The sequence below is a fragment of the Dendropsophus ebraccatus genome, chromosome 3 (genome assembly GCF_027789765.1).
Source record: "Dendropsophus ebraccatus isolate aDenEbr1 chromosome 3, aDenEbr1.pat, whole genome shotgun sequence".
Taxonomy (NCBI): Eukaryota; Metazoa; Chordata; class Amphibia; order Anura; family Hylidae; genus Dendropsophus; species Dendropsophus ebraccatus.
The window spans coordinates 48,664,550-48,725,612 of record NC_091456.1 but is presented as its reverse complement, the minus strand read 5'-3'; the positions used below and the strand labels follow the sequence as shown (position 1 = coordinate 48,725,612).

At 43.5% G+C, this 61,063-nt stretch overlaps 1 protein-coding gene across 1 annotated transcript; it reads left to right on the top strand.

Moving 5' to 3' along the window:
* The first annotated feature begins 14,979 nt into the window (after positions 1 to 14,979).
* Positions 14,980 to 28,212, top strand: NXNL2 (nucleoredoxin like 2). Its single transcript, XM_069964223.1, has 3 exons — positions 14,980 to 15,017; positions 15,236 to 15,716; positions 27,963 to 28,212. Exons 2-3 carry the CDS (start codon positions 15,418 to 15,420, stop codon positions 28,132 to 28,134), a joined length of 471 nt encoding a protein of 156 aa, XP_069820324.1. The 5' UTR covers positions 14,980 to 15,017; positions 15,236 to 15,417; the 3' UTR covers positions 28,135 to 28,212.
* Positions 28,213 to 61,063: the final 32,851 nt, after the last annotated feature.

Here is a 61,063-nt window from a genome sequence, read left to right as displayed (position 1 = left end):
CGTTCTTCTTTGTGATCCAAACACCTCAAACTTGGATTCATCTGCCCACAACACTTTTTTCCAGTCTTCCTCTGTCCAATGTCTGTGTTCTTTTGCCCATCTTAATCTTTTTCTTTTATTGGCCAGTCTCAGATATGGCTTTTTCTTTGCCACTCTGCCCTGAAGCCCAAAATCCCGCAGCCGCCTCTTCACTGTAGATGTTGACACTGGTGTTTTGCGGGTACTATTTAATGAAGATGCCAGTTGGGGACCTGTGAGGCGTCTGTTTCTCAAATTAGAGACTCTAATGTGCTTATCTTCTTGCTTAGTTGTGCAACGCGGCCTCCCACTTCTTTTTCTACTCTGTTTAGAGCCTGTTTGTGCTGTCCTCTGAAGGGAGTAGTACACACCGTTGTAGGAAATCTTCAATTTCTTAGCAATTTCTCGCATGGAATAGCCTTCATTTCTAAGAACAAGAATAGACTGTCGAGTTTCAGATGGAAGTTCCCTTTTTCTGGCCATTTTGAGCGTTTAATTGACCCCACAAATGTGATGCTCCAGAAACACAATCTGCTCAAAGGAAGGTCAGTTTTGTAGCTTCTGTAAAGAGCTAGACTGTTTTCAGATGTGTTATTGCACAAGGGTTTTCTAATCATCAATTAGCCTTCTGAGCCAATGAGCAAACACATTGTACCATTAGAACACTGGAGTGATAGTTGCTGGAAATGGGCCTCTATACACCTATGTAGATATTGCACCAAATACCACCAGACATTTGCAGCTAGAATAGTCATTAGCACATTAGCAATGTATAGAGTGAATTTGTTTAAAGTTAGGACTAGTTTAAAGTTATCTTCATTGAAAAGTACAGTGCTTTTCCTTAAAAAATAAGGACATTTCAATGTGACCCCAAACTTTTGAACGGTAGTGTATGTATATATATATATATATATATATATATATATATATATATATATATACACATACATACATTTATTTATATATATATTTTTTTATTAACAGTATATTTAACCCCTTAACGACAAAGGGCGTATAGGTACGCCCTATTGCCGGTAAGGGCGTTCAGAGCGGGGCCGCACGGCGACCCTGCTCTGAACTGCGGTGGTCCCGGGTGCCGCTTGTAGCCCGGGACCGTAGGTATTAGCGGGCACGGTCCGATCGCCGTGCCCGCTAATACAGTAATCAGATGCAGCTGTCAAACATGACAGCTGCATCCGATTACAGGATCCAGCGTCTCCCTGGTGTCTAGTGGCGGAGATCGCTCCTCCGGGATGTTATCCCGGAGGAGCGATCTCCGTTTCTGAAGCCGGCTGGGGACGGCTCCAAGATGGCGCCGTCCCCGGCTCGCCACTCGTTTGCTTCCGGCTGCAGCAGCCGAAAGCAAACGAGTGCCGATCTCATGGATCTCTGCAGCATATCTATGCTGCAGAGATCTCAATGAGAGATCAAAGTGTATATACTAGAAGTCCCCAGGGGGGCTTCTAGTATATGTGTAAAAAAAAAAAATATAGTGTTGTTGTCAATAAAAAGCCCCCTCCCCTAATAAAAGTCTGAATCACCCCCCTTTTCCCAGGTTATAAATAAAAGTAAACAAATAAACAAACAAACATGTTTGCTATCGCCGCGTGCGAAATCGCCCGAACTATTAATTAATCACATTCCTGATCTCGTACGGTAAACGGCGTAAGCGCAAAAAAATCCCAAAGTGCAAAATTGCTCATTTTTGGTCGCATCAAATCCAGAAAAATTGTAATAAAAAGCGATCGAAAAGTCGTATATGCGCAATCAAGGTACCGATAGAAAGAACACATCATGGCGCAAAGAATGACACCTAACACAGCCCCATAGACCAAAGGATAAAAGCACTATAAGCCTGGGAATGGAGCGGTTTTAAGTGACGTATATTTGTTGACAATGGTTTGAATTTTTTACAGGCCATCCAGTTATACATGTTATATATCGTTTTAATCGTAACGACTTGAGGAACGTGCATAGCAAGTCAATTTTACCCCAGGGCGAATGGCGTAAAAACACATTTCCCCCAAATAAACAAAATGCGTTTTTTTTTTTCAATTTCACCACACTTTGAATTTTTTTCTGGTTTCGCAGTGTACTTTATGCAAAAATTCAGCCTGTCATTGCAAAGTACAATTAGTGATGCAAAAAATAAGGGCTCATGTGGGTTTCTAGGTGGAAAAATGCAAGTGCTATGGCCTTTGATGCACAAGGAGGAAAAAACGAAAACGCAAAAATCGAAATTGGCTCTGTCCTTAAGGGGTTAATTGCAAAAGCATTGATTCGTTTTAATTAAGCTATTGAAAAACAAAAATAACTTTTTTAGAACAAAACTTTGTTTTATTAATTAGATATTAACCATTACAGGAATCGGCATTATTGCCAGGGATCGCTAACCCCGGCAATACCGATCCCTGTAATATTGCTTCCCTGCTTTCCCAGGGAGCAGTAAACTTTATTAAAACAGCTAAATAATTGTTTAGCTGTTTTAGTAAAGTGAATTTAGATTTGAATACTCGATCGATCTCGAATCTTTCGAATACTGCAGTATTCGAATAGCTGTTCAATCAAATACTATTCACTCATCTCTACTGACTACAGATCGCCGATCTGACAGGACGGAGGTAAGTGGCTTGCCCCTGCCTGCACAAGTGATGGCTGTGGGGATCCCGATCAGTCAGTGACAGGTCCCTGTCCTTTCACTGACTACATTAAAGGGAGTTAATGACAGGCAGCTGCGGGACCGTGGCTGCCTGTCATTCTCGGGTGTGTGGACTATAATGTGTGCAGGGCCCATCGCATTAAAACGGCCCTGAACACATTGAAACTCCTTCATAGCCAGGAACGTTTATATACGTTCCTGCTGCACGGGGCATGTGCAGCAGGAACGTTTAAAGCCGTATGGCTGACGTGAAGGGGTTAATTACAGCCATTATTCTATACAGTGTGTACATTGCAGACGAATATCCAATTGACTTCAATAGAGCGCATTATTATATTGAAAATATGGCTGTATTTTGGTATTATTTTGGAGGGTTTAATCACACCCTTGTGGTTATGATCAACTTAGTTTATTTTATAGTGTATAGATATGCATTCTGTATATTTCTTCAGTGAACTACAGTACATTATTATGTTAAACTCTTTTGTGACCCCTTTCAAGATGCTTTTTCAAGTTAAAAACCCTCCAAGAACAAAGCTGATTAAACTGACTATTTTACAATGTAGATTTTGCTTAGTTAATTATTAGCGTAGAGCACCCAGCATACCAAGGAGCAGATGTTGCAAACCGCATGTAAAAGAGATTTAGTTTAACTTAATGCAAATTACATAGTGAAGGCCGCTATCATGTGCTTTACATGAATGAAAATTATACTCTTTTGACATTTTCTAGAGGAGTGACTTATAGTGGAATATACAATGCTGTGTATTATTTTTAAGGAGAACAATATGATAATAAATCCTGCTCACTTTTATGTATTAGATATAGTTCTAAATTATATTTTGTAGAAAGTTATCATTATATAGTGCCATAAAACCCCAAAACATTGAAGATGTTTTACATTTGTAGAATAAGGTTCTTTAACCCTTTGAGGACCAGGCCCAAAATGACCCAGTGGACCGCGCAAATTTTGATCTTAGTGTTTCCGTTTTTCCCTCCCCCCTTCTAAGAGCTCTAGCACTTTCAGTTTTTTATCTACAGGGCCATGTAAGGGCTTATTTGTTACAGGAATAGTTGTACTTTGTAATGGCGTCATTCATTTTACCATAACATGTATGATGGAATTCCAAATATATTATTTATGAAGATATAAATTGGTGAAATCGCAAAAAAGAATGCAATATGGTAACGTTTGGGGGGTTCCTGTGTCTACGTAATGCACTCTATGGTAAAAGCGACATGATACAATTATTCTATAGGTCAGCCCGAACACAACCATATGCAGGTTACACAGATTCTCTAATGTTATATATATTTTTTTTAAATGAAATGCTTTTTTTTGGCAATTAAATATTAATAAAATGGGCCTATTGTGACGCTTATAACGGTTTTATTTTTTCACCTACGGGGCTGTATGGGGTGTCATTTTTTCTGCCATGATCTCTAGTTTTTATTAATACCATATTTGTGAAGATCGGACGTTTTGATCACTTTTTATAAAAATTTTTTTATATATAATGTAACATAAAATCAGTAATCCGCGCACTTTTTTCCCTCTTTTCGTGTACGCCGTTTACCGTTCGCAATGACGCTTGTTATATTTTAATAGATCGGACAATTACGCACGCTACGGTATATTATATGTTTATCTATTTATTTATTTTTATATGTTTTATTTATATAATAGGAAAGGGGGGTGATTTCAACTTTTATTGGGGGAGGGGTTTTGGGGTAGTGTGTTAGTGTTTTTAACTTTTTTTTTTTTTACACATTTGAAGTCCCTTTGGGGGACTTTTACATCCAGTACTTTGATTTGTACACTGATCATTGCTATGCCATAGGCATAGCATTGATCAGTGTTATCGGCAATCTGCTCATTGAGCCTGCCTGTGCAGGCTTAGTGCAGCAGATCGCCGATCGGACCGCACGGAGGCAGGTGAGAGACCTCCGGCAGTCTGTTTTACCGATCAGGTCCCGATCAGTAAGTGACAGGGGACTCCCCCGTCACTTACACTTAAACGCCACGGTCGCGCCGCTGTCGCGCACTGCAGCCAGCCCCCACCTGCTATGAAGCGCGCTCCGCTCCGGAGCACGCTTCATAGCGGGAGAAACACCCAGGGCGTACAGTTACGCCCTAGGTCGTCTGGGGACAGACTTCCATGGCGTAACTATACGCCCTGGGTTGTCTAAGGGTTAAACAAAGGCAGATTTATAACTGGAAATGTGTCAAAATGTTGGTGCAGTTTGGGCCAAAAACTTATGTACATGACTTGTACCACTTTTATTGTGGGTTTTAGACACTTTTGTGCCTTGCTTGCACAGGGGCTTCATGTGTGGCCCATGTTTGACAAAATTGCACCAAAATCGCATAAAATAAGCCAACTAATAGGTGGTTTAAAGTAATACTGTCACCGCCGTACTCTATTTGCAGATCTTTGCACCATCCACAAGCTTAAATGCTGCATATGTGATATATACCTGTATAAAACTTGTCTGTGTCTTCTTTCGGCTCTAGAATCACTTCATTTAATCAGTGGACAGTGTCATCTAGGCGGGGATTCATGACAGTTGCTCCCTCTACCCAGCCAGGAGATGTGACCCAACTGCTGTGAAGCCCCGCCCAGTCGAAACTGTTAACCAATAAAATTAAGTGAGAGTAAGGGGTGGGGGGGTGATAGTATCACTTAAAAAATCTCAATGTACACCAAATTAAAGGGGTTCTCTGGGTTGGATGGCTTTTTTGACTATGGTGGGGGAGGGGTTGGATGAAAGCAACAATGCCCACTTACCTTCATGCAAATTTTAAATATTTTCTAAAAAGAAAAATAAAATAAAGCAAATACATTTTTTACTCTAGCTAAATATATTTATCTCTAGTAATATGTATGGAAAAGTACATTTCTATTTTCCTAGAGAAATGAATGTGAACTTTAATACTGTGAGGCTGTTAGGTATTTCAGAACTGTAAACATATTGTTAGGATTGGGACAGGGAGACACAAGGACAGGTGAGCCCTGAAGCTGGCACCCGCCCCACTGTCCCTACCTGCTTGCCTCAGATGCTCTAGCAGCAAACAGCCGAGCAATGAAGTACCAAGTCGTGTCCAAGGGGATAGTCAAATAGTCAAAACCAGAGGTCAGGTAACCAGAACATGAAATGCAGGGAATGCTAGCTCAAGTATCACCAGACAAGCCAGGAACTTTCACAGGCAAGGCATAGTAGACTGGGGAGGATACTTATAGGCCCCAGACTCAAATTACTGACAGCTGATTGGCAGTGTCAGCTGTCAATCTACAATTAGCTAAACACACACAACACCTATGCTGCTCCGCCAGGGGAGTGGAACCCTGGCCTCTGCTACTACACAGAATAGCAGAGCCGAGTTGGGAAAAAACACAAGAAGCAGTCCAGCTGCTATTGGCGCCGTCGTCGTACCCGTAGCAACCAGCCTGAGCGGTTATGTATCCTTTGACCGCATGCATTGGCGGTGTCAGGAGTCACGAACGCACATCCCGAGTCCTAACAGAACACCCCCCCCCCCATCCCCGAGAAGGGCCCCCCGGACCCTCACTAAGACCTCCAGGCTTAGCTGGATGTTCTAAATAAATTTTTTAATTACATCAGGGGCATGGAGATCCCCGAGCAGTTACCCATGTGCGCTCCTCTGGGCCATACCCCTTCCAGTGTACCAGATACTGAATGGTCCTGCAGATCTTTCTTGAGTCTAAAATTCTTTCTATCTCATACTCTAATTCACCTTGGACCACAACTGGAAGGGGAGGAGGACAAGTGACTGTAGAAGGAGTGTATTTCTTGAGGAGGTTTTTATGGAATACCGGATGGACTTTTAGTGCTCGGGGTAACTGTAACCTATAGGAGACTGGATTGATTATTTCAATAATGGGAAACGGACCGATATATATCGTGGAGCAAATTTAGCTGAAGGAACCCTTAGATGTAAGTTTTTGGTGGACAACCACACTTTTTCCCCTACTAGATACTGGGGACCGGGACGACGTTTATGATTGGCATACTGAACTTGTTTTTGTTGGGAAACGGTTAGAGTCTCAAGACTCTCCGCCCAAACTGTGCACAGTTTTTTGGTGAACTCAGCAGTAGAAGTGAAGTATGACTCTTGATTGGGGACTGAAGTAAAGCGAGGATGATAACCATAGTTACAATAGAAGGGGGTTTGCTGTGTGGATGTGTTGACATGGTTGTTTAGAGCAAACTCAGCCATGGGTAGATATTTAGACCAGGTACCCCTATTATCTGAAACATAACATCTTAAATATTGCTCAAGGGACTGATTGGTACGCTCAGTTTGACCATTAGTTTCTGGGTGGAACGCAGAGAATGACAAGGAAATTTTTAATAACTCACAAAAAGCCCTCCAGAACCTGGAGACGAACTGAACTCCTCGGTCCGAGACGATGTTAGAAGTTACTCCATGTAGACGGAGGACATGATGAGCGAACAGTATAGCAAGGGTTTTAGCAGTAGGTAGTTTCTTTAAAGCAACAAGATGACACATTTTGCTAAAACGATCAACAATAACCCAGATAACAGTTTTACCCTGTGAAGGGGAAGATCAGTTATGAAGTCCATTGACAGATGGGACCATGGGCGACCCGGTAGCGGCAGAGGTTGGAGCAGACCTTCCGGCAGAGACCTCTGGGTTTTAGCTCGGGCACATGTCTCGCAGGATCTGACATACTCCCGTACATCCTTCTGCCACGAAGGCCACCAACAAGAACGAGACAATAAATAGCCAGTCCCGGCTATGCCAGGATGACCAGCCAATACTGATGAATAAAATTCCTTAAGCACTGCCAATCTGAGGTGTACAGGGACAAACAGTTTATCATCGGGTAACTCAGCAGGTGCGTGATCTTGGGATTTCAAGATTTCCTCTTTTAAATCAACTGACATACTAGCAAGTACAATGCCTGGAGGTAAGATATTTTCTGGTTCCATCTCAGGCACGTTACAAACACCAAAGCTTCGGGACAAGGCATCTGCCTTAGTATTTTTGGACCCTGATCGGTATGTTACAACGTAATTAAAACCGGTAAAGAACAGTGTCCAACGAGCCTGATGCTGATTTAGCCTTTTAGCATTGTCCAAGTACAACAAGTTCTTATGGTCAGTTAATACAGTTATTTGATGTCTTGTGCCTTCCAGGAAATGTCTCCACTCCTCAAAGGCCCATTTGATGGCCAACAATTCCCAGTTTTCAATGTCGTAGTTGGCCTCGGAAGTGGAGAATTTCCTGGAAAAGTATGCCACAGGTCTTAAATTGGTATATGGCTCTCTTCCCTGAGAAAACACCGCCCCAACACCAGATTCTGAAGCATCCACCTCTACAACAAACGCACTGTCCAAGTTAGGATGCACCAAGACAGGGGCTAAAGCAAATCTCTCTTTTAACTGAGAAAAAGCTTGTTCTGCCTCAGGAGACCAAGACGCCGGATTCGCTCCCTTCTTAGTTAACTCAGTCAATGGCTTAACTATCAATGAGAAATTACGAATAAATTTTCTATAGAAGTTGGCAAAGCCTAAAAACCTTTGGACCTCCTTCAGTGTAGTAGGTTGTGCCCACTCTAGCACGGCTTTTACCTTACTGGGGTCCATTAGTATTGCATTTGGGGTGAGGATATACCCCAAGAAGCCTATTTCCTTAACCCCAAAAAGACATTTTGAATATTTGGCACACAGAGTTTTTTCTGAGCCTGAATAATACCTCACGAACGTGCTTCTGGTGGGACGGCCAGTCTGGTGAGTAAATGAGGATATCATCCAGGTATACTACTACAAATTGACCAAACAAATCACAAAAAATGTCATTTACAAATCTTTGAAAAACCGCTGGAGCATTACTTAGGCCGAAAGGCATCACAAAATATTCAAAATGTCCTTCGGAAGTGTTAAAAGCGGTTTTCCACTCGTCACTTTCCCTGATCCTGATTAAATTATATGCCCCCCGAAGGTCTATCTTCGAAAACCAACGGGCACCTACTACCTGGTTAAGGAGATCAGGAATCAAGGGAAGGGGATGCTCGTCTTTAATGGTTATTTTATTTAGTTCCCTGTAATCAATGCAGGGACGTAATCCGCCATCCTTCTTTTCCACAAATCACAACCAAAAAAGAAAACAAATGCTGATTTTCCGTAGCAAACAACTTATGTATCTTTATTAAATATACATTAAAACAATCTCCATAAAAAAGAGAGACAGACCAAACATTAAAAAGAACAGTGACTATCCTGGAGGTGTTTCTACAGTAACCAAATCACATGTACTGGAATCCCTGACCAACAACAAATGTCACAGAGCAGGAGGATATATTCTAAAGAATCATACAGTAGGGCACTATAATAAATATAATAAATAATAAAGTGCTAGTGCACTCAATTTATAGAGTAAACCTACAGCCAATTGATAAATCTCTTGTCCACCCTTCAGGCAACGAAACGCGCATCGGGGTGGTGGCGTCCTGGAGGATACACACTGTATATTACCGCAAAAGGTATCTTAACTGGCTGGATCTCTAGATTTGGTGGGGAAATAATAATAGATGAAGGGTGGACAAGAGATTTATCAATTGGCTGTAGGTTTACTCTATGAATTGAATGCACTAGCACTTTATTATTTATTATATTTATTATAGTGCCCTACTGTATGATTCTTTAGAATATATCCCCCTGCTCTGTGACATTTGTTGTTGGTCAGGGATTCCAGTACATGTGATTTGGTTACTGTAGAAACACCTCCAGGATAGTCACTGTTCTTTTTAATGTTTGGTCTGTCTCTCTTTTTTATGGAGATTGTTTTAATATATATTTAATAAAGATACATAAGTTGTTTGCTACGGAAAATCAGCATTTGTTTTCTTTTTTGGTTGTGATCTGTGGTAGCTGTAGTGGCAGTGTAACGACCATTTGCAATGGACCTAGATTGACTAGTATGTATACTTTATAGGAACACAGGCATTGCGTATAGACAAAACCCTGTTCTGTTCCACAAAGAAGAACCCAGCTTCCATGGGCGATACAGATGTCCGAATGTGACCCTTCCTCAAACTGTCCTGTATGTATTGGCGCATCGACTCTCGCTCCGGGGGAGACAGGTTAAAGATCCGTCCTTTAGGAAACCTGGCCCCGGACACAAGATCGATGGCGCAATCATACGGACGGTGCGGAGGCAACGCATCAGCAACAGTCTCATCAAACACATCCTTAAAATCATCGATAAATTCAGGTAGAACCAACAAATCAGAAACTGAACATAGGGACGGACAGACTCGAGTTATGTGGGACTCACAAGAACTACCCCATTTGACTAATTCAGACGACCTCCAGCTAAAAACTGGATTGTGGAGCCGTAACCATGGTAACCCCAGAATTACGTCTGCAGCAAGTTTGTCCATCACAAAAAAACTTATCTGTTCATGATGGAGACATCCAACCCCCATGGACACCTCAGGGGTACGAAATTTAATATTACCTCCACTTAAAGGGGCAGAATTTGCTCCTGACACAGCAAGCGGGTAACATAATGGAATCAGCTTCAACCCCAAAGACTCAGCAACAGAAGCACGAATAAAACTCAAAGCTGCGCCTGAGTCCACCATGCAGGGCCTCTTTAACCAAAGGGCACATGGTGCACGTGCACCGGGCCCACTGGTTAAAGCCCCCCCCCCCCCCATTGCTATGTGTGACCACACAGGGATACGGCCACCAACCTGTCAGGGGGGAGCGCCATGGATGGGTAATCTACTTACCCCTCCATGTTGCCCCCTGCAGGGCCCCCCGTCCGCCGCTGCTGTCCCCGGCCGCCCGCTGCTGCTGCGGCACTTCAGCGCTTCAGCAGCAGCGATACTGACAGAGAGAGAGCCATTGGCTCCCTCCCTGTCAGTCACTCTTGTGGCCGCCCTTCCTGCGGTCACAAGAGGCCGCACTCTCCCTCTAGCGCCCGACGTCACTGGAGCGTCGGCGCGAGGGTAAGGGGAGTGCAGCCTCTTGTGACCGCAGGAAGTGCAGCCACAAGAGGCAAGAGAAGAGGAACGCGTGGACCTAGGTGAGTAAAAGTGTTTTTTTCAATGTTATATGGGAGGGGGAGCTCAAATACTATTGGGGAGCACAGGGGGCTATATACTATGGAGGAGCACAGGGGGCTATATACTATGGGGGAGCACAGGGGAGCTATATACTATGGGAGAGCACATGGGGGCTATATACTATGGGGGAGCACAGGGGAGCTATATACTATGGGGGAGCACAGGGGAGCTATATACTATGGGGGAGCACAGGGGAGCTATATACTATGGGGGAGCACAGGGGAGCTATATACTATTGGGGAGCACAGAGGAGCTATATACTATTGGGGAGCACAGGGGAGCTATATACTATTGGGGAGCACAGGGGAGCTATATTCTATTGGGGAGCACAGGGGGCTATATACTATTGGGGAGCACAGGGGGCTATATACTATGGGGGAGAGCACAGGGGGGCTATATACTATTGGGGGGAGAGCACAGGGGGCTATATACTATTGGGGGGAGAGCACAGGGGGCTATATACTATTGGGGGGAGAGCACAGGGGGCTATATACTATTGTGGGAGAGCACAGGGGGGCTATATACTATTGGCGGAGAGCATAGGGGGCTATATACTATTGGAGAGCACAGGAGGGCTATATACTATTGGGGAGAGCACAGGAGGGCTATATACTATTGGGGGAGAGCACAGGGGGGCTATATACTATTGTGGGAGAGCACAGGGGGGCTATATACTACTGGGGTGAGTGCACAGGGGGGCTATATACTAATTGGGGAGCGCACAGGAGGGCTGTATATAACTAGAGGAGCACATGAGGGTCTATATACTACAGGCACACCTTAAAACTATGGAGGCACAGAGGGGTGTAACTATGTAGGGGTACAGAGGGGTGTAACTACTGTATAGGGGTACAAGGGACCTAACTACTGTATGTGTTGGAGCCTAAAATATTTGTCTGGCAGATTCTGGAGAGAAGATTCACAGCCAGGAGAAGACTTCAAGGTGGCCCAGGCTGGATGGAGAGAAAAAGAAAAGGTGACAGACTCTGATCGGAGAAGATGCCCCCGGTGAGTCACTGGATGTAACTGCACTCTGTTATAGGGTTGTAGTGTTAGGGGTCATGATGTGGCGGTATTATGTAATGGTATCATTGGTGATATCTTTCTGTTTTGTTTAGTGCAGTTTTTATGTAATATGTAATCACTGTATGGTGGAAATAGTGTTATAAGGTAACTACTGTATGTATTGGGGCTCTTGATACAGTGTGGGGGCAAATTCAGTACATTGTACAATGTGCCAAAAGGGAAGGGGGGGGGGGGCACTCTTGAGGGCTGTGCACTGGCCCCTCCAATGTATTAAAACGGCCCTGCCACCATGGCCTGACAAGAAAAAAATAGCTTCACCAGAAGACAGCGTAACAGGTAACAAAAATTTATCAAACACTTTAGGAGGTACCTGTGTGCCTGAGTGACCCTCCAGATCATCACTCAGGCACTGGCGTTTCCCAGAAGCGCCCCCAGAAGTGCCCCGGTTTCCCACAATAAAGACACAAGGCGTTGTTCAGACGGTGTCTCCTACGAGGAGCGGCCGCTGAAGTGGAGCCCAAAATCATCGGTTCATCTTCTTGCAGAGTAGGAGATGAAACCACTGCATTCTTTGAGGCCCTGACGTGGGACAAAGGCTGTTACCCCCTACTTCTCCCGTTTTCTCTCCCTGAGCCGTCTGTCGATAGAAATAGCTAAAGTCAATAAATCACTCAGAGAGTCAGGAGGAGGATGACTTACCATGGCGTCCTTTATTTTGTCTGACAGTCCTTGTCTGTATAAGGTCTTAAGGGGTGCGTCTGTCCACCCTGTTACCGCACTCCACTGCTATATTCAGTCGAATAATCCTCAGCGGTACAACGACCCTGCTGAATTGATAATAGATGGGATTCGGCCATGGCAGCGCGGTTAGGGTCGTCATAAATTTGACCTAGGGACCCAAAAAATGTTGGTAATGAATTCCAATCAGGGGCTTCAGGAGGTAAAGCCAGAGCCCAGTCCTAAGGGCGCCCCCTGAAGGACAGACACCACCATAGCTACTTTCTCAGCGTCTCCTGTGAAAGTATTGAATTTGAAATACAAATTACAGGATTCCCTAAACACGCTGAATTTGTCTGGATTTCTCTCAAACTGGTCAGGCATGAGCATCTTAGGTCAAGGAGTCTGGTGTGCCACGGGAGCTGGAGACATAGCCACATGGGAAGACGACGGGGTCAAGGCATCAACACGCTGTGTGAGCAGTGCCATATAACCTGCCATTCCTTCCATCTGTGTAGCCAGGTCTTGCAAATGGTCAGCTATGGACGGTTCAACAGACATGTTGAACCGCCAGGATTGCTGACGTGGATATGGGCCTGTGAAAATGTTAGGATTGGGACAGGGAGACACAAGGACAGGTGAGCCCTGAAGCTGGCACCCGCCCCACTGTCCCTACCTGCTTGCCTCAGATGCTCTAGCAGCAAACGGACAACTTGAAGGCAGTCCCTGATTTTACTAAAGTGGATACACAGAACAATACAAGACAATACACACACAATAAGGAAAAGTCAGAGAACCAAGTCAAAACCAGCCGAGCAATGAAGTACCAAGTTGTGTCCAAGGGGATAGTCAAATAGTCAAAACCAGAGGTCAAGTAACCAGAATATGAAATGCAGGTAACGCTAGCTCAAATATCACCAGACAAAGCCAGGAACTTTCACAGGCAAGGCATAGTAGACTGGGGAGGATACTTATAGGCCCCAGAATCAAAATTACTGACAGCTGATTGGCAGTATCAGCTGTCAATCTGCAATCAGCTAAACACACACAATACCTATGCTGCTCCGCCAGGGGAGTGGAACTCTGGCCTCTGCTACAACACAGAATAGCAGAGCCGATTTGGTAAAAAACACAAGAAGCAGTCCAGCTGCTATGGGCGCCGTCGTCGCGCCCATAGCAACCGGCCTGAGCGGTTATGTATGCTTTGACCGCATGCATTGGCGGTGTCAGGAGTCGAACGCATGGCCCGAGTCCTAACACATATGCCAAAGAGTGGCACTGGCAAAAATAGTTTAATAAGTTTTGACATCTTTTCATCCGAAGCCCAGGCTGCCCCAAGAAATGGTTACAGAGTAGCTCTAAAAGTAAATGAAACTCTTATCAGCACCATAAAACAACATGGTAAATTGAAAAAATTCAGATACTGGAAGAAGAATCAGATTAAGAAATGTTTCAGTAAAGATATACTGAAAACCAACTCTTTTGTTTTGCATTTGGAGGAAGTAAATGTATTGACGTGAAATAAATTTGAATGGGCTTCACATATCTCAGCCTCCTTTAGTAGGTCCAAGTTATGACTCACAGTGCTCAGACACCCCCAGGACTTAGAGGTGAATAGAACGGTACATAAAAATCATACAAGCATATATTAATACTGGAAGGTAACATGAAATGACCGATTGGCTGATGATGATGATGCGAATAAATTATAAGGTCAGGAATGAAACAGAAAAAGACAAAACAGAGACAAGTAGAGTAACTCGCCATGACCCTGCAATAGCCCCAGAATTTGCACTAGGACTTAGAGAAACACACCTGAGAAAGCCCTAAAACACAGAAACCTGAAATGAATTTTAAAAAACTGTGTAAAGGCTCTATTGCACGAAACAAATTATCGGCCTTATGTTAAAGAGAACGATCAGCTGACATGCAGGATGTCGGCTACAGGATGTCAGATCCTGTATGTGTGAATGCACCCTTAAAGAAAATGTGTCAAACAGATATTCTTTTTGACTGTTCTGTTTCTGTTCCTTTTTTTTTTTATGCCAATGGCATCATAAGTAGATTCCTATGGACTTTTGGGAGACTTTGCCCAATCGGAGACTTTATTTGTGAAATAAAAAACAATTGCTCAATAGAAAATTACTGTCAGAGGTGTATCCTCCAAACTTCTGTGGCATAGCATTATTTGTGACACGTCAGCAATACAACTAATAGAAAACAAAATTCTACTTACATCCTCTAAATGTTTTAATACCCCATAGATAACTCACCAGAATACCTGTAAAGCCTAGAAGTTGCATACAGCAACATCATTTTCTTTAGTTTCCGATAGGTGGCAGCATTAAGCAAGACTGTAGCAGTCTGTGATTCACAAATCCTATCTAGGCATGGGTAAGGAGGTGCCTAGCATTATGTAACCTACCAACATTATATCAAACAAACGAAAAGACAAGCAAGGTGATCTATAACTAACTGTAAGTATGAATGTAAAGGAGATGACTATGTTATAATCTGAATTAACTTCTCTGTAGGAGCTCTTTAGAATAATTAATAATGTTATGTATAAAGTTTTCTGAACCAGAAGACAAAGGCATTTGAGTTTTTTTTATGTTGGTGACAATGCAAAGCAATAACAGTATAACTACAAAACTAATATTCACTGTCTGACACTTTCTTTTTATACACTGGGCAGCTCTATAGCAGCTGAAGAACAGATGGCAGCAGGCTATGTGCAGCATAGGGCTATAACAGAATGGGATTAAAAGGAATTAGAAGAAATGAGTATTTATACATCACTGTCAGCGCTTGCTGGGAGTGATAGGAATCACTGCTCGCAATAACAAACACCACTGTTATTCTATACATCTAAAGAGAATGGATATATTCACTGGCCATATCCTGGTTAACAAGGATGGGGAGAAGGTGGACCCAGAGGAGGCTTTGCAAAATAAAATAGTTGGATTATATTTCTCAGCCCGTTGGTGTTCTCCCTGCAGGGACTTTACCCCTGTATTGTGTGACTTTTACACTGAGTTGGTGGAAGAAGCAGACCAGCCTGCACAGTTTGAAATTGTGTTTATCTCTTCGGATAAAAATGCAGAAGATATGGTGGATTACATGCATGAAATGCATGGGGATTGGCTAGCTTTACCTTGGCACGATCCATATAAACAGTAAGTAAATCTGTTGTTCTCTGTGTAGATGACCCGAAGCTTTCCAGCTTATGTCTTGTGACTGTATTTCACACTTACATAATTATCGGTTATGCATCCAGTGTCTAATATTTGCATGAAATAAATTAAGTGTGTGTATGTGATCGATAAAAATTGTGAACATAAGGAAAATACGTTTTAGTGACACAGGCCAAATAAAATATCTGGATTAAAACTGTATTTATTCATCTTTTAGTGGACAAATTGTAATTCAGTGCTTTACCATTTCTTCTGGTCATGTGTTACTCTTCAAGGGGTCTTTTCAAGTCCAGGTCAACTCTAAAAAGCATGCCCACCATTAGAGACTATGAATCTTTAAAAAACACTCATTATTTTGTACTGTAATGGTCAATCACATCATAGCACCATGGATGCAGTGTGCAGTAAAAGCCTCCTATCGTCACTAGAGAAACAGATCGCTGATCTCAGGAAGACCAGCCAAACGATAACACTGCCGGCTGCTGGTAAAAGCGCTCAATGCAGTGAAATCCTAGGTGCATTGTTCCCCGGGAAATATGAATATGCAAAAGAAGAGCCCATGGAGCCTCATTCCCATCGTCACTAACCTTCATTGAAAACTGGAGCAGCAGTCAGCAATACAGTAGATATTCATGGTAAAGGGTAGATCCTGTCTTGAAAAAGTTTTTAGGGTTTCCATGTACCGTGTTTCCCCGAAAATAAGACAGTGCCATAAATTATTTTTTGCTCCCAAAGAGGCACTATGGGGAAGATTTATCAAACTAGTAGAATTGTCTTAGTTGCCCCTAGCAACCAATCAGATTCCACCTTTCATTTTCCAAAGAAAGGGTGAGGAATAAAAGGGATCTGATTGGTTGCTAGGGGCAACTAAGACAATTCTACTTTACACCAGTTTGATAAATCTTCCCTTATGTCTTATTTTTGGGGGATGTGTTACTTCTGTCCCCTCGTCCAGAGGACCAGAAAAGTGCGGCGGAGCATGTGGTGGAGCGCTGGTGTTGATCGTCCATGAGGGGATTAGGTAAGTAGTGGAGGGGGCGGGGGGTCGTGGCCTTACTTTTGGGGGTGCCTTAGTTTAGGGGGGATGCCTCATTTTCAGGGGCATGTCTTACTTTAGCCTAGTTAGTAGGATAGTGGGGGTGTCTTATTTTAGGAGGATGTCCTATTTTCAGGGAAACAGGATAGCTTTGTTATTATTATCCCTATAATTATAAGCTGTCCTTTGCAGACCATGTCAGTTGGTCATTCACTTTAGATATTAGCCATAACAGCTCCTGACTGCTAAATATGCACACTTGGATTGAGACCAAAGGTTAAAATCCAACAAGTTTTACCTTCTCAATACTTCGGGGCACATTTATCATTCTTTTTGCGCCATTCCTCTAGCTAATTTGGCATTTTTGCAAACGGCGTAAACTTTAGGCAACATTTATCAAGGCATTTGTGCTATTTTTGAGCAGTTTGCACTGGCTACACCTCTTTAATTTTTTTTTTTTTTTTGCTCGGAGGGGGCGTGGTCGGCATGTGTTTTCATGTCAGCTACTTTATTACCCAAATTTATCACAAAAGCTAAAAAATTGCACAGCAGTACTCCACTCCTACCCTGGCTTAGCTTTTTTTAGCCAAGCTTTGTTAGCCAATGCTTAAGATTCATCAAAGCCTGTGCGCATATTGATACATTTTGAGCAAGGTCTGTGAGTTTTTGAGCAGAAAAATATGTGCAAGGGCAAAAAAAATTGCACAGGTAATAAATGTGCCCCTTACTCTATGCCTAACAATGCCACTCATAATTAATAGCTTGTTTATCAACTCGATTCCCTAGAGCAGGGATGGGGAACCTTCGGCCCTCCAGCTGTTGCAAAACTACAATTCCCATCATGCCTGGACAGCCAAAGCGAAGATTTTGCGACAGCTGGAAGGCCGAAGGTTCCCCATCCCTGCCCTAGAGCTGGACACTGACCACTGCATCCAATTGATGGCCAAAGCAGTAACCTGTTATAGCTAGTAAATGGCTGCAGGATATCTGTGTCCAGAGGCATCAGGAAGTGCAGGAATTGGTGGGACCCAGAGGGCAATGGTATGGGAGACTTATCATAAGTTAGGTGAGTGTGAGTTCTTTTATTATTTTATACCATTCTAAGTTTTTCTTAAAACATTTTAAGTGGCCATATGATCCATTACAGTGTCCCAAGATTGTCGCTGAACGCAACCTCTTTAAGAAAACAATTTTAATGTACATATTAGTTTTCTGAAATTATTCCTTTTAAAATAGACACCTTTTCAGAAGTTAAATCTTTAAGTGCAGTTGTTTAATTCATGGAAACTGAAAATCTGTTTTTATTACAGAAAAAATGTGTGGCCTAACATTGTTCCAAAATGTAATAATGTATCTTCTGCACATTTATGTAGATAAGAGGAGCAAACTGCAACATAGTCTGTAGTTAGATGCCCTAAACAAGTAGAGAGGTTATTGTGGCACTTTTAGTACTCACAGATTAAAGTGACTCTGTACCCCCAGTCGGAACCCCCCCCCCCCCCCCCCCAAAACCACTTGTACCTTCGGATAGCTGCTTTTAATCCAAGATCTGGCCTGCGGTCTGTTCGGCAGGTGATGCAGTTATTGTCCTAAAAAATACTTTTAAACTTGAAGCCCGTGCCAAACGGGAGTATCTGTGCCCTAACTTTGCATAACCTCTCTGTCCCTCCTCCCCGCCCTCCTCATCATTAGGAATGCTCCAGGCAGATTGCCTCCTATTCCCCACCTGTTTAGCCCGACACATCGGCTCCATCGTTAAGGACCTGTGCAATGTTCAGCATGGAGAAAATGTTTCAGTGGCATTCCTAATGATGAAGAGGGTGGGGAGGAGGGACGGAGGGGTGGGGCAAAGTTAGGGCACAGATACTCCCGTTTGGCACGGGTTATAAATTTAAAAGTATTTTTTAGGACAATAACTGCATCACCTGCCGAACGGACCGCAGGACAAATCTTGGATTAAAAGCAGTTAACTGAAGGTACAAGTGGTTTGGGGGGGGGACAGATTGTGGGTACAGAGTCGCTTTAAAAAAAAAAAAAAAAAAAAGATTCCTACAATTTCAGTGTTTGCATCCCACTGGATCTTTATCACGGTATCTGTAGAACTGTGTGCCAAGAAGGTTCATAAATGAGTCAGCGTGTAGCCCGTGTATCTGAGGAGCTAAGTTGCATGGTAAATTTTCCATGCTGATGGGATTTGTACACTTATAACTAAGAGGATCACATTAAAAACAATTAAAGGGATTTCCAATAAACGGATACAGGTGCAGGCTGAGGCTTCTTTTGGGCATCTTGGCTGATGTAATGAAGCAGTGTTTCTCAACCCATGGTACCTTAGGGGGTATGCGGTGCAGATTGAGGGGGTATGTGGGAGATATATATATTAACAAAAACTTTTGCTTTTGGCGCCTGGAACTTTGCTATCATTCTGTAATGTCCTGATACCAATCACTACGGCTCCTGACTTCACCCACCTTCCTTTCCCCAGCGTTCTGTACAGGGGGTAGGGCTTGGTGATGCTGCTGAGGAATGGAAGGAGAGTGGACGCATGGCCATCACTGATTGGTCATCAGTGACCGCTCTGAGCCCGCCCACCCCTAGCCCCTCCCACCAGTTTCATCCTTTCTGCCTTAGCACCTGCTGCACAACCCTGACTGCAAGGGGAAATGTATCTACCTAAAAGGGGCCATTGGACATGCACCACCAGTTCAGTCAGGGCCAGCCCTTCCCCACTGTAAGTGTTCCCAAAAGTTTTGTACAAGGTATATATTTGTCACCCTCTCTACCCCTTGTGTGTGTCCCCAGCAGGGGCAGATTAACTTTACCATAGGCCCTGGGCTGTTCACCAAGCCTGGGGCCCCCATCCCACTGTAACTATGGCAGCACTATCGTAGTGTCCATAGTACAGAAAAGATAATGTCATGATGCCCTCATGTGTGCAAAAGTGAAGTAAAAAAGCAGCTATTTTTTAGCAAATCCTGGCAGAACTGTAGTCAGGAGACAAGACACCACTAAAGTATATGTCTCTTTGGGTGGCCATGACCTATTGTAATCCGCTACTGGTCCCCAGTGTACTACCACAAGACTGGCGTAAAGCAGCAGAAAGTAGCAAATTTATGCGCAAACCAGTCAGTTTGTACAAATATCTGAGACTTTTTTGCTTAAGCGAGAGGCAGCGATCGCTCTGATCATGGTCAGTATAGGGAATAGAAATGTAGACAAAAAGGAAGCAACACCAACATCAATTCAAATTCTTTATTCTTTTAAAAAATAGCAATATGCAACATTGTAATGAAATATTACCAGCCCTTTAATAACCAGTGGATCTGGTGACTCTCAGGTCAGGCCTGGTGGAGACCACAGAATGTGCCGCAGTCATTCCCACCCGTCCACTATTATCACCGGAGTCACCGGACCTATGGATCCAGAGGAAGGCGAAGAAACCCCCTGGAGATTCTATATCGGGGGGGGGGGGGGAATTCCTTCCAGACCCTACAAGTGGCGATCAGATCTGATCTCCCTGGATCACAACTAGCCTGCTGCATACAGCTGTATATATATTATATAGGTTTAGGAGACTTCATTCTGTAACAGAAGAGAGAGAGACAGTAATGCTGCACAATATGTTGTATCTATAGAAATAACTATTATTATTGTTACATATACATCCATCTTATATACAGTACATGTCCTGCTCCTAAGAGCTTACACTCTATCTGGTTCGGGAGACCTGCCCTTAAGAGTTTACAAGCTAATATTCACCATACATGTCCTGCTCACAGAGCTTACACTCTAATATACCATATATATCATACAATCTACTAATACAGGCCCTCCTCTTAGGAGCTTACAGGCTGATATATAATACATGACTACATGTCTGCCCTGAAGAGCTTACAATCTAATGTACACTACAATACCCCACTCCTAAGAGCTTGCACTGCAATGTACACGACAAAGCATTTCATGGTAACACAAGCTACATGTGTAGAGGCCCTGCTACCCGCAGGAGCTTACAATCTAATACACAACCTACATTTTGCCACACAGCAGACAGACAACAGAGAGGCGGCTGTCTACAGAAGAACAGACATTTTAAAAAGGTTTTCTAGTGAATGATGGCCAATCCTGTGCATAGACCATAACTCAACTTTCCCTGGAAAACCCCTTTAAGGCCAGGTTCACACATGTGCCCAGATGTGTTTACTAAACTCCATTTTAGCTCCATGTGTGAACGAGGCCTCAGCGAAGAGCTCCCTACCTGGACGCGTCTTCTCCAAGCTGCCAACCTGTAACTAACAGCAGAAGCCTCAGCTACACCTGTATACTCCGCACCATGTGTGACATCATGAGCCGTGTGCTTGTGATGTCATCATAACTGCCGCTGCTGTTTATGTATCAAGCTTACAGTCAGTGATAAGTGCTCAGCTGGGATTGGTTGCTATGGGCAACAAAGGACGTTCCTACTGTAAGACTGGACCATAAATCTCCTCCAAGTGATTTATTCCACCCAAAGAAAACAGTGTTTCAGCCATTTTCAATGCATCATGGTCAATGGTCCATATTAATAGGGTGCAAACTGACTAACATGCATCCATATTCATGAATGTATTAAGTGCAAACAGTGCAGAGAAGCTACATACACACACACAAATATATATATATATATATGTCTCTGAATGTAAGTCAATATAGAAGACTATGTTAATTTTATATCATCACTGAATATTCCAATAGTCACTTAAAAATTACCTTTTATTTTATCATTTAAAACACCAAACACTTTATTGCACAGCCATCACCTTTGCACTTTGTGCCACCAATTTTTTACACAGAAGAGTCTATTTGGGCACTCTTCAGACCTTGTAGCATGTTTCTGGTACCCAAATTGTCCTCTTCTTATATGTTACACTGTATCTGTTATGTCAACACAAAAAAAAAAAAAAAAAGTCTGTTTGGGTACTGTTCAGACCTGGTTGCGTTTTTGATGCGTTTTTTGTCTGTCCATGCGTTTTTTGCACCCAGCTCTTCCTCCTATTGCATACTATACAGTGCATATAGCCATTAGTAGTGGTTATTATCCGTGTGTATTTTCCAGCCGTGTTCCCATATTGCACATATCATTTCATATTGCACTAGTATAATGGTCACAGTCTTTTATATTGTGCTTAAGTATCACGGTTATAGTCACTACTAAATGTCCCAATTTTCCATTTATAAATTTTCAAACAAGAAAATATTTATTTGCTGAAGATATGTTACTTCCCTTGTTCATGGGGTTCACTTCAGTATTCTCATGGTCTGGCCCAATGCGTTTATGCAGCCTCTCATCAGGGGCCTTGCTGCTTCTTTAACTCTGGAGCTCTGGGACGTCTGTTGTGTGCTGGTGCATAGCTCAGATGATGGCTGTGCACTCATCATCTGAGCTATGCACCAGCACAGCCATCATCTGAGCTATGCACCAGCACACAACAGACGTCCCAGAGCTCCAGAGTTAAAGAAGCAGCAAGGCCCCTGATGAGAGGCTGCATAAACGCATTGGGCCAGACCATGAGAATACTGAAGTGAACCCCATGAACAAGGGAAGTAACATATCTTCAGCAAATAAATATTTTCTTGTTTGAAAATTTATAAATGGAAAATTGGGACATTCAGTAGTGACTTTAACCGTGATACTTAAGCACAATATAAAAGACTGTGACCATTATACGAGTGCAATATGAAATGATATGTGCAATATGGGAACACGGCTGGAAAATACACACGGATAATAACCACTACTAATGGCTATATGCACTGTATAGTATGCAATAGGAGGAAGAGCTGGGTGCAAAAAACGCATGGACAGACAAAAAAACGCATCAAAAACGCAACCAGGTCTGAACAGTACCCAAACAGACTTTTTTTTTTTTTTTTTTGTGTTGACATAACAGATACAGTGTAACATATAAGAAGAGGACAATTTGGGTACCAGAAACATGCTACAAGGTCTGAAGAGTGCCCAAATAGACTCTTCTGTGTAAAAAATTGGTGGCACAAAGTGCAAAGGTGATGGCTGTGCAATAAAGTGTTTGGTGTTTTAAATGATATAATAAAAGATAATTTTTAAGTGACTATTGGAATATTCAGTTATGATATATATATATATATACACACATACACACACAAATCAGCGCTTATATATACATTAAGACATAATTTATCTTTGTTCATGATATGTGCCGCTAAGGAATGGCCGCAGGAGCATTACTGATCGGTCCTTATCACGGCTCCGAGACCGCCCTCCCCTAGCTCTTCTCACCAGCCTTGTCCTTCCTCCTTTAGTGCCTGCCACACAACCCTGACTGCAAGGACAAATGTATCTATTTACACGGAGACATGTAACTGGGAGGTATATGACTATATAGGGACATGTATCTGGCTACAAGGAGCAGGTACATGGCTACAAGGAGACATCTATCTATCTATCTGTAAGGGTGATATATATGGCTACATAGGGAAATATGTGGCTACATAGGGACACATCTGGCTGCGAGGGGACATGTCTGGCTGCAAAGAGGCATACCTGGCTTGGGGCATATCCAGCTGAAGGTCATACCTGGCTGAAGGGGGCTGCAATAGTCATACCTGGCTACATGGGGCCTTTTTGTCTAAAGGGGCCATATCTGGCTACAGGAAGCATTGCACCTAGCTACAGGGTGGGCATTATTACTGGCCACAGGGGCTGTTATTATTGTGATAGGGGCATTACCAATGGCTACAGGGGGCATTATTACTAGGGAAGGGGGATTTATCATTGGGGAAGAGGGCATTAATACTGACTGTGGGGGGGGGATATTATTTGACATTACTTGGGCATTATTACTGGAACTTACAGATCAGTCATATTGTTCTGGGGGGAACTGATCTGGGAATCAATTGCTGACTGAGACTTTATACAGAGCTTATGGCATCAGTGTGATCTCAGCCTTATTAAAGAGGTATTCCAGGAAAGAACAACTTTTCCCCTATCCACAGAATAGGGGAAAAGTAGGAGATCGTAGGGGGTCCCACCAATCCCCATATCGGCCCCCAGCTTCTGTGTAATGAATAGAGCCACTGGTACAGCACGTGACTCGCGGCTCTATTCATTCCTGTGAAGCTGACGGAAAGAGCCGAGTACATCACTCTCCCGGCGTTCTCAGCTCTTTCCGACGCACCATAGGAATGAATAGAGCCGCGGGTCACATGCTGTACCGGCGGCTCTATTCATTATACACAAGTCAGGGCCTGGTTTGGAGATCGGCAGGGGGTACGGAGGTCGGACCCCCTGTGGTGTCCTACTTTTCCCATATTCTTTGGTTAGTGGAAAAGTTGTCTTTTCCTGGAATACCTCTTTAAGGCAACATTTCTAATCGGGGTTCCTTTAGGGGTACTTGGCTGAAGCATCTCATCTAGTGATGTCACGATACCAGAATTTTGAGTTCGATACCGATACCAACTTTTTTTTTCAATGCTCGATACCAATTCGATACTTAAAAAATTATATTTAAGAAAAAAAACAAAAAAAAAAACATAAGAATAGAAATGACCCCCCCCCTCCCCCAGGTTCAGGTCAGTACGAACCAATTTATGTTCCCTAATTTTATTACATTAAAAATAAAGTCCCCATTATTTAAAATAAATAAAAACTTGCCCAACTCTGACTCACTTTTTTTTATCTCTCCGCCTGTCTGGCTGGGGGGTGAGGGGCATTTTTGCGCTGTGATCTGTAGTTTTATTTAGTACCATCTTTTTATGGGTGGTTTCTGCACTTGCTCGGTTTACCGTGCGTGATCAGGAAAGTGACAGGTAGTATGGACAATAACACTTCAGCTGCCAGGGATGGGGATTGTAGTCATGTAACACACAACTGCTATCAGGTGGGAGGATGGGGGTTGTAGTCATGTAACACACAACTGCTATCCGGGAGGATGGGGGTTGTAGTCATGTAACACTTTAACAATCAGAGGGTGATGGGGGTTGTAGCCATATAACAGACACCAGCCAGCAGGGGGGATGATGGGGGTTGTAGCCATATAACAGACACCAGCCAGCAGGGGGGATGATGGGGGTTGTAGCCATATAACAGACACCAGCCAGCAGCGGGGATGATGGGGGTTGTAGCCATATAACACACACCAGCCAGCAGGGGGGATGATGGGGATTGTAGCCATATAACACACCAGCCAGCAGGGGGGATGATGGGGGTTGTAGCCATATAACACACACCAGCCAGCAGGGGGGATGATGGGGGTTGTAGCCATATAACAGACACCAGCCAGCAGGGGGGAAGATGGGGGTTGTAGCCATATAACACACACCAGCCAGAAGGGGGGATGATGGGGGTTGTAGCCATATAACACACAACAGCCAGCAGGGGGGATGATGGGGGTTGTAGCCATATAACACACACCAGCCAGAAGGGGGGATGATGGGGGTTGTAGCCATATAACACACACCAGCCAGCAGGGGGGATGATGGGGGTTGTAGCCATATAACACACAACAGCCAGCAGGGGGGATGATGGGGGTTGTAGCCATATAACACACACCAGCCAGAAGGGGGGATGATGGGGGTTGTAGCCATATAACACACACCAGCCAGCAGGGGGGATGATGGGGGTTGTAGCCATATAACACACCAGCCAGCAGGGGGGATGATGGGGGTTGTAGCCATATAACACACCAGCCAGCAGGGGGGATGATGGGGGTAGTAGCCATATAACACACCAGCCAGCAGGGGGGATGATGGGGGTTGTAGCCATATAACACACCAGCCAGCAGGGGGGATGATGGGGGTTGTAGCCATATAACACACCAGCCAGCAGGGGGGATGATGGGGGTTGTAGCCATATAACACACACCAGCCAGCAGGGGGGATGATGGGGGCTGTAGTTTTACTATTCCTGGTGTCAGGGCATGCTTACCGGTGACCTGGATTTGTCTGTGATCTGCAGGTTACAGCCCCCCTCCCCCTCCCAGACAGAGTCAGGCCGACTGTAAACCCCCCACATTGTGTCTGCTCCGGAGTCTCCTGCCGACCCCGGCCTCCCGCCTCCTCACACTCCTGCCGCCCCCACCACCTCATAGTTCGGTGCAGATGTAGTGGCTGCATCTCCTGCCGACCCCTGCTCCAGCCTTCTCCTCTCCCTCTCCAGCCCGTGACCCTGCTCTGCCCGCAGTCATTAGCAGCAGGGGTCTGCTACACACAGTAGCCGACCCCTGCTGTATATGGAGTGGGCTCAGGAGGGGGGTAATGCCGCTGTCAGTGTAACAGCGGCATCTATATAGTTACATAGCCGGCACTAGCAATAGCTATGTGTCGGCTATTTGAATTTGGCGCCGACGGGGGAAGAGGGTGCGCGCTGAGGAGGTGACAGGTGGGAGCAGGGGGCGGCACACAGAGAACACGGCCGGCGCTCATATAGCTGCCGGCCGTGTTCTCTGCGCTATACTTTATGTTAAACTGCATAATAGCGCAGTTTAACATAAAGTTTCGATACCAGGAAATCCTGGTATCGAACTGTTTTTCGGCCCGGAATATCGATAGTAGTATCGATATTTCGGTGCATCGTGCAACACTAATCTCATCACATTAGGGTACTTGACTTGAAAAGGTTGAGAAACAATGCTATATAGGTATCACTGCTTCTCTGTAGCTTATGTAATAACTACCATGAGTGTTTAAAATCATCAGTGGAAGGAATCCTAATACGTTTTCTGGAAGTAAATTCAGCTTGCAGTAGTCAACCCTTTTTTTTCTCTGTAAATAAAGAATATACAAAAAATTTTTGGACCTAATAGTGTAGTGGCTAGGCCTAAGACCCCACTACACTATTGAACTAAAATGTTGCATTGTAGCTATCTTGGCACTGTAAACCCCTACTCCTAAAATGTGTGATGTATCCAGGAATTTGTACACTCAACTAAACACTAGTCCAAAGGGTTCCAAAAAAGCTTTTAACACTTAAGCTTTGCACTTTGGCTTGTAGTGATCATCTATAATCTGCTGGAAAACTTGGCAGCAAGTGTTTAATTCCCTGAAATTAAATGAAAAAAAAAAGGTAAAGAAATGAAAAGACACTAAAAAGGTAGTCTGCCATGCTCTAGAGCAGGGATGGGGAACCTTTGGCTCTCCAGCTGTTGCAAAACTACAATTGCCATCATACCTGGACAGCCAAAGCTAAAGCTTCGGCTGCCCAGGCATGATGGGAATTGTAGTTTTGCAACAGCTGGAGGGCTGAAGGTTCCCCATCCCTGCTCTAGACCAGTGCTTCTTAAACTTTTTCCACTGGAGAATAACCCAACAGAGCAAAGTGATGCCTGGGCCTCACCAGACTGACCAAGAGGGTGCCTGGGCCTTTATCTGTCTCCTAAACTCTGTATACCCTTCATCTGTCTCCTAAACTCTGTATAACATTAAAATAAGCACAAAATGAGTCAATATTGTTCCTAAACCAGAGATTGTTGCAGCCGGTTAAGGATTGTGCAACTTATAGTTACTTTTGTGAGAACTGACTTACCAGCAAGTAGGGGGTGCTTCACTGGGCAGCAGCCCATTTCTATGGTGAGCGGAATGTCTATGCAACTGGTGGTCGTGAAGAATCTTAAATATAACCCCGCAAAAATTGTTGAGATGGCGGGAGACTTCCTTATAAGTATAGGGGCTGGTGAGAGACATTTTAGATATCACAGCCAGGGAGATACAGGCTCTTTAAAATATCATGAGAGGCATGGGTTTTATAATTAGCATAAGGTAATATTGTGTTAAATTATAAAGTTGCTTTTTAGAAGGTCTTTTACTGAAATATTGGGTAATTGAGTAGTCCAGTGACCCAGATCAGGTGATGAATCTCACCCTTGAATGGTAGATACTATCGATGGCACTTAAGTGAATAGGATGTAGTTTTTGCTCTAAAAGAGACTAAACATTGTACAGAGCTAAAAGCCTTGACTCCATACATTATACAATGGTGGCATCACGTTACTACAGCACAGCACCCATGTATGGGTGTTTGCACCCCACTGATCAGCTATTGATGGCCTATTTATCATTTTTCTCTAGAAAATCCCTTTTAATAAGAATGCAAAATCAAATGTATGGAATGGCCGTAGATGAAGAGCTTTTTTAATAGCACAGTGGATGATTTATTATGAAAACCTTTTATCTTACAGTGAGCTGAAAAACAAGTACAAGATTACTGCTATACCAAAACTTGTCATTGTCAAACAAAACGGAGAGGTAATTACAGACAAAGGAAGAAAACAGATAAGAGACAGAGGACTTGCCTGCATCAGGACATGGCTTGAAGTAGGAGATATCTTCCAGAACTTTACCAGCAAATAATTTGTTACTCTTTTCTTTTTTCAAATAAAACAATATATTGTGAATTGATTTCGTTTTTTTTTTTTTAGGCTTTATGTTTTTTCTAGGGGATAGAGTAATTTTATAATTAATATTTTCTATATAATATAGAATTTGATACTCTTTGATCATGTATCAGGGCACTTCATTTAAATTATTATTATTATTATTTCAAATCTTTAAAGTTGCAATAAACTGGAATCATTATGTGTAAAATTTGTTGTATGCTATGGAATAAAGTTTGCTATGTATTACATATGTATTATCTTCATGTAGTACAAATAATTTGTATAATATATATGTGGGAACATTCAAATAAAAGAGTAAATGTTGGTATTTTGCTAATAAAGAATAGTGTGCTTTTATACAGTGGAAACATTATCTGTAGAACTTTCATAAAATGCCCATATGAACACACAGATGGATCATACTCGTTTCTTGTAGGGAGGAGCATGGACTTAATCCAATTCCTTTTTACATTATTTTATTGTCAGACATTTATTAATGCATATTAGCCAGGTTTCTGGTGTCGCAAAGTCGCAAATTTTATACAAAATGTTTCACTTTTGAACAGTTCAGTGGCAATTTTTCTAAAAGCAGAGAGGCCAAAAAATGTTCATACCTTGTGTGGATTGTGGGCCACAGATAGTTAAAAGATGCTCTGAATTTTTAAAATGTCCCTATCATTATTAACCCCTTCACGTCCATAATATGTATATATACGTTCCTACTGCACATGCCCCGTGCAGTAGGAATGCATATATACGGTCCTAGACTGAAAGGGCTTTAAATGTGTGGGACCGCTCCATTGCGGGCGGTCCCGCACACATCAGTGTGGCCGGCTCCAAAGCTAATGACAGGCAGCCGTAGTCCCCCAGCTACCTGTCATTAACCCCCTTAACCCCTAGACGACCCTGGACGTAGGGTTACGTCATGGAAGTCTGTCCCCAGACGACCCATGACGTAACCCTACGTCCTGGGTGTTTCTCCGGCTATGAAGCGCGCTCCGGAGCGGAGCGCGCTTCATAGGAGGTGGGGGCCGGCTGCAGTGAGCAGCCGGGACCTCACCGGTAATGACACGCTGCAGCGATCGCGCTGCCGCGTGTCATTAACCCCTTAAACGATCGCGGCGCGACCGCGGCGTTTAAGTGCAAGTGACAGGGGGAGTCCCCTGTTACTTACCCGATCGTTGAAACGGACCTCCGGAGGTCTCTCACCTGCCTCCGTGCGGTCCGATCGGCGATCTGCTACACTGAGCCTGCACAGGCAGGCTCAATGAGCAGATCGCCGATAACACTGATCAATGCTATGCCTATGGAATAGCAATGGTCAGTGTAAAAATCAAACAAATGTATGTACAAGTCCCCCAAAGGGACTTCAAATGTTTAAAAAAAAAAAAAGTTCAAAACACTAACACACTACCCCAAAACCCCTCCCCCAATAAAAGTTGAAATCACCCCCCTTTCCCATAATATAAATAAAACATATAAAAATAAATAGATAAACATATAATATACCGTAGCGTGCATAATTGTCCGATCTATTAAAATATAACAAGCGTCATTGCGAACGGCGAACAGCGTACACGAAAAGAGGGGGAAAAGTGCGCAGATTACCGATTTTATGTTACATTATATATTAAAAAAATCAATAAAAAGTGATCAAAACGTCCGATCTTCAAAAATATGGTATTAGTAAAAACTAGAGATCATGGCGGAAAAAATGACACCCCATACAGTCCCGTAGGTGAAAAAATAAAACCGTTATAAGTGTCACAATAGGCCCATTTTATTAATATTTAATTGCCAAAAAAAGGATTTCATTAAAAAAAATATATATAACATTAGAGAATCTGTGTAACCTTCATATGGTTGTGTTCGGGCTGACCTATAGAATAATTGTATCATGTCGCTGTTACCATATAGTGCATTACGTAGACACAGGAACCCCCCAAACGTTACCATATTGCATTTTTTTTTACGATTTCACCTATTTATATCTTCATAAATAATATATTTGGGATTCCATCATACATGTTATGGTAAAATGAATGACGCCATTACACAGTACAACTATTCCTGTAAGCCTTACATGGCCTTGTAGATAGAAAACTGAGAGTGCTAGAGCTCTTAGAAGGGGAGGAGGGAAAAACGAAAACACTAAGATCAAAATTTGCGCGGTCCACTGGGTCATTTTGGGCCTGGTCCTCAAAGGGTTAAAGGCCATGTTGCACAGTGATTGCGGCGTTTAAGGTAGCCACTGACAGGACAAGGACCTTTTACTGAGTGATCGGGACTGTGGGGGTCCCGATCACTTGTACCGGCAGGATCCCCATTGTCGTCCTGCCAGTGATTAGCTGAGCGGCCTGTAAGCTCAGAGATCACTGTGAAGCTGCAGCAGCGGTGCCCAGAAGCAAGCAGAGGGCAGGAGAAGATCAGGAGCGTGGAGAGGTAATGTATAACATTTTAGGGCAAGGGCTGCACGGACATCGCTACCAATGTCCGTGCAGCCCTTGCTAAATGATTATCGAGCCATGTAATATGCTAAGTAAGCGAGCCCCAATCTAGCATATTGCTTTCATTTACATTATTGAGCTGGCCCATCTAATAGTACCCTTAATTCTGGGCTAAGTTGGGGAGACAACTAGGTGTAAGGATGCAAATAGGCAGAAAATAGGATCTAAAGTAGTGTCGCATTCCACAAAAAGCAAGTCTATTTAAAGCTAACTCATCATGAAAAATTATGTCTGTCATTGTCGAGGCAAATATATATTCTCTTAGGCAGACTGAGCCAATACAGCATCTGAATTTTTGTCAGTGAAAGAGCTAAAGGGTTAAACATTAGGGACACCTTTTAACAAACATGCAATAATAAGGGACATCTGGCAGATCACTATATGTATTTCCATAAGGTGTAATTGGCTGTGTGTTTATCATATTTTTGCCTCCACAGTATAGTTAGAGCCTGCTATTGTTTGGTTCCTATTCCCCGTTGTGTAACCCAATACCTGGCTTTATCATTTTTCTAATTCTCCAACTGACAAAAACAAAGAATATGGATCCAAGCCCTGGAGCTTTCTGTAATCTACCAGGATCACAACCAACTAATGCTAGCTCCGGAGTCTTCTAGTAAATTCCCCACCCTCTTTGTCATTGTGAGCAGCAATCTTCTTATTGGATTTGCTTCAACATATTTGACCTTAGCTGAGTAAACATTCAATAGCTACTACCAGGGTTGTGGAGCAAGCGCCGCTTTCAAATGTATGCACACATGCCCATATCATTGAAATTGGTCACTGTAGGCAGGAGACAGCATAAGACCTGTGACCTACTCAGAGAGAGCCACCCACGACCTCTGCCCCATTGCAGTGCAGGCACCATGCCATCACTCATCTGTGTCTGTACTGCGAAGGAGGAAGGAAGTGTCCTGCCCGCTCTGCGTGGAAGAGGAGGTGAGTATTGTTGTGACTACTCTGCTTACTAAGGGGAGGGAATACCTAAGAACATACCTGCCTACTTGAGGGAGGGGACAACTACCTAAAGAAATACCTGCCTATTGGGGTTTGGGAAACTACTTGGAGTGGACTACCAAAGAATAGTCCTGTTACGGGATATCTACCCTTCTAAGTATATTTACTTACTTAAGTATATTTAACTTACCTAAGGGCTGAGGGAACTGTTTACCTAAGGGAATACCTACCTCCCAGGGGAGGAGTTGTGGATAACCTATGTTAAGTGTATTTGAGTGTTCCATGGCCATTCAGATCCCACTGATGCCTATGTTGCATCTTTACTGACCCCTCTTCATTCCCCAAGACTGGAAATTAGTATCTTTAAAGGGGTACTCCCGCTATTTTTTTCTTTCAAATCAACCGGTGTCACAAAGGTTTGTAGTTTACTTCTATAAAAAAAAATCTCCAGTCTTCAAGTTTATATCAGCTGCTTTATGTCCTGCAGGAAGTGGTATATTCTTTTCAGTCTAACACAGTGCTCTCTGCTGCCACATCTGTCCATGTCAGAAACTGTCCAGAGCAGCAGCAAATCCTCATAGAAAATCTATCCTCTCCAGACTGGAAAAAATACATCTCTTCCTGTAGGACATACAGCAGCTTATAAGTACTGAAAGACCGGAGATTTTTTAATAGAAGTAAATTATAACTCTTTGGCACCTAAAGGGGTACCCTGGGCCGGAGGGCCCGCCTCACCCCCTTTTTTGCACACCAGAATAAAATAGCCTTTTCTCAGATCTACCCCCTAGGAGGTCAGTATATCAACTATGGGATGACAATATGCGGTTCAGGGAAGAAACAGAGTGCTGCACCTCACACCTATGGCTGATACTAGTGCCGCTAGGCTAAATAAAAAACACATCAGAATTTTGTGTATGAATTGATCAAGCCATACTGCCCCATGTACCTCGTGCCGGTATCTGATACACATGGGTCCCTACACTAAGTCCACACCGTGCCAGTCAGTGGCCACCAACCCCGCAGGCGTGCACAGCCAGGGAACGGGGGCCATGGGACGGCCCTGCGACCCCCATGCCACAGGACCAGACCCAAAAACACCACACCAGAACCCGGCCAGCACCGCCGGCGGAGAAGGTCGCCCCCAAGCAGCACAAGTCTGGATAAGGTATTACACTCACCATAGCTGCAGCAAACAGAATGGGAAAAAACAGGAGGGATTAAAACCATGTGCACTCAGGTGTCTCCTGCTAATTGCGGTCATGTGGGTCTCACCAGGAGGAGTGCAAAACACGGAGAAAAGAGAGAACCCACATGACCGCAATTAGCAGGAGACACCTGAGTGCACATGGTTTTAATCCCTCCTGTTTTTTCCCATTCTGTTTGCTGCAGCTATGGTGAGTGGAATACCTTATCCAGACTTGTGCTGCTTGGGGGCGACCTTCTCCGCCGGCGGTGCTGGCCGGGTTCTGGTGTGGTGTTTTTGGGTCTGGTCCTGTGGCATGGGGGTCGCAGGGCCGTCCCATGGCCCCCGTTCCCTGGCTGTGCGCGCCTGCGGGGTTGGTGGCCACTGACTGGCACGGTGTGGACTTAGTGTAGGGACCCATGTGTATCAGATACCTGCACGAGGTACATGGGGCAGTATGGCTTGATCAATTCATACACAAAATTCTGATGTGTTTTTTATTTAGCCTAGCGGCACTAGTATCAGCCATAGGTGTGAGGTGCAGCACTCTATTTCTTCCCTGAACCGATGACAATGCTGTTAGAAGCTCTATTAGGAGCCTATCAGCATTATATGCATTATAACAGTGATTGGTTCCCTTTAAGTACTCAGAAGTAGGCAAACGGCATCCCAAATTATCATATGGTAGGAAAAGGACTGTTAACAACTGCTGTGTGAGTTACCCACTGGGGATTCCTACAAATATTCTGTAGATGGCAAATGACATCAACTTGTTTTCCCTAAGTAGATGTAGAAACTATGCAACAATTCCCAATGGATGGATTTGTTGTCTGAGAGTTGCTTTCCTTTTACCACCTGATAGCATTGCAGAGGGTATATTCCACAGAGTCCATTGTAGAGTACTACGAAAGCGGTTATACACCACCTAGTGGATGCATCATTTATTGTTATTGCATTAGTGTTAGTGCTGCATAGTTATTTATAGTTGATATATGGGGCTTTTATCATTTCCTATCTGCGATGTCATAAACTGCGTAGTAAAGGAGAATGTATCACCTATTTTTTTTAATTATCAAATCCGTTACTTACCTCTTATCTATTTTTATATTCTGAATATAGATGTTTTTTTCAGTTCTTTTCCCTATGTCTTTTTTTGACCGTTTTATTCTTCTTGGCTTTTTTTTACCCAGCTTTACTAATTCAAAACATTTTCACATTTTTCTCTGGAAATTTGTGGCACCCTGATGTGCACCTGTTAGGGCCACGGCGGCATCCGGACCGCTGCCGTGACTCCTCACCCAGTTCCGCAGCAGCCGGTGTCTACATGCAGGGACCCGGCGCTGCGGCTACTTCGGCCCAGGAGGGCGCCTCACCTTCCCTCGTTCCTGCCCGTCACTGTGCCGGCCGGCGCGCGCGTCCCCGCCTCCTAGGGCGCGCGCACGCCGGCTGTCTCAGATTTAAAGGGGCAGTGCGCTCCTAATTGGTTTTAGTGTCAATCACTCCCCTATAAGTTTCAGCCCTGCCCCCTCCCAGGTGTTGGAGCCTCTACATGCTTCCCATAGCGTTTGGCCCAGCTCCCTGTTGTTCCTGACCTCAGTCCTTGTTCCTAGTCCCTGTCCTCAGTCCCGGTTCCTAGTTCCTGTCCGCTGCTTACCCATTGTTCCTGAGTGCTGCCTGCCACCTGCGGTTACGCCTTCAGACCTTTGCCTGCATTACCATCTGCCTACTGCTCCTGCCACGCCTCGCCTGCAACCAAGCCAGGGGTAGCGACCTGGGGGTCGCCTGCCGCAGCAAGTCCATCCCGCCTTGCGGCGGGCTCTGGTGAAAACCAGCGGCCCCTTAGACTCCGCTCCCTGGTGCAGTTACCACCATCGCTAGTGACAGTTCAGTGAATCCACGACTCCAGGCGTTACAGCACCCTGCTCACCATATGTGCGAGCGTGGGGGCATGGCCTCATCTAGGTCTTGATTTACCATGGTAAAAATAAGTACCAGCTTAAACATGTTGTATATATTGCCGAATAATTTGAAAGAGGTGCACCTCTTAAGAAATCTGCCATGGAACCACCTGTGTGTAGTCTGATGGTTTTCTCATATTATAGGTAATTTTTTCTAATAGTATTAATCTGTACATGAGAATATTTAATTAAAAAAAAAACTAAAAAACCTAAAAATATTCTTTATTTTATTATTGTTGTTATTATTATTGTTAATAATCTAAATCCAGTTTATTGTACTTATTCTTAAGCTGAGAGGCAGCGATCGCTCTGATCATGGTCAGTATAGTGAATAGAAATGCAGACAAGAACGAAGCAACAACAGCATCAATTCAAATTCTTTATTAAGAAATAGCAATATGCAACATTGTAATAAAATATTACCGGCCCTTTAATAACCAGTTGATCCGGTGACTCTCAGGTCAGGCCTGGTGGAGACCACAGAACGTGCCGCAGTCATTCCCACCCGTCCACTATTATCCTGATCTGAGAGTCACCGGACCTAAAGATCCAGAGGAAGGCGAAGAAACCCCCCGGAGATTCTACATCAGGGGGGAAAAAATTCCTTCCTGACCCCACAAGTGGCGATCGGATCTGATCTCCCTGGATGACAACTAGCCTGCTGCATACAGCTGTATATATATTATATAGGATCAGGAGACGTCATTCTGTAACGGAAGAGAGAGACATTAATCCTGCACAATATGTTGTATCTATAGAAATAACTATTATTATTATTATTATTATTATTATTACATATACATCCATCTTATATACAGTACATGTCCTGCTCCTTAGAGCTTACACTCTATCTGGTTCAGGAGACCTGCCCTTAAGAGTTTACAAGCTAATATTCACCATACATGTCCTGCTCACAGAGCTTACACTCTAATATATCATACAATCTACTAATACAGGCCCTCCTCTTAAGAGCTTACAGGCTGATGTATACAGTGTCGGACTGGAGTCCTTGGGCCCACCCTTCTGCCACTATACTTATGTATAGTAACATTAATAAGGGTCTATTAACATGGCGTGATATGGGGAAGTGTAGGGCTGCAAACGATTGCTAATCAGCAGGGCAGGAATACATAGAGATGTGCGGCCAACAACGATTTTTACAGCCGCAGAAAAGATCAAATCAGCCGACTATCGGCCATTTGCTCGCTTGTCAGCTGATCTCTGGCACTTTTACATGGGGCTTCCTAGGAGCGCTTGTTACCGATAATTGGCCTGTGTAATTGGGCTATAAGACAATTTTCTTTGCATGATAACACTGTATACTACTGTATGCTACCAATAGCACCAGTATATAAAGAGCAAATATCCCCACACATATTACTGCCATACTGTTACTGACCAAATCCTGTATACTGAGAGTGATATTACCAATAATACCAGTATACAAGGGGGAAATATTATCACCATACATATTACCGCCATACTGTTACTGACCAAATCCTGTATACCAATAATATCAGAATACAAGGGGGAAATATGACACCACACCACAACCATCACTACCATATTGTTACTGACCTAATCCAGTATACTGAGACCAATAAAACACAGTACCGGAGTGACAAATACCACCACATACTGACTAATACCACCATCTACTGACTAATACCACCACATACTGACTAACAATGCCACATACTGACTAACACCACTACATACTGACTAACACCACCACATACTGACTAATACCACCGCTGCTACTGAATAATCCACTGTACACAGATCACTATCACCTCATCCAGTCATATAGAGGTGGACGCAGCTCCACACAGGTTGTATACACCATATACATTACAGTGCAGTTATATCAGGTGACTCACAGGGGACGTCTTCTCTGATCAGAGTTCTTCCTTCTTCTTCTCCATCTGTCCTGGGCCATTATGAGAACTTCTCCGAGCCACGAATCCACAGAATCTGCCAGAGAAATATATATGTATATATATATATATTAGATGGTCCTTTGTTCAGTCCTCCATATAGATAGCCCCCAGTGTTGTCCATGTCCCATATAGGTAGACCCCCTTATGTTGTCCATCCCCATATATATAGCCCCTCCATGTTGTCCTTCTTCAATATAGATAGCCCCCTCATGTTGTCCATTCCCCCCATATAGCCCCCTCATGTTGTCCATTCCCCCCTATAGCCCCTCATGTTGTCCATCCCCCTATAGCCCCCTCATGTTGTCCATCCCCCTATAGCCCCCTTATCTTGTCCATCCCCCTATAGCCACCTTATGTTGTCCATCCCCCTATAGCCCCCTTATCTTGTCCATCCCCCTATAGCCACCTCATGTTGTCCATCCCCCAAAAGCACCCTTATCTTGTCCATCCCCCTATAGCCCCTTCATGTTGTCCATTCCCCCCCATATAGCCCCCCTTATGTTGTCCACCCTCCTATAGCCCCTAGTGCTGTCCATCCCCCATGTAGCCCCCCTCATGCTGTCCATCCCCCCGTAGTCCCCCTCATGCTGTCCATCCCCCGTAGCCCCCCTCATGCTGTCCATCCCCCCGTTGCCCCCCTCATGCTGTCCATAACCCCTGTAGCCCCCCTTATGCTGTCCATCCCCCCCTATAGCCCCCCTCATGCTGGCCATCCCCCCGTAGCCCCCCTCATGCTGGCCATAACCCCTGTAGCCCCCCTTATGTTGTCCATCCCCCCTATAGCCCCCCTCATGCTGTCCATCCCCCCTATAGCCCCCGTCATGCTGTCCATAACTCCTGTAGCCCCCCTTATGCTGTCCATCCCCCCTATAGCCCCCCTCATGCTGGCCATCCCCCCTATAGCCCCCCTCATGTTGGCCATCCCCCCTATAGCCCCCTTATATTGTCCATCCCCCCTATAGCCCCCAGTGATGTCCATCCCCCCTATAGCCCCCAGTGATGTCCATCTCCCCTATAGCCCCCAGTGATGTCCCCCTATGATAAAAAAACAAAACCCAACTCACCTGTCACCATGCTCCCCGTCAGTCGCGGGCCTCTTCTTCTCTCTTCCCTGACAGACGAGAAGCTCCTGGTCCCGGGCAGCTCCGTCACCACTGAGCTCTGTGCGCGCCGCAGTGGCTGGGACTTCCGGTATGCGCTACGTGTACCGGAAGTCCCAGATGCCGCACCGCACACAGATCTCAGTGGTGACGGAGCTGCCCGGGACCAGGAGCTGCGTATCTGTCAGGGGTGGTTGAGGTACGCTTGTGACCACAAGCAAGAAGCTGCTTGCGGTCCCAAGAGTGATTGACAGCGCAGGAAGCCTATGGCTTCTTGCGCTGTCAATCGGAAGACTGCCACATTTAACTGGAAGCGATCGCTTCCAGTTAAAAGGGTGAGGAGTGGCAGTCGGCGGCTGAGTGGGCCCCCCATGAGCAGGGGGGGCCCCGCTGGGCTTACTGGGTGGAGACCACATTGATGTGGTCTCCAGCCCTGTGTCGTTTGACTGGGGGGCGGGGCCTACTCCTGCTCGGGGCCCACCGGGGAAATCCCCGGTCCCCCGGTGGCCCAGTCCGGCACTGGATGTATAATACATGACTACATGTCTGCCCCGAAGAGCTTACAATCTAATGTACACTACAATAACCCACTCCTAAGAGCTTGCACTGCAATGTACCATACAGATAACATGAACACGACAAAGCATTTCATGGTAACACAAGGTACATGTGTAGAGGCCCTGTTCCCCGCAGGAGCTTACAATCTAATATACAACCTACATTCTGCCACACAGCAGACAGACAACAGAGAGGCGGCTGTCTACATAAGAACTGCAGTTTTAAAAAGGTTTTCTAGTGAATGATGGACAATCCTGTGCATAGACCATAACTCAACTTTCCCTGGAAAACCCCTTTAAGGCCAGGTTCACACATGTGCCCAGATGTGTTTACTAAACTCATTTTTGCTCCATGTGTGAACGAGGCCTCAGCGAAGAGCTCCCTACCTGGACGCGTCTTCTCCAAGCTGCCAACCTGTAACTAACAGCAGAAGCCTTAGCTACAACTGTATATTCCGCACCATGTGTGACATCATGAGCCGTGTGCTTGTGATGTCATCATAACTGCCGCTGCTGTTTATGTATCAAGCTTACAGTCAGTGATAAGTGCTCAGCTGGGATTGGTTGCTATGGGCAACAAAGGACGTTTCTACTGTAAGGGTAAATTCACACGGGCGGATCCGCCAGGAGTCTCACGCATGAAACCCGCAGCTAATCCGCAATACACGTATTAATAATAATAAGAATAATACGTGTATTGCGGATTAGCTGCGGATTTCATGCGTGTGACTTCCGGCGGATCCGCCCGTGTGAATTTACCCTAAGACGGCCATAAATCTCCCCCAAGTGATTTATTCCATCCAAAGGAAACAACGTTTCAGCCATTTTCAAGCAATGCATGATGGGTAATGGTCCATATTTATAGGCTGCAAACTAACATACATCCATGTTCATGAATGAGTAAATGTATAAAGTGGTAACAGTGCATAGAAGTTACGTACACATACACAAATATACATACATCAGTGCTTATTTAAACTTTGAGACATTGGGGGAGACTTATCAAACATGGTGTAAAGTGAAACTGGCTCAGTTGCCCCTAGCAACCAATCAGATTCCACCTTTCATTCCTCATAGACTCTTTGGAAAATGAAAGGTGGAATCTGATTGGTTGCTAGGGGCAATTGAGCCAGTTTCACTTTATATCATGTTTGATAAATCTCCCCCATAATGTTTGTTCATAATAATAATAATTAATGAATCTATTGGGGGATAGATGGTCCCGATCAATATTTTGTGGTGAAGATTGCTTCTGTGGCTCCCAGCATCCTGACATCCTTATCAGCCAATCAGTGCGCTGTTCCGTCACAGCCACTGATTAGCTCAGCGGAACATCAGAGAGCCAGGAGCCACAGAAGCAGGCCAAAGCGTGGAGAGGTAAAGTATTCACTGGCCCACGGTGGGTTAAAGGGGATGGCGCTTTATATACTCGCAGCGGACTAAAAAAATCTGTAAATGTAAATCTGTTCTGTTACGTAATTCTGTTACGTGTAAAACTGGCCTAAAAATAAATTAGTTATTGCTTTACCTGGTTCTTACCACTAGATGGAAGTGTACCACTTTGTAAGCAAAACATTCTGAATTCTTGTTTTTCACCATTTATCTTTACTATCATGTTGATTATAATTGCTGTTATTATTGTTGTTGTTATTATTATTATTAATACTTAAAACTCTGTATATTGTTATTATTATACTTTCACTGTCTCACATAAACACAACCACCTCACCTTGCTCTCTGTCTTTAGTCCTCTACTCTTCTTCATCTATACTTTTGGCCTGGGACAAACCATTCTGTATAGCTTTAAGTATTCAAGTACCACGTCTATGGTGATGACACTCAAATCTACCTCTCTGGTCTGTATGTCACATCCCAAAGTTTCTGTCAGCCATGTCTTCTATCTTCTTCTATAGCTCAATTCTCTGCCTTGTAAAACTCAATATGGACACAAACAGAATTATCTTTCCTCCATCTTGCCCCCCCCCCCACACACACCAATCAATCAATCAGTCAATCAATCAATCAGTGTCCAGTCTGCAATACTCTTAAATACTCTTCTTTGGTATTCCATAAAACAACCTTGCTCCCTTCCAATCAATTTTCCCCTTCTAATCCCATCATTGGCTCCCCATTGGCCAACAAATTTAGTTTACCATATTTTCCGGCATATAGGATGACTTTTTAACCCAGAAAAATCTAAAATCTTCTTAGAAGTCGGGGGTCATCTTATAAGCCGGGTATTGTCGTCCCATATGGTTGGGGAGCTCAAAAATGGCCGCATCCCCACCGTATGGGGCGACCACTATAAAAAAAAAAAACAGTTAACTCACCTGGGGCCTGTTCCCGGCATCCACACGCCTCCCGTACTGTTCCCGGCACAGGCGGTGTACGTCACACCTCTCCCGAGCAGCGGAGTGTTTCATCCGAGAGGCTTGGAGACGCACGGCTGCCGGGAGAGCTTTTGGAGAATGATAGAGGTGCTGGAAGTTCCCGAAGCCTCTCTCATTCTCCCGTAGCTCTCCCGGCAGCCGAGCGTCTCCGAGCCTTTCTGATGAGACGCTCGGCTGCCCGGAAGAGGTTCGGAGATCTCTCTCTCCGGCGCAGGCAGCCAGGAACGGGCCCCAGGTGAGTTAAATGTTTGTTTGTTTTTTAATTTAGCCTTAGTTAACCCCTGCCTGACAGCAGCAGGGCTGCGGTCAGGCAGGGGTTAACATTTTCCGGCATATAAGGCGAACCCCTGACAATCTTCTTATAAGTCAGGGGTCGTCTTATACGCCCAGTTGCCTTATACGCCGGAAAATACGATATTGTTAACTATGACATACAAGGCCTTCCACAAACTACCTCTGCTATACATGTTTGACCTGATCCTCAAATACCGCCACTTACACAATATCCAATCCTCTCAAGACTTGTGATCTTCCCTCGTCTGCAACTCACACAGCCATCTCCAAGGTTTCTCCTGTATTACCCCCTGTACTGGAACTTACTACCCTGACACATCTGTCTCTCCAAGCCAAGAACCTACAATAACTCTGCTGCCGTCATAATTCTCTAAGAATGGCTGATGCCTTAACTGCTCACAGATGACCGGCCGTGATATTGTATATGAATAAATAAACTTTGGGTTGTCTAGGGATTTGTTGCTTAAAATTTGATACTGCATTCACCTTCTAATTTATGTTGCTTTAACATGAAATATGTAGCAAATGCAAAAGTTTTAGGCAGGTGTGGGAAAAAATGCTGAAAAATAAAAATGGAAATGCTAATAGTTTACTTTTATCTATTGGCAAGATGCATATTGAATGAACAGAACCACGGTAATGAGCCACATTTGGTGTGACAACTCTTTACTTTCAGAACGCCATCAGTTCTTCTAGGTACACTTGCACAGTTTTTGAAGGAAGTCCACAGGGAGATTGTTCCAAACATCTCTGAAGACTAAGAACAGATCTTCCCATGATAATGCATTATCCTCTGATGTCTCTGAGGTCTAGCTCCACCTCCTGAGTGATGTCACCATCTTTGATCAGCCCCTCCAGCCTACAGCACTATCTCCTTGAGCAGACAAGGAGTGAAAGAAGCAGGTGCTGCAACTTCACTGACCTGAGTCTACAGTGAAATTAGATATTCTGCTTTGGAAGCTTTGGGAGGGGAACTAGGATGGTTAGGGTCCTGAACCCTGGGGCCCATAATGCAGTGGACAGTGTCCATTTCCGTCACTGAAGAGTCTGGTCTGCCAAGAAGTTTGTTGAAGATAGTGACCATGGAGTCATATAGGTCTTCTGCAGCAATCGATTCTGGAAGACCCCACACTTTAAAGAGGATGTACTACCAGGTACATCCTCTTTAATCTGAACTCACGGATCGAACGGCGCCATCGCGGGGAAGGCGGTGCTGCAGTCTGTTTTTCGGACCGCGGCCCGGTTCCCGTGCACGGCGCCGTTCTATGCACCAGAACCGGACGGTCCTCAAGCGCTGGAGGTAGGCTGGCCTGCTCCCAGTGGGAGGAAATTCCCTCCCCTGTATGACGCTGCTCCATTCATTCTAATAACCTCTTTAAGGTTATTTGTTCTTCCTCTGTTTTCAACACTGTCAAAATGGAGAGACAGCTTTTTGAGGTAAGACTCATGGAGGTCCTTGCAGGCTAAGAGGGAAGAGGTCAAGGTGTCTGTTCATTCTGTCAGGGTATGAACTGATTGGGAGATCTCTTGCACAGCCTTTTCCTGTTTCTCCTCCAGATTTTCTGGTTTTCCAGGTCATCTCAGGTTGAAAGAGCTTTTACCATTTCCCACTGTTCAAGGAGTACAGTCCATAAATAGCAGAGATGGAGCAGGGAAGGCCCTGTCCATGCTCCCCGGTGCTTCTGTCCGCTCCCCGGTGTTTTCCTGGCTTCTGCCTGCAGCTGTGAGAACTTCACAGCTCGGCTCTGAATTGACAGGCTGCTCAGCCAATGGTCCAATCACGTCCTGGACCGATCCCTCACCTTCTATAAAGTGCATCAAGCATATCCTGCATATTCTACTCCTGTATTGTTTTCTGGCTTTTCCTGACGTCAGCTCTGTTACATGACTATTATATTAGATTCTGTTTTTATATTTTGCTGACCATTTGATTCTGATCCCAACATGTTGACCGCCCCTGTATGGGAGTCTGTCTTGCCTATTGTTCTGTGTTTCACTGTAGCCTCAAGAAAGGACTGTCTCTGTGGTTGTCTGCAGTCACCTTGGACTGTTGAGGCAAGTAGGCAGGGTCAGCTGGCGGGACCAGGTTATGGCTCACTTTGTTCTCCTCTGCCCCTTTTCTCCTCAAATCCTACCTACAGTTGTAAATTTGGGCCAGAGTTTTGGCTATCATCCCATTGACCTTTTTTTATTTTACATTTACATATTCTCCAACAAAATCCGAAGTGGTAAATTTCCACATTATTTGGTACAGATCTGCGGAAGATTTACTTGCAAAAATACAACAGAGTTTCTAGCTGCAGAAAATCCTCAGCATTTCCACCCCTAGTGGACATACCCTTCACTCGTCATTCTAGATGCTAATGGCCTTGCCCCACCTGCACCCATACTATGTTGAATTAGAATGTGCTTTGACCTATGTCTCTACAATCTTACAATTACTATTACCTTTACGTGCTGTGCCATATGCTTACATGTGCTACATATCTCCCAGTGACACCATATACATAACATATGATATCATTGGAATCAGATCATTGTCTCACCAGTTAACTATACAGGATATGGGATCATCAGCAATACTGTAAGATTTAAGCTCAAAATCCATTCTTCATCCATCTGATCTCTATATACATAAAAATGAGGCTATCTGTACATTATCCAGGTTACTGGATACCTGTATAAATGTGTTTTGGAAAGTCTGATGCTGATAATTGATCATTCCAGTGGCTCATGACTAGCGTGTCAAGTCCATCATCTGTTTTCTTTTACTGTACTGATAAAATGAGTGATAAAAAGCAAAACTTGTTCCCTGCAAAATATTTTAGAGCTATTTTCTTTGCTGAGAACTTGCATCTGTTCCTTGTTAGGCCCTGAGCCTATAGAATTATGATTTGAATAAACGTATTCATATTTGTATAGCACATTCTGTGCATCTGTGTCTTTGATATTACATACAGACCTCAATATGGGAAATGTATCAATTTATAAAAAAAAAAAAGTTTTTAAACAAAAATGACTTCAAGACTTCAGGGGCAGATTTTCTAGACTGACATTTTACACACTGGTCTTTAGTTTATCTGCGGGGCAATATTCTGCTTCTGATTTATTAAAAGACACGTTTGGATAAAACTTCAGAGTGAAATGTATGCTAGCTGGGAGCTGACTTAAAGTGTACCTGTCATTCTAAAAAAACTTTTGACGTCAACATTTTTGATTGGTCCGGGTCTGTGTACTAAGGGCCCTATTCCACAGTAACGATAATCGTCCGGATCGCCCCATTTGGCCAGATTTGGCCGATTATCGTTTGGTGAAATAGAGAGAATGATCAGCCGATGATCGTGTCATCGGCTGATCGTTCATTTAGGGCCAGACCTAAAATCATCGTTCCCCCACAGCGCATCGCTACGGTTGAATAGCGGTGCGCGGCGGGCGACCGACGATTTGACAGGCTGCAGCAGCATACATTACCTGTCCAGGCTTCTTCTCCGCGCTGTGATCTCGCTCTCATCAGAAAGCCCCTGTCAGTGTGGGAACATATATATACATTCCTACTGCACGGGGTATGTGCAGTAGGAACGTATATATACAGATTGCTGATGCTGAAACTTGCTTTATATCACATTAAAAGTTATGACAGTGACACTTTAACCACTTAAGGACCGGGACAATTTTGTTTTTTGCGTTTTCGTTTTTTTCCTCCTTGTGCTTAAAGGAGAAGTCCGGGCAAAATTAATTTTTGATATGTTGCTACTTATGAAAAGTTATAAAAATTTCTAATGTACATTAACTATGGGAAATGCACATATAGGGCTATTTCCCTTAATTTAGTAGATTAGGAAGTGTTAGAATTCTCTCAGATCCAGTGACGTCACGACCAAAGGTGTAATTCCTATGGAGTGTCCAGCAGAGGGCGCTCTATATATAGAAGTCTATGGGACTTTATTGTGTCTATAGATGTCTATGTAAAGTAATGTAATGTAGTGTAGTGTACAGTATGCCTTATTGAATGAATACATCTATGGAATACTTTGGGGAGCAAGGGTACTTGCTCCCCAAAGTATTACATAAATGTATTCATTCAATATATTAGGATATCACAGTAAGCCCGCCGATCTGCCGCCCGCCGATCTGCAGCATCAACGCCGATCCGGACTATATACACTGAACTACAGCTCCCATCATCTGCTTATAGTATGAACAGGTGATGGGAGCTGTAGCTGGGTTATGGCTGACTTGCCTGCCGCCGCTGATGCCACTGCTTATGCCGCCGGGCGCATGGTGGAGCCGCTCAGTACACAGGAGCCCTCCCCCTGCTCCTCCTCCTTCTTCCGGGATACCTTCCCCCCTATACTACTACTGATTCCCCGCCTGGCCGCCGCTCTCCGCTCTCATATACCGGCTCCCGATGCATCAGTGCGGACACCAGGATCAGGAGCTGGTATATGAGAGCGGAGAGCGGCGGCCAGGCGGGGAGTAAGCAGTGGTATAGGGAGATGATATCCCGGAAGAAGGAGGAGGAGGGGGGAGCGCTCCTGTGTACTGAGCGGCTCCCCCCTGCGCCCGGCGGCATAAGCAGTGGCATCAGCGGCGGCAGGCAAGTCATATCCATAACCCAGCTACAGCTCCCATCACCTGTTCATACTATAAGCAGATGATGGGAGCTGTAGTTCAGTGTATATAGTCCGGATCGGCAGGAATGCGGCGGATCGTCGGGAATGCGGCGGATCGGCGGGCTTACTGTGATATCCTAATATATTGAATGAGTACCCTTGCTCCCCAAAGTATTCCATAGATGTATTCATTCAATAAAGCATACTGTACACTACACTACATTACATTACTTTACATAGACATCTATAGACACAATAAAGTCCCATAGACTTTTATATATAGAGCGCCCTCTGCTGGACACTCCATAGGAATTACACCTTTGGTCGTGACGTCACTGGATCTGAGAGAATTCTAACACTTCCTGATCTACTAAATTAAGGGAAATAGCCCTATATGTGCATTTCCTATAATTAATGTACATTAGAAATTTGTATAACTTTTCATAATTAACAACATATCAAAAATAAATTTTGGCCAGACTTCTCCTTTAAAAGGCCATAGCACTTGCAACTTTTCACCTAGAAACCCACATGAGCCCTTATTTTTGGCGCCACTAATTGTACTTCGCAATGACAGACTAAATTTTTTTAAACTTTTAAACTTTTATTAGGGGAGGGGGCTTTTTATTAATAACAACACTTTTTTTTAAATCTTTTACCCTTATACTAGTAGCCCCCCTGGGGTTAGGTTTATTCCCCCTGGGGTTAGGGTTATTCCCCCTGGGGGACTTCTAGTGTAAGCACACTAATCTCTCATTGAGATCTATGCTGTAAAGTTATACAGCATTGATCAATGAGATAGGCAATGGGTTGCTTCCGGCTGCTGCAGCCGGAAGCAATCGAGTGCCGAGTCGGGATCAGCCGCATTACGGGGCAGACACCCAGCCGGTAAAGATGTGTGGATCGCTCCTCCGAGACAACGTCCCGGGGGTGATTCACCCCACTAGACACCAGGGATCGGCTGCAATTAGTAATCAGATGCAGCTGTCAACTTTGAAAGCTGCATCTGATTACCTGATTAGCGGGCACGGCGATCGGACACGTTTGTGAACAAATGAAAAGATGCTGGAAGAATGACTGACGCCATCTGTTAAGCATGGTGGAGGTAATGTGATGGTCTCGGGTTGCTTTGGTTCTGGTAAGGTGGGAGATTTGTACAGGGTAAAAGGGATTCTGAATAAGGAAGGCTATCACTCAATTTTTGCAACGCCATGCCATACCCAGTGGACAGCGCTTGATTGGAGCCAATTTCATCCTACAACAGGACAATGACCCTAAACACACCTCCAAATTGTGCAAGAACTATTTACAGCAGAAGCAGGCAGCTGGTATTCTATCGGTAATGGAGTGGCCAGCGCAGTCACCAGATCTGAACCCCATTGAGCTGTTGTGGGAGCAGCTTGACCGTATGGTACGCCAGAAGTGCCCATCCAACCAATCAAACTTGTGGGAGCTGCTTCTAGAAGCGTAGGGTGCAATTTCTCCAGCCTACCTCAACAGATTAATAGCTAGAATGCCAAAGGTGTGCAATGCTGGAATTGCTGCAAAAGGAGGATTCTTTGACGAAAGCAAAGTTTGATGTAAAAAAAGTGTTACTTCTAATACAAATCATTATTTCTAACCTTGTCAATGTCTTGACTTTATTTTCTATTCATTTCACAACGTATAGTGGTGAAGAAGTGTGACTTTTCATGAAAAACACAAAATTGTTTGGGTGACCCCAAACTTTTGAACAGTAGTGTATGTACATAGCTATTTAAGCAGTGGGGATACCTATAGCGTTTATTGTAGTTGTGTGAAGTGGCAATTACCTTAAATTGTTTTTCATTACCACTCTAAAGTGTCATAGAGGCGTGGTCTGGGAATTTAAGTGCACTGAGGTGCCCTTGCCACACCTTTATGGCACTATCATGTTTAAGATGTCTTTTCTAGCTCGCAGTTTCCCTTTACTATATCACATTATTGTATATTCCATTGCATTCCAGGTTGTATATAACATTGTTAAATTTAATTTATTTTTTTTTAACAGATTTTCAAATCTGTAAAATTTTGTTGGATTGGCCAGATCACTTGTTAAACAAAACTTTCCCACAGTTTCCTAAGATGAAGCAGTTAATTAAGAAAAGTAGAAAGAACTCGTCAGGAAAACAATACTTCAACATGTAACAGGAAACAGGCGTCCTTGGAGAAAATGTTAACAGTCTCCATATGAGATGCTGATTGTATATCCATGGTGCTTGTAAAGCGTCATCTATTGGTTACTTTTTTTTTTTTTTTTTACGATCACAGAGGGCTTCCATCTGTCACAGATTTGTGGTTTTATCAAGTGCATTAAGGGAAATAATATCTGTGACTGGTGACATGAACAAGGACAAGGATGCTTGGAAAAGTGGGATTTGCTTTCGTATTCATATATTTTCATGCATTCCATTAACATATGTTTAGGGGTTAGACAGGATGTTACAAACTGAAGTTCACTGCTTGTCGTCATTTCACTGTCACTACACTGGATACTTCTACATGATGACAATTCTTACTGAATACTACGTTCATTTACCAGAACAAGCAGCACAATGACATGCTCACAGCAATGTGTAGATCTAACCTGCTCAGGGCCGGCCTTTGGGGTGTGCGACCTGTGCGGTTGCACAGGGCGCATCACTCCCGGCCAGCTGGGGGGCGCTCGGGCAGAAGAGACAGAGACAGCTGCATATCTAGCTATAGAAATGTGTGCTGTCCCTGTCTGCAGGAGCGCAGGCACACTATAGGAGGAGGGGGCGCAGGGCGATCAGCCATAGAGGCGCCCGGGCAACTACCTACCTACAACTACCTACAGCTACCTACCTACAACTTCTTACCTACAGCTACCCACAACTACCTACAGCTACCCACAACTATCTACAGCTACCTACAACTACCTACCTATAACTACCTTCCTACAGCTACGTACCTACAACTACCACAGCTACCTATAATTACCTACCTATAACTACCTTCCTACAGCTACCTACCTACAACTATCACAGCTACCTATAACTACCTACCTACAACTACCTACAGCTACCTATAACTACCTACAGCTACCCACAACTACCTACCTACAACTACCACAGCTACCTATAACTACCTACAACTACCTACAGCTACCCACAACTACCTACCTACAACTACCACCACAGCTACCTATAACTACCTACCTACAACTACCTATCTACAGCTACCTATAACTACCTACAGCTACCCACAACTACCTACCTACAACTACCACAGCTACCTATAAATACCTACCTACAGCTACCTATACCTACCTACAGCTACCCACAACTACCTACCTACAACTACTACCACAGCTACCTATAACTACCTACCCACAACTACCTACCTAAAGCTACCTATAACTACCTACAGCTACCCACAACTACCTACCTACAACTACCACAGCTACCTATAACTACCTACCTACAGCTACCTATAACTACCTACAGCTACCCACAACTACCTACCTACAACTACCACAGCTACCTATAACTACCTACCTACAGCTACCTCCTTTTATGGTTGCACAGAGCCACCTTGTTGGGGGGGGGGGCGCCAGAAGACAGTTTCGCACAGGGCGCCATCTACCCTAAGGCCAGCTCTGAACCTGCTGATAGCTCCCTATTTCTCACGGAGCACTGAGGATGAGGGTATGTCTCTTACTTTTATCCTCTGCGCTGTTCCTGTGCATTTTTAACATAAACCTCTGATCGTTTAGGCCATTTGGAGCATTGCCCCACCCCCATAGGGCCGATTTGGCGGATCGACACTCTGGGGGTGGGGCAATGCCTTACCAGACATTGCCAGGGATGAAGGTGCATTATAGGGAGCTATTAGCAAGTTAGATTTGTCTTTTTAAAGATAGACTACGCTGCCATTGGTGCCGCTAACAACATTAACCTATGACTAGTTCAACATGTAAAAGATAAAAGCATGGGACTTAAAAAGAGTTCTCTATGATTAGAAAAACATAGCTGCTTTCTTCCAAAAACATAATGGGGGAGATTTATCAAACATGGTGTAAAGTAAAACTGGCTCAGTTGCTCCTAGCAACCAATCAGATCCCACCTTTCATTTTCCAAAGACTCTGTGAGGAATGAAAGGTGGAATCTGATTAGTTGCTAGGGGCAACTGAGCCAGTTTCACTTTACACCATGTTTGATAAATTTCCACCAATGTCACACTTGTCCTCAGGTGTGTGTGTGTGTGTGTGTGTGTGTATGTGTGTGTTATTACAATCAGGCTCAATACCTTGCACAAACTGAGGACAAGAGTGGTGCTGTTTCTGGAAGAAAGTATCTATGTTTTTCTTATTCTGGATAACCCCTTTAAGGGAATTTTAGTGCTGGTGCTATATGAAGAAAAGCAGGTCGGAGTAAGTTTCTCTATGTAGGCTTCTATAGCTATCAAGTGACATCACTAACTACATGCCCAAGCAGTTTGATCTGCTCAGAGTAGGAGATCCATCACTGGCCAGAGTGTGCTCTGCATTAGGAACCAACGGGATCACACGAACTGAACCTACCTGGAATTACACTGACTGTTCTGATAATTGCAAGTAGGGTTGCATTGCCTGTAATATGACCCCTTCATGCATACAAGAAAATGAGGTTATGTTGTGACCCAGAAGCTGCCGCTATCATGCTGTTGCGAAAAATTCTTCCTGAATTTTTTTTTGTTTGCGCTCTATGGGTCACAACCCCATATGCTTTCATGGGTAAAAGTCACGTGACCATGCAGAGCAAAACTGCTGTTCCCGATCGTGCAACTGGAAATTTTAAAGGAGAATGGACACAGTTGGTTTGTACTCCGTATAGTGGTGGTACTGCTTTACTGCAGCCTGAGCTCCTATTCACTTTAATAGGAGCAGAGGCTTCAGTAATGCAACAGCACTGCTACACATTTTCAATTGCCGATTGGCGGGAAAAAAAACTTTACATGGTTAGCGTACGATCACACATTGCGGATTTGATGGTGTGGATTCAACCAATATAAATAAGTAGCTGGAATCAGCAACATCAAATCCATAGCAAATCAAGTACATGAGAAGGTATCCCAATAGTGATAGCTATCTACAGTACAGCTATCTAAACAATTAAATGAGATGACAACATTTTAAGGTCTTCCTTTTTTTCCAAGTAAACTTTAGAAATACTAAAACAGTTAGAGAAGCAGAGAATATGAAAGGGGGATAAGTGCCAATAAATCTTTTTTTGTCATGGGGGATCTAAATAACCAGGTCACACCTGTTTTCTCTCTTCCCGCATCTGGATTGCAGGTGATTTACTGCAATATGATGGATATCTGATTTGTTTGGAAGACACAGGAACTATGCCTATGCCATCTGCAATATACACTGACTGTACTATACACTAGGGATCTAACAAATGCATTTTAAATAAAATAAAAAATAATAATAATACAAAAATGTTATATTTATATATATATATATATATATATATATATATATATATATATAAATATATATATATACAGTATATATATATATATATATATATATATCATAACTGTACTGATTAACACATTACTAGCTAAGTTAATGTGCTATTTATGCTGCATAACAACTGATGCAAAAGTTAAATTGAAATAGAACATTTGATGGGTTTTTTTTACCTCCTCAACAGAAAGAGTTAATAAATTTTAATCACGTTATATGCACTCCAACATGGTGCAATTCTTTTCACAAAAGACAAGCCTCTATATAACTATAGTGACAGAAAGAGAAAAACCCCCCATAAAGTTATGGCTGTCAGATGGTGAGGTTAAGAAGCAAAAAAAAAACTAAAAAATCTTTTATAAAGAGGTATTAGGGATTTGGCCCATATGGCACGATATGTACAACAAACCTGTATACAAACAATAGTAATGTCTTGTATATAGAAAACCACTCAAACAACACATCATTTATTTTCCAGAGAAGCATTTGATAAATTACCTGGTCTATGTTCCAGATGTGCATCAAAGCAGATGCTAGCCTTTCCAATATTCTTCCTTGGCTAATATACAGTGTGAACTACACATGAAATAGAAAATAGAATCTGTTGAGATAAATAACAATACATGTGGGAATATGTGCATGACTTACTTCTATCTAATATAAAAAATGATGTGCCATATATCTAAAAAGAATGAGTTTGGATAGATTACAGAGGCTGACATGAACAATGGTGCATAGTAAGGGTGTAGTATAATATGGTACAGAGGTTGTAGTCAACCAACGCTTAAAATTTTAGCAGTTTTTTTAATATATGCATTTTATGGGGAAAAAAACAGATGCAAAAACTGATTCAATTGTGTGCATCCGTTTGGATGATCTGTTTTTACATTGACTTCCATTATTTGAAAAAAAAGGGATCGTCCGCTTCTGTAACGGTATCTCCCCTCAAGCCCTCCTACCATGCATTATTACACCAACCTTGTCAGCCACTGACTCCTTATGGGAGCTACAAATCTGTCATTCTCTCTGTGTTATTAACGCTCCCACAGAACAACATATCCAGTCCCTGGTGGCACCTCTTAAAGTTTAACTCCGGCAAAAAAATTTTTTGGCTTATTTAACACACATTACAAAGTTATATAACTTTGTAATGTGGTTAAATACCCGGTCTGGCCCCCTTCCCCCACTTTCCGACCCCCGACCCCCCACCCCGGAAGTTAAAGAATGTATACATTACCTATTTCGGTCGTCACGGTCCTCTTCTCTGGTGTCGGGTGACGTCAGAGCTGGGGGGCGGTCCGAGTCTTTTTCCTCTTCGGCGTCTTCATTGAGAGTGAATGGGAGAGAAAAGGCTGCTGGTGCACACGCGCACCAGCAGCCTTTTCATTGGCTGGAGCGCATCACATGGCTTCCAGCTTGCTCAGCCCTGATTGGCTGAGCTTGCTGGAAGCCATGTGATGCACTCCAGCCAATGAAAAGGCTGCCGGTGCGCAGGCGCACTGGCAGCCTTTTCTCTCTCATGGACCCGGAAGCAAGAGACATCGCTGGACGGCAGACGCAGGTGACGCTGAGGTGGACGGCGGGCGAATGGAGTGGCGATCGTCACCGGAGGGATGGTGAGTATGGTGTCTGTGTGTGTCTGTGTTTTTTTTTTTGAGGGGGGGGTCCCACCGGAGTTGTCCTTTAATTTAAACTTTCTGCAGCTGTTAACAATCAAGCAAACTTGTGTAGATTTCCTGAAATCACATAGAGCTAAAAGAGAACCAACCTGGTTAGAAAAGACCTGCCTCTCTAGAGCTGCCGGTCCTTCTTCCATTCCTAACTTTTCCTAGAAGTGGCTCTTCCCACACCACACTTCCTTATATCTTGGAAAGCTGAATTGGGGATTCAATTATCTTCAGATGACAGGAAATTAATATAGGGGAGTTCCCATGGCTTTTCACGGTGTGAAACTGCAGGAAAACCATTATAAGCATCTCAATCGCTGGTATAGAAAAACAAAACTCCTTTATTGTATGGGATTTTAACCCTCTAAGAAATGCTGGCCCTGTCACCAGGATACAGGATCACTCTTGCACGTTTGGCATTGCCCACTGATCAAAACCTTTTGGCAGGAGGTTGGAGGTATAATCAACCAGGTATGCTCTCCCCCAATCAGTCTCACTGCACAGATCATTGTGCTTGCCCTCCCTTCACCCGCTTTTCAGCCTTCCAGAAGAAACTTGACCACACACATCGTTGCTGTGACCAGGCCCGTATCTGCCATGAGGCGAGGTGAAGTGTTCGCCTCAGGCGGCAGATAACATAGCCCTTGAGGGGGGCGGCATCAGCGTCCTGTGTCATTATCATTACAACTCGTTACGGCTCAGTGCCCAGCCGTGTTTCCTGTCAGTTGCCTCATGAGAAGCGCTGCGGAGGCACTGGAAGCCTCGTATTCACATCACATCGCTTTGTCAGTTCTCGCCTCAGGCGGCAGAAAAGCTAGAATCGGCCCTGGCTGTGACCAAACTCCTAATCCCTCTCCTCTGGCTCACTAGTTCGCCCCCCTTTTTGGGCAAATAGATGGATAAGCTGAACCAGATACTTAGACTAGAGGAATTGTCTAGCTTAGCTGACGGCAAACATGATGCATTCCTAAAAATTTGATTGCTATGGCTGACCTATAATGTGAGCAATGTCTCTCTGTGTTTACGTGGGTTTCCTCTGGGTACTCCGGTTTGCTCCCAAAACATACAGATAGGTGAAATTAGATTGTGAGCCCTATTGGGGACAGGGAGCAATAATTGGCAAAAACTATGTCAAGTGCTGTGGAATCTGTGTGCCCTATACAAATTAAAGCATTATTATTATTATATATTATAGAATGTTGGTATATAATTTGATCATTGCCTCATGTACGCGGAGTCCCTACACTAAATCAACACTGTGACGGTCAGCGACCGCAAACCCCGCAAAGCAAGCGACAACAAGGGTGTGGGGGGTGTGGGGGGTTGCAAAAGAATGGCCCTGCAGCCCCGCTGCCACAGGACCAAACCCACAGGGCCCCCCCCCACACCCAGGGCCGGCGTTAGGGGGGGGCAAAGAGGGCAGTTGCCCAGGGCCCCCATCCCCCAGGGGCCCCCTGCCCCAGTTACAGTGAGTGTTACGTGCAGGACCGCACAGACAGCGTCCTGCAGCCTCTGTCAGTGATCTCTGGCTGCAGCTTATGGCTGCTATCAGGGGTCACACAAAGGCTACAGGACGCTCTGCTCCGGAGTGTGTAGCTTCCCCCTCCCTTCTGTATCATGTGATTTCCTCTCTCTTCCTGGTGTGGAGCTGTCGGGACGATAGAGGAGAGGGCTGCAGTGTAAGGAGCAGAACCTCCTGCTGCTGCTGCCATGGACAAGGACAACTACACCCAGCATGCTGTTAGAGGGGGTAAGTATACTGTACATGTAGTGTGTGTATGAATGCTATGTGTATAATGGATGAATGTAGTGTCTGTTACATGTCATGTGTGTAGTGTGTGGGCTGGATGGTTTGGATTTGTATAAGGTGTTTTTATGGATGTGTTAGTGTATGTGTGTATGTGTATATGTGTGTGTGTATATATGTATATATATATATATATATATATATATATATATATATATATAATATTAGTGTGTGTGTGTGTATAAGAAGCACTGCTGACTCCAAGTGTTGAGGTGAATAGACTGTGTATAGGAGCTGCAGACATTCTCTGATGACCACTGAGGCCGATGATTGGCTGCAGCTCCTATGTATAGTGTATGATGATGTCACTAAAGCAACACAGTGTATTTTATTGAGAAAAAAATAAGGTGGCGGTCACTGTATGGTGGTAATATTGGTCCGTATATAGTGTGTATAGAGTCATTATGTGGCGGTCAGTCTATGGCGGTAATATTGGTCTGTATATAGTGTATATAGAGTCATTATGTGGTGGTCAGTCTATGGTGGTAATATTGGTCTGTATATAGTGTGTATAGAGAGTTACTACCGCCATAGAGTGACCGCTACATAATGACTATATATACACACTATATACAAACCATTATTACCACCATAGAGTGACCGCCACATGATATTGGTCTGTATATAGTGTATATAGAGTCATTATGTGGTGATCACTCTATGGCAGTAATATTGGTCTGTATATAGTGTGTATATATAGAGTCATTATGTAGTGATCATTTTTTGGCAGTAATATTGGTCTGTATATAGTGTATATATAGGGTCATTATGCAGGGGCCAGTCTATGGTGGTAAAATTGGTCTGTATATAGTGTATATAGAGTTATTTCCGCCATAGAGTGACCGCCACCTAATGACTCTATATATACACTATATACAGACCAATATTACCGCCATAGACTGACCGCTGCATAACGACTCTATATACACTATATACAGACCAATATTACCGCCATACAGTGACCGCCACATGATATTGGTCTGTATATAGTGTATATATGGAGTCATTATGTGGTGGTCATGGTGTGTGCTGGTCTGTATATAGTGTCATTATGTGGAGGTCAGTCTATAGCGGTAATATTGGTCTGTATATAGTGTGCATATAGAGTCATTATGCAGTGGTCACTCTATGGCAGTAATATTGGTCTGTATATAGTGTATACAGAGTCATTATGCGTGGTCAGTCTATGGCGGTAATATTGGTCTGTATATAGTGTATATAGAGTTATTATGTGGTGGTCACTCTATGGCAGTAATATTGGTCTGTATATAGTGTATACAGAGTCATTATGTGATGGTCAGTCTATAGTAGTAATATTGGTCTGTATATAGTGTATATAGAATCATTATGTGGCGGTCATGGTGTGGTGCTAATATTGGTGTGTATATAGTGTCATTATGGGGCGGTCACTTTATGGTGGTAATATTGGCCTATATATAGTATGTTTTCTTCAATAACGGTATGGAGGTAATATTTGGTCCTGATAGAGTGATTTTTTTATTTTATTTTTTAAAACAATGCATATAGATAGTTTTTTTGTTTACACCACTAGCGGCAGTGCTGACATGTAGCGGCAGTCCTGACATGTAGCGGCAGTCCTGACATGTAGCGGCGGTCCCGACATGTAGCGGCAGTCCCGACATGTGGCGGCAGTCCCGACATGTGGCGGCAGTCCCGACATGTAGCGGCAGTACCGGCATGTAGCGGCAGTCCCGACATGTGGCGGCAGTCCCGACATGTAACCTTCTGAATTGACTCAATGTGACTAAGGGCCCTAATATACAGAGCAAAAATTGTCCTAACCTGGCCGATATCGCTCTGTGTATATAGAGACAACAGTAATCAAATGATCATTGTCTTTTGGCAAGTATAAAAATCATTGTATGCTGATTGTGCGTATAACATAATAAAGCTGGTACTTACCTGATCATGTTCCCCGGTGTCCTCAGGCCTTGTCTGTTTGTTATGGCCAGTGATTGGCTGAACGGCCTGTCACCTCAGAGAGAGGATCAGAAGTGAGAGCTGGGACTGGGGGATCCCACAGACAAGGCCTGAGGACACCAGGGAATGTGGTCAGGTAGTATATATCTTCATTGTTCACTATATACAGCAAGGGCTGCACACACATCACTAATGACATATATATATATATATATATATATATATATATATATATATATATATATATACATATATAATCTCATCTGGCCCTGTCCTCCCCATACACAGGAATGTTCGGCACAGCTGAGCGTTTCTGTGTTCTCTATAGGAGGGGTAAGCCATAGCCAGACAGATCTGATGACGGCTTGTCTCTCTGAGAACAAAGAGATTGGATGTTGATTTTCCATCAAGCCCAACCCCATATGTCCACTGATATCATGTCAGAGGACTGTACAAAGAGCCCCATTCACCTTACACTGATGGCCGAACCCACCACGAGCAGCAGGTACCACCAACAAGTGTATGGGAACCTTAAATTGCTGCTACAATATTTCAGCATTTGGGGCCCCACCTTTAACTTTGCCCAGGGCCACATTTAGTCTAAAACCGGCCCTGCCCACACCCCGCAGGCACCACCGGTGGAGAAGGCGGCTACCAAGCAACACAAGTGTGAACAAGGTGTTACTATTCACCAATGCACCAGCAGGTAGGATGGGAGAAAGAGGAGGTACTTACCATATATGCACAGGTGCTTCCTGCTGATTGGGGTCGTATGGGTCTTACAAGGGAGGAATGCTAGCCACTCAGAAAGGGGAGAACATGTGAAATACAGGCCTAGAGAAAAAGGAGCTGCTACACCTCACACCCATGTCTTGCATTAGTGCCTCTCGGCTATATGTAAAAATCAAAGCCAGAATGTTGGTATATTATTTGAATACAAAAAGATGCTGTTAGCAAGCTTCTCTCTCTCTCTCTCTCTCGATATATATATATATATATATATATATATATATATATATGTATGTGTATATATATATATATATATATATATATATATACTGTATGAGACTACTTTTTAACCCAGGAAAATCTCAAAAGTCAGGGGTCGTCTCATAGAGCGGGTGCTGAAAAACTTTGGAACCAGACTGGAGCTCAAAAATGGCTATATTCCCGCTGTATGGGGCGACTGTATGAAGGGCAGAGCAAGCTGCATGCGTCCGGGGAATGGAAAAAAAGATACGGTAGAGTGGCGCTGTGCCCGGAAAAACACACCTATTTCACCCGTCTGGCCCGCCCTTGTATCGTACCGGTATTACTGTATCCCCTTCTCTGCCTCTCAGATCTCGCTGCTGTCTGATTTTTTTTTATTCATTTTCATTTGGTGTGCGTTGGAAGAGGGGTAGTCTTATATGGCGAGTATATTCCAAATTTTAATTGGAAAAGTTGGAGGTCATTTTATACGCCAAATCTTGTTATATGCCGGAAAATACTGTATATCTGTACGTTAAAAGTAATCATTTAAAAAGGGACTTTTAAACGAACTGCAAAAACATAGTGTGAACCTAGCCTTAGACTTAAAGGGAATATCTGTCAGAATATTTTTTTCTTTAAAGCTGTTAAATTAAATTAAAAAAAAGTGCTATTTTATTTGCCTAACTGATCTGCTACTGTTCTGACCAAGTAGACGCTGCGACAAAGAGTACTCCACAGATATAAATGTAAATAACTAAAAAATTTACTTTGTTAAAAGTTAATGTATGGAGGATAACACGTGTCAGGGATAACCTCTTTGTCAGATCAAAATGACGTTATCACTGATTGACGCTCTTTGGGAGCCGTACCCTTAGCTAGCTGAAGTGAGTCACCACTGCCATTGATTGGCTGTTCAGAGAATGCATTTGAGTGGAAATGGGACAAGGAATCGGAGATCAGGAAAGATTGGAACAACAGTAGTTAAGTTCAAGAGATGAGTAATAGTTGTTTTTTTTTTAACCATCTTGGATCCCTTTTAAAAAAAGTACTTCAAATACTTCAAATAATTAAAATTTAATTTTCCTTGTTCCTAACATAAAATACAAGAGCTGAGTACAAATTTACAGTAACAGCTGACAACGGGAGCAACTAAAAAATGTATAAATAATGTTGCTAGAACTGAACAATGTGGTTTGTATTCGTCATTTGTCTGTATACAAACGAGTTCAATATAGGTCATGGTTGACAAGTTCAAGATGTCTATTGTATATTGTAGAAATTCTATTTATTTTTGGGGAGGTATACAGAGCACGCCAGTATTCTTTCTTTGTAAATAAACTCTCCAGCGTGCATATGTTTGCCACCGTCTTAAATGACTTTCAACTTCTAAAAGTATAAGAGTATACAGCTGGGTGGTTCGGATTCATATTATGGCACCTATGAAATCTATGGGCCATATTATCATAAGGGCCATATTATGTTGTTTCTAGAAAAGAATAGGGTGCTTCAAGTATAAAATTTTGTGCTCATATTTCACTTGTTACCATTAACATATTTCACCTTACAAAAATGTTATTCTTTTGCTACTGAAGACAAGATGAACATGACGAAATCTTCCTGTCCACAATACCACAAGTGTGTCAGACGCAGGTCAGACGCAGGAACAGGATGTACAGGAAATGTTAAAATTTATTTATACATATATTACACATATAAGTTTATAGTTTAATACTGTGTAGAGTAAGGCTATAATAAGCATTGGGGGCGGAACTACCACTACCATTGCACCAAACCGCCCCCGGCTAGGAAGCAATAGCAGGTTAGATTTTCTAACTAGGTGATAGTTTCCCTTTAAATAGTCAATGCAGAAATTCATGTTATTCTAAAATGTTCACTTGCCAGGAATAAACTTTTTTTTTCTTGTTCAATATTTTATTGGTTCAGCATTGTGACAAAAATAATTATATTGTACAGTATCTCATGCACTATATTATGAGAGGATGTTAATTACTTAACAACATAAGATAAAAGAAAAAATTACATTTCTGTAGTGTACAAGAGTCCCTTAGTATGTTCCGTAGAAGTTGAGAGGTGGGTGGAATAAACTTTTTATATACTGCATGGCAACAATCAGTCACCGTAGAATCCCACATGCTTATTCATAATCCTAGAACACTGACACTTGTGGAAATTCTAGCAGACTATAATGAGTCCAATTTCTTCAAGATGAATTGGAGGATGAAAGGAAAGATTCTGTTCATAAGTAACCTTTTGGCTACGTAAACCAATTTCTTTTCTAAAGACTCTCAGCAGTTGGCCTTGTAAGACTTGACACAATTTACTAGCAGAATTTATTGTTTGATTTTATCACATACACTTTCTAATCTAGTTATATTATGGCATTTATCAAGGAACTTTAAATGCTTTTCTCATTCCAGTGTGTCTGAAACCTTCATTGTGTCTGTGTAGGCCTTCATTTATCAAACACAGTGCAGCTTACATTTCTCCAGGCGTATGAGATAAAAGCTGTGATTGGCCGCTGTAAGACCATTCATGATCACTGAGGCCCTAAATGTTTTAATATATTACTTCTTTAGTGTTAGCGAAGGCAGGTCCGCATAATGTTTCCATAATGCTGCATAATGCAGGTCTGGAATTCTTCAAGGAATCTGGGAGAAACTCCCACCTTTCCAAATAAAAATCATCCCCCTATTTTTTTTCAGTTGTGCAAATAATTAATATATATGATATCACTGTGCAGAAATCAAGGAGTCCTATCTATCCCAAATTGGTACTGATAAAAAATTTACAGGTCATGGTGCAAAAACTTAGCTATGTAGTCAGAAAAGTTAAAAATTCATAAAGTTTAGAATAGAATAATTTTAAAACAAATGTACCAGCAGAACATTCACTTTATGTTATTTACATGGATAAAACAGCGATGGCATGGGGAAGCCACTCCCGCAGCCCTTTTTTTTGAACTGCAGCCCAGTTTCCGCATACAGCGCTATTCTATTCTCGGGCACAGCCTGGGGCTTAAGCACAGGAAATACCAGGAAACCCCCTCCCCTCTTTGACACGGCTTTATTAGAATTAATGAAGCCGCATCACAGAGGGGCAGGGGTTTCCTCCCACTGGGGGTGGGCCAGCCACCTCCAGTGCTTCACCCCCGGCCGGTGCCAGGGAATAGAATGGCACCGTATGCATGAAGCGGGCCGTAGTTCCCCACACTGGTGCCATTTTATCCATGTGAAAAGCTTAAAGCGAATGTACTGCTGTTACATTCGTTTTAAGCATATTTATGCACTTCTTTAAAAAAAAAACCTTCAGATTCACTGTACAGTTTATTGTAAAATGAAAGGTGTCTTGCAAAAATAAAGTCCTCACATGGCTCTGTTTGTAAAAAATAAATAAATGGAAAAAATTAAATTTTGCAGTATTGAAAAGGCTTCACAAGATGAGGTTCACACTTTTTGCAGTTTGGTACAGTCTTTTTTTGGTACAGTCTTTTTTTTTTTTTTTTAAC

Bases quoted from the DNA above. Each gene is read 5' to 3' on its own strand.
- NXNL2 (XM_069964223.1), top strand. From the start codon at position 15,418: ATGGATATATTCACTGGCCATATCCTGGTTAACAAGGATGGGGAGAAG. The intron at 15,717-27,962 runs GTAAGTAAATCT...TTTATCTTACAG, and splicing joins TGGCACGATCCATATAAACA to TGAGCTGAAAAACAAGTACA.